We start from the raw sequence: 72,089 nt of genomic DNA, 5'->3' as shown, positions 1-72,089 counted from the left end.
TTGTCAATCCCGTGAATGTGTGGGTTATTGTTTATTCGTGAAATTAGTTGTCATGTGATCACGTTCATCATTAAATTCATTAAAATAAATGCATTATCACGTGATTTAATGTCGATCGGTGACCAAGTGATTCAATTTGTAATATGCACGCTATATACAATATTTTATAGCCTACAGCAGTAATTGCTGAATCTTTGACCCAGCAAAATAATTTTTGGGATAAAATCAACACTTTACAGTGCATGTAAGACAGATATGGTGCATTCCAGTCAATCGATGAGAAATTTCCACGGCCGAAAATAATAATGTTATGTTTCCAATCACTATTCCAAAATTTTGTATGGTCGGTAGGTAGGGATTTTAATTTCCATTTGATATTTTTGAAATGAAATAAGTCATAAAGATACAATGAAAACCAAATATCCAAAGACTAAACATGTAATAGACTTAGACCACAGCCTAATCCCTTTTAGGATTCGGCGCATGAGTATTTTTTTTTTATATTTGACGGAGATGGGAAAAAACAAAAACAAAAAAAAAAAAAACAAAAAAACTCAAGCGCCGAATTCCAAAAAAGGATTACCCACGACCAAGAGCACACCCATGGCATGTGTGTTTTCAATTTTCTTCTTTTTTCCGAAAGACAATGGGCAGATTTTTACGTTCTTTTTCGTTCTTCGAAATTTCAAGGAGGGGGTCTGAAGGAGGGTCAGTAGGGTGACCGGAAACATTTTTTAGGCCTTAACGGAAGGTCTATTTATTACTCCAGTAGTGCTAGAGATTGTCGGGCAAGCTTTTTTTCTGAATTGGCTTGGGGTATATACAAATAAAGATTCTAAAAAAAATTAATGCCAGTGTTGTTAAGTGCTGCATGTACATACACGTTATGTTGGTCTTGAAACCAAATGATACTGCCAGTGCCTCTTGATATATTTTATACAGCTGCAAAACAAGTATACAGTTTTTGTTCAAGGAATCATTTTTCAGGCTACAAATATATGTGATTTTTTAGAATTAGATCAAATTGTTTGATACAAGATTTATTTGAAATGTTGATTTTGAAATGTTAATTGTGAGTCAGCGCTGATTGATTTGACCTTAAAGTCCTTTATATACCGGTATTGTATTTTTGTTTCATAAGAATTTCGAATGTTTTTTCGTTGGGTACATGACTGTAATCGGGACATTTTTCCATAATGCAGTTTATTCTCCTTTCCTAGAGAATTGTTTAACTAGGACTAATGTAGAAACGACATGATAGATGTAAATTCTAAGCAAATCATACACTACGAATTTGGTCTATAGAAAAGGTAATTGACAGGCTTTTTAGGGGATTGAAAATAGAGCATGTCAAAATCCCAAATTTGCCGAAATGGTGCTGACAGCGACGTCATTTTCGGCGGCGTCCGTGTCTTTGTCGTCCATATTCACTTGATTTTCGTGCGATGCCTTTATGGTTATGGTTGATCAATTATAAAATTTTGATTTGATTTCACTAACTACTAATTAATGATTGCTCCTATCTAATTTTTTAGCTTATGGCCCTACCATTTTAAAATTAGGGCCATTCATGTAACTGACAGATACCACACTGTTTGTTTATGTTAATCTAAAAAAAACTGAGAGCCCAGAATTTTACCAAGCTAATCTACATAAAGTGAAATGCCCAATCCTTATTAACATGACATAGCAAGTTCAACACATCCATGCAAGTATACCACCAAGGAAGAATATGTACATGACATGTCTTATGGTTGTGGCAAGTCATTGTGGACTTTGTTCCCTATTGACATCAGTAGATATTTAGTAACACATGTTAAAATATATTTATGAATATATGCATAATTCAATTATTGATTTCAGTAAATGGAGGAGTTTTCTGGACGATGCAAACACATCCATCCTACCGGTGCAACTGGGCCATGCTCCCAGTTTTTAGTGGAGTCCGAGTTGCTCATTTACTTTTGTTACTTTGCATGTATTATTTTAGTTTCTTTATGTTCATTGTTTTATTTGTCTGTTTTCTATGTCTGGGCTTTGTCCCTGGATTACATTTCTTTGATTTCCGCTAGAATCTTGGTTCCATTGGTTACTCTTTCAAGACAAAACGTATGTATGTTCAAATTTGCTCTATGGGCAATACCAGTCTGTGCCCAAGCTTGTAAGTGAATAAAAAAAATGTTTTCTAACCTTTCTAAACGAAGTAGTAGTATACGCTTAATTCAAAATGCCCTTACTAGACCCTTTTGTGGTAAGTTGGTGAGCATGCTCAATATACACTTCCGCGAGGTAGAGCTTGGGTAGAACAAAATAATTTTCCTCGCGGAAGTGTATATTGAGCATGCTCTGCGCATGCTCATTGACTACCCAACGTTAGCGCAAAACGGTCTATTTTTATCACGCTTATCCCCTTAAGATTACTTAAGTTTAAGATACAATTTTTATGATAATCAAGTCAGATGAAAATGTTAAATGCAACACTTCGCTCAAAAATTCAGTGTATAATAAAAAAAAATACCAGTTTTTTATTAGACTCATGCAAATTCTGTAATATGTGATGCATTATTCTTAGCTGGAGTGCTATTTAAAACGATAGGAAGCATATGTTATCTTTTTTTTTCTTCAACTAAAGTCAACATAATATTCTACATATTTTATATATTACAATATCTAATATTGTATACATTCTATGCAATCCTGAAACAAAAGTTAATCAGAAAGAGACGGTCCTGAAATTTATATAAAACATAAGTTGGCATTTTTTTCCCAAAGATATATCATTTCATATTTGACAAAATAAAAAAAAAGAACATGAAGTTTATTTAGTCATTCTCCTACAATATAAGAAATATTGAAAAGAAGTTATTGAAGTGAAAAAAAATGGGCGAGAATTGACAGTCAATTTCCTCCTTTTTCATAAATAGTCACCAAATTGTGTCCATTGAATAAAAGGCTCATTTTGTAGAGCCATTGTATTAATGTGGATTTCTTGTATAACGATAGAGTGAAACACTTGTTTGTCTATCAATTTGTGATATAATTACAGTCATTACATTATAACCAAACAAAAGATCCCCATCGATACGCCCGTTCTCTGGAGGATCACGTATATTCCTTATAATACATTCTGAGTGTTAAAGCTCTTTAAACTTCTGATTAACCTTTCCCAGTATTAAATTTCATGGTTTATATATCTGTTTATTTAATCTAGCCCTGAAGTAACATAATATAACATAATAGTGTTTGGCCTTGAATATAATGTGCGAATAGAAACATGTACATGTATCAAAACAACTCTAATACAGGTAATTCCATTGTATCTATCCTGTATATGAGAATACACGTACAATGAATCCCCAGACTGACGATTACAAAATAGTTTTATCCTAATCTATACAAATCATTGCATATGTACCATAAAAAACATATACACTGTTGAAACCTAATATTTAATTTAAGGAGGGTAAGGGACATAACTCTCACAAATCATTGGAACGTTTTTATTCAGATTTAACATCAATCTTATGAAAGCACCAAAGTACCTTGGACTGACTTCATTCTGTTTAAAAAGAAAACTTAAAAGGCTTTGCTGAAATTTAATATAATACAAACATATCACTGATTCCCAGAGTTATATCCTGTAACATAGGCCTACCTCCTTTGAAAATCAGTGTTTGATATATTTCTCGTACAAAGAAGAAGGTTTTCATAGTATGTTTGCACTTCCTGGAGATTACTTAAAAACGCCAATATTCCAAACAGTGAATATGACAGACTTATGTTTTAATCCCATACCTCGAAATTTAATACTTGCAATTCAACAACTATTGAGTATTTAATAAGACTTCTTTATAAAAATCTGACAGGTGGTGAATCATGTATGTTAAAAACCAACAAACTTGAATTTCTAATTCAACATCGACAGGCCTTATATCGAGTCATAATTTATCATTAGGTTGTTGGACTTTTGATTCACTAATAATTGTGTGTATAAAATTGGCTTTTTGCAACAGCTATCATTCTTGAATTTTTTATACATGTCAGAGGTGACTGTTTGGTTTTCATATAATCCAAATCAATTACTTGGACGTTTATATAATTATGTATACTGCCATGTATAATGCAAAGCAATCCACAAACTGGTAATACGTTGCTTAACCAGTTTTTGTTAAGTTGCGTTCTTGATTAAAATGTGAAGTTTTCTCGACATTAGTTCTCGGACAGGGTGATAATGTAAGAGTGTAGTATAATCCTTTTTGAAAGCGAAGTAGATATACAGCATTTTGCCAAATGTAAAGAAAAAAATAACATGATTAGTCAAGTTTAATATCAACTTCAGACCATCACATCATCCTAATCATTACGATGTAATGGTCTAGTTACAAAAGGTACCAGTATCGTATTGCATATTCCTGAGCAGGTGTACGTCAAAACATGGATGCTATAAAAATATAGTGCATTTTCTTTTTCTCTCTCTACAAACTAATATTTTGTCAAAAGATATGAACAATGACTTATAAAATAGAGCAAACATCACACTGTAAGATGAAGAACTTTTTTAAAAGAATATCTAACATAATATCATAAAAATAGAAATTACTTTTTCACATGTCCTTAGAAATGCTACATAAGTGAAAGTTTTATTGAATCAATTTACATATTTTTTAAAAAATCCTAAAAATATGCACTTCACTATAGAAGTCTATGGGAAAATTAATACGATACTGAGACCTAGTAAGCCAGTTTTTCAAGTAAAGTTGGATATTCAGCAAGTGGTCTTTACCAGCTGAAAAAGTAGTACCCCAATGCAGGGAACACTTTTAAGATGAATTAGCCAACTTTTGAACCTGAGTTTTTATGGTAGCTCTGGTTTTTTGCATTTATGGTTAATCTTTACCAAATTTGGAAATGCATTTTGTTTTCATGAATTTGTATAATATCAGTTCAATAAAATTATTATCTTGACTGTTTATGAAGAGCATAATTATATTCATGTAACCTAAAGCAAGTAATACTCCTGCATAAAGGATAGTTTTCAAGTTACAACACATTTTAAGTATGTGGTTAGGACTTGAAAATAGTCATTTTCCATACATTGCCTCTTATATATGAAAAAATGAATATTTTTTTTATTTTTTGTTTTTCTTTCAAATAAATAGCTAAAATGAGTTGCCATATAACGGTGTGGTTTATTTAAACACAGAAATGTCACAAAAGTCAACAGCCAATTTTTTAGTGGACTTTTTTTAGTGGTTCAAATGGACAGATTCTAATGCGGCAAGAAAAATAAAAGTGTTTTTTCATATAAAAAACTGAATTTTTTCAAAAAGTATCTAAAGCAGACAGTTGTTATTATAATATTTATACCAATAAACTATTTTTCTTGCATCATAGCTATCTGTTTTAAAGAAAAAGTCCTTTTCCTGTCATATTGAGGTCATTTGTATCTGCCTGGGGTACCAAAATGGCTTAAAATCTGTATTTTCTGCAAATGAAAAGTTACATTTTTTTAAAACTATGATATTGGTATAATTTTTTTTTGATTTATTATAATTGAAATGACCATATCTATAGTTTAAAACAGTTGGTTGTACCAGTCATTATACTTTACTTTAAACAAGAGGCTCCCTTGAGTTAAAGACAAAAAAAGGAGGTTCGAATATTAATATTTCCATGTATGGAACTCACAAGTGGGGATTAAATAATGATTTGGAACTCATAGTACAGCTCATGTATCTACCATGTCAGAATAAACCACAAATTTGCTTAGTTTGACTAATGCAGCAGCTTTTTATCAAAAGTAATATTTTCTGGCTAACATTGAGATATTAGTCTCATGCCTGGAATAGTGTACCTATATAAAAATTTTAAAAGAAAACTCATGTTTATAGCAGGGCAATGATGTTCTGAATTTTCAGTATGAAAATGAATACTCTAGCAGAAAAACAACAACTTTTATGATTATATTGAAGTGTTTATTAGTAATAGGTACCAGTATCGTATTGCATATCCCTGAGCAGGTGTACGTCAAAACATGGATGCTATAAAAATATAGTGCATTTTCTTTTTGCCTCTCTACAAACTAATATTTTGTCAAAAGATACGAACAATGACTTATAAAATAGAGCAAACATCACACTGTAAGATGAAGAACTTTTTTAAAAGAAAATCTAACATAATATCATAAAAATGTTCCACTGAAAAGGTTGGTTTGGTGAGTGCAAAACGAAAGTGAAAGTAGGGAAAATGGCTATTTATAGTTCGAGACTACTTTTCTGTCCGATCTTTGTGGACTCATCCTATTTTCTTTGCGGGAAATTATTTTTTCACATGTCCTTAGAAATGCTACATAAGTGAAAGTTTTATTGAATCAATTTACATATTTTTTAAAAAATCCTAAAAATATGCACTTCACTATAGAAGTCTATGGGAAAATTAATACGATACTGAGACCAAAAGGTGTGATATTGACTTTAGACCAACTAAAAATATCATTATGTTGTTGATGGTGACTTTATCACTGTACATATCAGTTTAAAATATCATTTGTATCTTTTATCGGTAATTTGGTATGTATAAAAGAAAATGATGCTTGTTTTCTGAAATAAATCAAAAGAAATTACCCGAAATCATTCCTTAAATAGGGACTATTTTATCGGATGACAACGGTCGTAATGAATTGTGATACCGTCTAGTGAAAATTTAGCAAGTACGTCAGTTGATAAAGCGATGTAACAGGGAAAGGCTGGTATCTCACAACATTAATTTGTTAACATCTGCTGTGCTTTATCAGTAGGATTGTAATAAGGATTTTATAGATTATATCATGGTGAGTTACCATTTAACCAATTCTCCTAAAAATCAGGTCACTGTCATATTCAAAGAGGTCAAAAGACAAAGGAGATAAACATTGTCAATTATCTGGTTACCATCCATGTTCCATGTTTTATTTTTAATAGTACTTAATGGTTACTAGTTTATAAGACAGGATAAACATCAACTACATGTACGTAACTCGTAAGATCATTAATACGGTATACTTTAGAAAAGTATTCCGTATTGATTTATTATACCATTTCAGGATAAATATTTAAGGAATTTTTTATTGTTGCACGTGTACCGTATTTCTTGCATATTTGTTTACACAGTTTTTTTTGTTTGTTTTGTTTTTGTTTTTGGTTTTGTTTTTGCAACGTCACATAACATAATTTCATTACCCTCCAAAAAAGGGGATCCCTACGCCGGTAATTGGCGCATGCTTATTGCAAACTGTCCCGATAATTTCTTGTATCAAGTCAGTTTGCCGATCCAAGCATTTTTATCAAGTACACATCAAAGAAATTACTGATAATAATCCATATGACGTTATGATGTAGTTACAAAATGTTTGATATTGACTTCAGATCACCCGTCAATATATTTCTTTTTTATGTACTATCCGTATAATCATAACTATTCTTTAAAATGTCATTCAAGTTCTTGAACGCGTTCTCTTTTTTTTTTTAATCGAAACGTTAGTGTTCAGATAATTTACAATTAATATATGTCGTTAGTTCGTCTAATGGTATAACTACATTATTGCAACAGGCATTTGACAGAGGGTAAAATTTTGATGAAAAGAATGGAAAGCGTCAAAGAAGCTTTAATCAGAGGGCTAACATCAGATCCTAAGTGTATTCCAGCGTGGTATAGATACGACAAGGAAGGGTCACGTTTAAATGACCTTTGTCTGGACGAATGCCAATATTACTACTTTCACAGAAGCGAAGTCGAGTTGCTTAAAGACATTTTTGAGGTATGTAAATCATAAACTCGATAATGATTCAAAACTTCGACAAACTCTAGTCTGTAATGTCGTTCAAATTCAATTTTGTGGTACATTTGTATTACAAAAACGAAAATTTCAAATAAACTGATAAATAGAAGCTTCTTCTTCACAACGATATACATTTTGAATATATACAAAAAATCGTAAAAATAAAATAACATTTCGTCTTGTAGTGCATGTACATTGAAACAAAAACAAATAACGATCAGTTTATCAGAACAATTTTCGATTGCTATGATATACATATATTCAATAGAACAGTATGACCTACATTTGTGCTTAAATACTCAACAACAAAAAAATGAATGATTTTATTAAAGGAGAATCGGATGTACTCTGACGATTTCGATGTATTGATAGATTTGGGCAGTGGAAATGCAAACAAGACTAGATTCTTTCTAAATCATTTAATGAAATGTACAAAAGAAAAGTTCTACATTCCAGTGGATATTTCATCGGGTTTGTTATAGCATATGCTGCGAAGAAAAGCAAAACATAAATGTGTCTGAATATGATTAATTTAAGGAGGTAGACTTAGGATAAGGGGCACAGTTCTCACAATTCATTGCAATGTTGGTATTTAGCATTTGATATCAATCTCATTTAAGCATCAAGGTAGCTTAGATTGATTTGATTTTGTTTCAAATGAAAGCTTGATAGGCTTTTCTTAAATGAATACGATACAAACATATCACTGATTTCAATAGTTATGTCCCTTGCCTTACGGCTGCCTTCTTAAACTTAATGATATGCAAATCAATGATGAATGTGTAATAATGTATGAGGATATGTGGGAAAGCAGCAAAGTAGAAAGAAAATTGAGAGATATCACAATCAAAATATGTAGCCAAAACTTGAAAACAGGAATCAGAGACGACTTACATACATGTTCATAAAATAAATGATATAACAGAAGGTCATATAGACACGGTAGAGAAAAAAACAAGATAACACAAACAACAAAGGCACTTACAATAAGATAAAAACAAAAACAAAACAAACAATACCAAAATCAAGACAAAAAAAAAAGCAAAAACAAAAACAAACAAAAACAAAAGCATTCGTCACTTGCAAGAGCGATCAAAATGGTTCTCGACCATGAAGACTTTATGATTGGATATATCTTATGATTGTGGAAATTCTACACATGAATTAATCACCTTGTGATAATGACAGTAAAATAGTGATTGGATAATCAACGTATAAACATAACACTGATATTCGAATTATTAGAAAAAAAATCATCCCACATTAACAAAATTCTGATATTGTTGCTGTATGATGTGGTTGAATGCATGTACTACAAATTTGATTTTACCTTTGTATAGAATATCTTCATCAGAATGCTGACCAAATAAAGCGAGAATTTAAACACCTTAATGTTGACCCGATTGCTAAAGACTACCTAGAAGCTATGAATGAAATACGGTACGCTTCTTATACAATAAATAAGTCAATCGCCCATTGAAGGCAAACGTTAAGGTAATCTTAAAAAAAAGATGGACGACTGAACGTCGAATTCCGCCATGGTGATAGATCGTAAGTTCAACTCAATTATGACAATACAATTCTATCATGATGGCAGATTGCCAGCCATCTGCCATTACGACAGATGATGGTATATGGCAAGGTCATCATAAGCACAATGAGGTAGAAAGTTAGTCCACATCCACCAAGACCAAGATAATAGAGGAGAAGTTTTATTCCACCATGCCAGATGGTTAGTCAACCTCGACAAGCTGACAAGCAGGTGAATCGTCAGTCCATTTCCACCTTGAAATTCTCAAAGTTCTGCTCTTATGTCATAATAATTGTTTGATAATAAAGCCAATGCACTTAAAGACAAAATAACAAGTAAGCGCCAATTTTCGACAGACAAAAGTATTTGACGATTTAAGTGTAAGTGTTTGTAAGAATCAGGCAAAATAGGAAAAATCAGAAACTTGCACGTCGAAACCCCAACGATCTTATAATGATATATCACTCAGGAGAGCTTTCTCTATTTGAAAATACCATTATTTGATCTGTGCTTCATTGGTTTTGCTCAATTTTGTTTTAATCTTAAAAAAAAATTAACGTTTTTGGCTGAGTTATCTGTCCTTGAAGTGTTCATTTTCAGTGAAGTTCGATGAAATTGAATGGTCCAGCATGTTATGGCTAATCTACAGGGACTGACACTAAAACAACACCATTGTGTACCTTGAATTATGAGTACGATGTTTTTTCTTTACATTTCCCCTCCCTCCCAAACGAAAATTATCTAAAAATCTTTATTCATTTCAGACAAATTTACTAGTTTAAGTTTATATGTAAACAAAATTGATATAATCATTCCAATAATGAAACAATGTTTTTGTTGTAATCCTAGACAAACATACAAAGGGTTGAAAAAACTGCTTTGGTTTGGTGGTGGAATTATGAATGTGTCATTGAACAAGAGACAACACTATTTAACCGGTTTGAGTAATGCAATGGAAGGTAAGTTACAATCGAAACAGCTAAATTCAAATCCAGAGGCACAAGTTCACTTATAGCTTTCACCAAGTTATAAGTACCAACTCATATATAACTAAGACTCTGCATATTGTAGATATCATTCATGGTGTAACCAACCGAACTAATAGAACGTTTTATTTGTGGTCTTCAGATGCTATATCTTTATAGTTAATTTGAGATAAATACTGTAATCTGATTGGTTAAAATAATTTTGTTATATATATCAGTGGAAAGGAAAAATATTGACACGTCCCTATTCAGTTAAATTCAGAGCTACTTTTCTCATGTTTAAAGACAAAAATATGTTTTAAAATTAATTTATAAGAATTAGTTATGATGTCTTTTGAAAAAATAACATAAATTTTTCCATGTGCATATTTTGTTTTTTGCTTGCACTTCGCGCAATGAATAATATGCACATGGAAAATTTATGTTATTTTTTAATAAACAAACTTTGTATTATTGCCTATTCTTAAATGTTACAATAGTATTTTCTATATTTAAATCTGTACCTTTGAACAAAACCGTTCATTCATCTCACTCCAAAGTCAACCAAATGAAAACAAATCAAGAAGAAGAACTCTTTCAAAGTGCTTATTTCACGCACAATTTTTTTAACACAACCCCCAAATGAAAAACACCTTCTGCTTGATTTAACTTTTATAGAGACTGCACCTAACACAAGCACCTTCATGTTATCAAATATTTCGCCAACTTTAAATTGTGTCAATATTCTTATTTTGGGTAACACCAGACTAATGTGAACTAATTTTTATATCTAATTTTTTATGAATTTTATCTCAAAAACACAACTTCTAAATGAAAAACTCTGACTGTTTGTGTGGTATGAAATTGATTCCGAATAGAAAAACGTTTTTTTTTTTGATGAATTTTAAGATGCATGAATTCCCTCCTGAGAGTTGACAAATATAATAAAAAACAATTTCAAGCTTAATTTTTTTTTCAAATTCATACATGTCGATAAGACATACTATTTTGAAAGAAATCAATTCGACGTAGTAAAGTAAAAGTTCTTAAAAAAGAGAGCAGGTTACAAGTTATAATTCACGTAAAAACGGACACTCCCCAAAAGCAGAGGTGATTAAAGGTGCATAAACCCACTGATCTATCAATGCTGTTTTAACTTTCATGCATCCTAATTTTCATTGACAGACTCCATGCATTCAGTTCTGTATTATAGAAATCTACCAAATCAAAAGTTGTCGAAAAATTCCACTTTCTCTGTGGCGAGGCATAGTGAATAATTCTTCTCTCTATCAAGGCATAGGGAATAAGGCTTTTGTCTGGCAAGGCACAGTGAATAATGCTTCCCTCCTGCAAGGCATGGGGAGTAATGCTTCTCTCTGGTGAGGCATAGTGAATAATTCATCTTTCCAGCAAGGCATAGGGAATAAGTCTTTTACCTGGCAAGGCACAGTGAATAATGCTTCCCTCTGGCAAGGAATGGGGAGTAATGCTTCTCTCTGCCGAGGCATGGGAAATAAGACTTCTCTCAAAAATTAGTAACACTATACTCATAATGCACTCTGACCAAAGTTTAATTCATGCAATACAGTGCATGTAGAAAATGGCTGTGCTGTAACACGTAGTACTTTATTAGCTTGGGTAACTACCAAAAGAAAAATACGACTGGTAAATATGTCTTCTGAAACTGTGTCTGAACGAAATTTTTGAAGGCTCTTGACATGCACAAATCACTTTCTAACTTCGTTTTTAACTAGTGCTGCGTTTAGCACCGCGTCTACAATTACGCTTTTACCTGGAAACAAGTATCCATATTGTTTAAAATACTTTTTTAAAATTTATTAATTTATTGTTATTTCTTCATTCTAGACCACGACAAACTTGTAGTTACCTTAGATGTAACAGATCCAAATGACAAGAAGATAATAGAAGATGCATATCTTGATCCCGACGGTGAAAAAAAAAACAAAAAAAAAAAAAACATTTGCTATTATAAGTGCATCAGATACTTACTATAAAAGGTTTTAAGGAGGTAGATCTACAGTATGGGATACAACTCTTATAAATCACTGGAACGTTTGTATTCAGCATTTTACATCAATTTGATGTAAGCATCAAGGTAGCTTGGACTGTTTTCATTCTGTTTCAAATGTACAGCTTGATAGGCTTTGGCGAAATTGAATATGATACAAGCATATCACTAATTTCAAGAGATATGTCCCTTACCCTAGGTCTACTTCCGTAGAAGTCCTTGTATACCAATGTGTACTTTGCTGAATGAGGGCTAGAAAATGACATTTTTGTTATGCCAATTTCTTCTTTTGTCAATACCTTTGGCCGGTTACAACACTTCTTATTACATTTTTTTTAAGAATTGAAATGTCACGCACTTATCATAGGATAATTAATTGAAAAGAGTGAGTAACTAAAATATAATCACGAGTGCCGAAGAACGCCTAGATTTAACGAGTGTGCAGAACTTGTTCCGCGCACGAGTTAAATCCTCAAGCGTTCTTGGCATGAGTGATCATATTTTGGTTATTCATGATAACCAATTCATTATCCTGTTTACTTTATAGATTTTCTTCGTAGTTTGTCGATATTTTCAATATGAATTTTAATTTCTGTGATAGGCTGATTGATATCAAAGTATTCACGTTTTGGCGGGAGAAAGCGCCAGAGTAAAATTACCGTATTTATTTCACAGTGTAAATTATGAAAATTTATCACACTGGGAATATTCGATAAAAAGATGTTTATCCAGTACATGACAAGATATTTGAACATACTCGTCAAGACATTAGGTCTGATTGTGATGTCTTAAGATCTTATATATTTTGAACAACAACGTCAAACAACAACAGTATATAGTTTCAATACTTCATTTGGTTGGGCGACAAAGGCAGTGCAATAATTGATTGTACATGAGATTGATACAATAAGCAATGATTGGATTACCGATAATATTACAGTTCATATTTTATAGTTTTCATTTAAAAAGTGCTTTTCTGGCACACCCATATTTATATAATAGTGAAATTACTGGTCAATAACGTGATATTTAGACTGCCCACAGGACAACGATATTGACTAAGACCGTAATAATGACAAGCCGTAGGCGAGGTCAATATAGCTGTCGGAGTCAATACGACTGTCCTATGGGCATTCTCAATATCACAATATTAACCATGCTTGATCACGAATGCGTTTTGATATGGGATGTAACTCTAAATTTGTAACCGGGCATTATCACATTTTGATATTGACCGGTAAAACTTTATACCGCAGGTTAATTAATACCACGTGTAAAGGTTTTATCCAATTGTAATTACTGATTTTGTACTGATATGAAATAATAAAACAATAATGTCAGCTTGATGCATGCAATATCATACTTTAACAAAAAAAAACCTTTAAAAGAGATATCAAAGTCATCCATGGGTCTCAGTCGATTTTCTTCTAAGTATTCCATAAACCATGATATCGCATGCTCCGAGCTGTCATAATTGTATAGATTAAATAATAATTACTTTCGATTTTGATATTGTTAGTATCAGAGTTTGAAATATCTAATGTTCTTATTTACTACAATTAAGTGATGCATATTCTAAATGAATTGTGATCAATTTGCTCACGGTTATGAGTTTTGCACAGAGAAATAATGACCTGAACTGAACCTATTCAAAACGCAGATTTAAATCAACGTATTTAGTCAACTACTTAATGTTTATCTGAGTATAACACTATGGGACATTTGTGTAACCAGTAAAAATGGTTAGGATAAGTTGTTGCTTTTCGTCGAGTAGGACAGAAAACGGAGACTGATTTGTATTGCATTTAGTGAATCAATGGATTATTTAGTGAATCATATGTTAAGAGATATATTTTTATAAAATTTGAAAGCAACTAGACAATATGTCAGCTTGTCGGTTGGCTTTACTCGAAAAGTAGAAAGTGTATACACTTTCGATATACTTTATTTCACTCCCATGTTTTGTTGTATCTGGTACTTACTGATTTATCGGTTGTGTGTATTTTTTGACAAAGCTGTTTATCTATTATTGTATCTAATGTCTCTGACCTTGTGCTTAGAAATTAATTTCAAATAGATTCGGTAACGTTCAAAATTATATGGGTTTATACAGTTATCATTGTTTCTTTTGGCAGGCTACTGTGAAGCATTCTATATGAACAGTTTATTTCGATTAAACAATGAGTTCGAGGGGAATTTGGATCAATCACTATTCGATATACGTGTGGAATTTGTTAAGAAAGAATCCGAACATGAAAACAGTTATGTAAATGTGTGGATTGAATCGAAGATTTCCAGGAATTTTAGAGTTGGTGAGTCGTCTTGTTTTGTTTATTTTTTATTATATATCTTTTTTCTGTTTCTTTATTGTTTTTCAAAATGCATGCAGTTGCTTTGATTTATAACTTAGAAGTTTTTCAAATGATTATTAATTTCGTTGTTTTTTCTTAAAACAATTGATACATATTCTTTTCTGAAATACGTGTATATATGTAATAGTAAATATAATATATAATTCATATTAAATACCAAACGCATTGTATAGTTTTATCCATTATTAATGGCTCCATAGATAACCATAAATCAGTGTTTTTAATTTCTTACAGAGAAACTTGATTTGACTCTTGCTCTTGAAAAGAATGAAAAAATATATCTACACGAAGACGGAGGTATGAGTTCAAAGTTCACTGTGGATCAAATTAAATATATACATAAGCAAGCTTCGCTTATTGTCGAGAATCTGTGGCGTAACAAACACGCTGCCGTTGTTGTCTTGAAACCTAACAAGGTTTAAGGCTAATACATGTACATGCTAATGATTAACTATTAGAGTGACATATAATGTACCATGTACTGTCGTTTTAAAATCATATAGATAAGCAATAGAATTGTATTATTTTCTTCTTTTTTAAACTTTTTTTCTACTTAAATCTTTTGTCTCTTTCGTTTATTCATGAAAAAAAAGACATGAAGACAGCATATATCGTGTAACTGAATAAATTTTAATTATCCGCTACATCAACTACGCAAAATCTAAAAAGAACAATGAAAAATGTAGCATATTCAATACGTCTTTATGGTGAGAGAGAAAATGATCATACCCACACTCTTTACAAACGAAAGAACCATCAGACAACAATGAATGTTATACAGAAAAGTTAAATGTTCAACAATCATAACTATACAGTGATACCTGCCTAGATCGAATTAAATATATATATATATACTGTGTGAACCAGACTCTTTTCAAAGTCCCTTCATATCAATTTGAATGTGCTTTAACCTTCGTGTTGTCTTATCTGTACAAATGTTTAAGTACCAGTACAAAGCTTTTTTATGCTTCATATTCATATAATGATAATCATTTCTGCATTCAGATCTGCACTTTTCAGAAAATCATACATTTACCGCCCACTAAAATTAACCAAGTCAAACCAAATTAAAAACGATAACTCTTGCAAAATGTCAATTGTATTTACTTTATATATTTTATCTCAAAATCGCAACATCCAAATGAAAAACTAAGACTGTTATATGATCAGATACTGCTTTTGTACAAAAAATAAAACTGAATTAGATAGGTCCTTGATATGCATGAATCACATTTTGTCTGAATTTTAGAAAGACTGCTACTTAAATCCAAGTGTGTCTCGGTTTTGGCGTAGATTTCACAAAAAGTCGTAAGTGTGAAATTGATCGTAAATCATGACGTCACAATGCTATTTTAGTTTATGACGTCAATACTTACGATCAACTTTACACTTTAAATCGAGACCTGGCTAGTTTCAATATACTTCGTTTTATAATGAAATATTTGAAAGAGAAATAGGTATAATTGTAACTATGATGATTATAATTTTGGATTTTGCGCCAGAACGAATAGTTACGGACTATATTAAAATAAAACAGGAAATTGCAAAAAATCGAACCTGAATCTGCTTGTGCTATATGCAGGTATATACTAATCGACCTAGAGGGTACGTCTTGGTAAATGGAAAGCAAATGTGAATATGGTAAATGACGGCAATGAACGCAAAAGACTTTGCTGTACGTCTATATACATGTACATCCTAGAAAAACATATTTATGGAGGTAGACTTCCGGTAAGGGACACCACTCATAGAAATCATTGGAACGTTTGTATTCATCATTTTACATCAATCTAGTGTAAGCATTAAAGTGACTTGGAGTGATTTCATTCTGTCTCATAGGAAAGCATGAAAGGCTTTGGTGAATTTGAATATGTTACAAACATATCACTGATTTCAAGAGTTATGTCCCTTACTCTAGGTCTACCTCCTTAATGCTAAATTTGTCTATTTATGGTTTTGGTGGTATATAATTATTTAACTATTTCTATAGCAGAGTAAAATACAAATAAGTAATAAAATAATGTTGTATATTTTCTCGTTAGGTTAAATTATATTGCTTTTTCTACTTCGTGAATTAATTGGAATGTACCAATTTATTAACTTATATTGTATAAAAGTATTACTTTATTCATGTGTTTACCAAATAAGGATAGAAATTTTTTCGGGTTTTTTTTTCTGCGAAGAGTTCCACTTACAATTTGTTTTACAGTAAGCGATAAACTTATAATCCCTTTATCAAATGACAATGCAGTCACCTGAGGAAAAATACTAAGGTTCTGCTCTTGTCGTTTGCATCCTTTATGTCTGGTCGTCATACGTAAGCCATGCGCTGTTGTATCTTTACAGTATACCTGATGGTTGTTTCATGCCTGAAAAATGTTGGTAGTATCCTGTCCTTTTATATTTATTCACAGCAAAGTGGTTGGTACAGGGTTCATAACACTGTTTAAATTTTAGTTTACTATCTTGTGCCCCGTCGTCAGTCTAAATATTATAGTTTGACAGTGTGTGGTAACTGTTTTATTGTTAGAGTTAACAGTAAACAGATTTATTGATGGTCTTCATCTCTACTAAGTATACTGGAATTTCTTCAATCTTTTCGTCCAGCATTAAATATCATGCCTAAATGTCAATTTGATTATCAGCAAAAACTCCTCATCGAGAATGGAACCATTATTGTACTGATTTTGTTGTTGAATAATGCTTGTTCCAGTAATGGTGAAGTACCACTACCGGTCCCTGCAACTATAATTGCTGTCTGTCATCGTTTAGTGACCGATTTCCAATAAGTTAACCATCCATTAAACCGACCCGTGAATTCGATGATCGCTTCCGTTTTACACCGTTGATCCACTCACATATTTTTTGGAATGGATTATTTCTTCAATTCTATTTTTCCATTGTAATGATATAGATTTTGACATCAATTCACATGTTAATATTTTAGATTTAAAGAACATTAGGAATTTTACTATATTAGCTCCGTTCGAATGAAATTTCAATTTTTTTATGAAACGATCATCAGTTATTTTACAAACAAAAGGCGATCAGGTCATTCTTTCTGTAACGAGTAAAGAAGCGGTTGTCGAGTCAGTCATATAGTTGCACGGGTCGGTTCATGGACTGTAGCATGTAATTTGTCGAAACCTTTAATACAGATAATGCATTGGTAATGAAAACAATTGTGCTACTGACATTATTTATGTTAGTTTATGAATAGTGGCTAATTTTTTACATCATTGTAATTGGAACAATGTAAGTCTTTAGGCATTGTTTTTGGCTGTCGCTATCCGTTTCGATTTACATACCTGGGCCTTCATTTGTTTTTTTGTTTTTTTTTTTTGTTTTTGTTTGTTTTTATTTGTTTATTTTGTTTATTATATACTTTTTTGGATTGTTTGTTTATTTTTTTTTTGTATGTTGTTTTGTAAGTTTGCTGTTTTTTTTTACAGAAATAGCTATTGGTTTGACTTGCATTTGCAAAGTCTATTGGTATAAGGCCTTTGTCTCGAATACAAAACTTTCGAAACAGCTTGATGATTCGTGACATCGGCGATCTTATCTTAGGAAACAGATCCTCCAAGCATGATTTCAAGATTTATTTTTCTTTTGCGTCCCATTTGGTTCCTCCGGGCTTCGCTTCAATTTTTCTTTTTAGTATTTGCTTTATCCAATGTTATATGCTGTTTATATATCATTCTTATATTCGTGGGAACCGATTTTGTGGTTTAAAGAAAAAAAACGCCAGTTCGTAGTTTCTTTAATGTGTTTATTTGACCAAATTATCACACAATTTAAGGGAAATTTCCATTTCATTATTCTAATTATGTTCATGTCTCTTTTTGGACGAGTAATCAAGGGAACCAAGGTAATAGCGGTAATCAAAAGAATGTAATCCAGTGACAAAGACCACATGGAAAACCGACATACACAACAAAGAACATATAGTAACTAAAATCAAACATACAAAGTAACAAAAGCAAATGAGCAACTCGGACTCCACTAAAAACTGGAAATAATTATCAAAATTTCGAAGTATTATGTTTTGTTTTAAGGCTACATATTTAGCTATTCTTGCAAAATGAATTTTTTTAATGATTATGACTAGTAGCTAGTGCAATCATAAGAGCTAAAGGGCGGTGTATGTCAACGTTTAAGACATATGCATAGAGTCCAGATTTTATCTTAGGTATTTTGATTGATAAGAATATAGTGAGATACATGTATCTTAACGATTTTCTAGTTTTTAATTAAATTCCTTATGAAAAACTTTTTTTATATGAAGGTACATTTTACAAGAATTAGGGATTGCACTTGTCACAATCTTGGTTTCTAGGGGTTGATACATGTAGAAGTAAACTCTAATTTCTAGGGTTCTATGCTTTATTGCCAAAAAAAGTTAATGCCCTGTAAAATAAAATTATATTTAATACACAGACCAAGATAAATAATAGCATTTTGCTAATCAAGATAATATTAAAAAATAACCATATACTCCATATTCAAATGAAGCAAATTATAACAAATGGTAAACTATCTAATCAAACATATTAAATAGAAAAAAAAAACAGCGTCAGAGCATAAGGATAAAGTGCATACAGTAAGCGTAAAAATAGCAAAGCAAGTACATAAGCAAAGAAAAAACTCAAAAATACACTTAGCTTACCTCGCATATCGTGCAAGAGGCACTTTTGTAAATGGTCACGGGAATAGTAAAAGTCCCCAGTACTACTGTATTTTACCTGAAGTATCAAAAATGGCTTACTGTATTTATAGTTTAAAACAATTACTTTATGAAAACAATATGTGATCGATTTAAAGACTTACACTTTCACTTTCGAGCGGTCCACTCGAATTGTTAAATGAATCCAGGGTATTATAGTGTAAGGGAGGGAAACCAATTACAAAAGGTGTGGAAAATTTTTTTTTGGTATTTAGTTATACCATTTCTGAAACGGACCTTTTTTCACTTGACTTTGACTTAAGTACATTATCATTACTATCTGACGGGTAGTATAGACAAAATTCGCCGTTATAACAGCCCGTGACTCGTTATAAATATAGAATTCATGCTTCTTTACCTCAATTAAGCTTATAACTAATATATATGACAAATGTTTCTAAAAGATAGCAGTGTCAATATTTTTATTTTTCATACCTGGTTGTTCAAATATTTGATTTTTTTTTCATTTACTTTGCAAAGTGGTTTTGTTCTTTCAGTTGTTACAGCCTGGTATAGAATTAAAAATTGGATATTTATATGCGTACTAAACTAAATGAATGGAATATATTAGGATGCAAACGCCCCTGCATCACAACACATTTCATTCATTTATTTTGTACATATAAACATCAAATTAATTCAAATTCAGTTTTTTTTTTTTAAATTAAATTAATTTGATCATGTAACTTTTACACTTATTTTGCAACTTGTTTAACCCAATAAGACATTTTTTGTGTGAGCATATTTTGTTTTTGTTCCGGTTTTTGTAGTATAAATGGCTCCTTGCCTTTGTTGTTCGTTCGTGTCTTTATTTCTTCTTTAAGAGATATAATAACAATACCATAAACAATTAAATACAAACTATAGATGCAATGTAACCAGGAAGTGGAAGAGTAATCAAGGGAACCAAGGTTATAGCGGTAATCAAAAGAATGTAATCCAGGGACAAAGACCAGACATGGAAAATAGACATACACAACAAAGAACATAAAGTAACTAAAATCATACATACAAAGTAACAAAAGTAAATGAACAACTCGGACTCCACTAAAAACTGGGAGCATGGACCAGGTGCACCGGTAGGGTAAGCGTCCTCTGCTTTTCTAGAGACACCCGCCGAGTTGCTCATAAAAAGTCAAGTCCGGGGTAGATATGAACATGAACATAAAATCGGAGTTCACATGTTAAATATATACATAGTCGTTACATTCTGAGACGTTTGTATAATATTGATTTGTTGTGACATGCATCATAAATTTGATCCTCTATCCTACATAATAACATCTACATGAACTGTCCCGTACTACCATACATCGTGTACTAATATAAGTTAAGATAACAGAACTTATAGAAGGGTCTGAAAAATTCCCAACGATGTTAGAACTGTCAAAAACAAAGCAAAGTTTGGTCGTTTCCTCCGCGGGACACGAACTCGTACCGCTGTGACATCTATGGCAACACCGCCTGCACAAAGTCCAGCGCCCTAAACCACTCGGCCAGCTATGCTATATATAAATATAGCTTTCACTGATCGGGTCATTCCTCCTCGTAGGATTAATCTAGGGCTGTAACTTTGTACATGATGTATACAAACACACACACACACATGCGTATACCTAGTATATATAAGTTTAATTAGGTGTTTTCTGCATTAGCTTTGCCCCGGAACTCAGGAGTAAATTAAGCTTTCAAGGCATTGTATAACATGAACGTGTTATTATCTCATGAAATTGAATGTATCGACTTTGATTGATGTCAATGGTTTTCCTAAAACTACCTGATTTTAAAAATAAAACTTGAAGTCGGCCTTTTTATTTTCCTTTTAAAATAAACTCTTGTAGTTTTTAAAAAGAAGTTTTTTTTTTTAGGTTTGCTTTAAAATAAGTCTCATGATTACATAAAGATTCATCTCACAGGGTCTGTCATGTTTAATATAGTCATTGACCGGGCTCAAATTAATTCATAAAAAATATTTTTAACTTCTATATTTATTCAGATCTAAAACTTTATCACAAACATGTTCACAGGATGGCGAATTTACTCCAAACTTTATCTTCCTCCGCGTATGACCTGAAACACAGAAAATAAGTTTAATCTATAGTGATTCAGAAATAACATTAAAATGTAAGGAAACAATATAACGATCTATTAAGTAAGAAGCAACAATTTGCATCATGTACACTAGTCTAAATGAATTAATTAATTATACAATAATTCAATCTGAATTTCATTTGTTAATCCATTTGGATTTATTCACAATACCTTTAAATACTTACAAATTCTATGTGAACACATCAAATGCTATTATTCAATATTTTTATATGCAAAATTGTCAGTAGTACTACATGATTTGACACTTATACCATTTTACTGAAAATCAAAAAAAAATATATTATCCATATAAATGTAAATAATATAATTATAACATCATGATATTTAAATTAATTGTTCAAAGTAATTCATTGACTACCACTAAAACTCTGTCTGAGCTGAAGGCATTAATTGCCACATAAACAAAGGGGAACAATTTGTAAACAAACACAAAATATATTGATCTTTACGGAAGGTTTTAAAACGACCAAATCTAGTAGTAACACATTTCTATACAGATAAGAAGCCATAGATATTGTCACGAAAGTGAAATTATACGAATATATTCAATGTTGTTCTGAAATTTCTTTTCCGACAAAATTTGTCGTTGGAACTCTCCGTTACTCCCCATTAGAACCAAAATTTCAACTGTTGATTCCGGTAACATACTTCATTGTATAGCTACAAAAAATATATAGTCAAAAATCTGTAGGCAAATATAAATTTCATTCTCAAAACCAGCCTGGTATATGTACGGAGTTAAGAGAAATCACACTTTTACCTCGCAATTCTACACCTACTTGGTGGATCCGCCATCTTTGTATCCTGGTTTGCATACCCCAGATGAATCAATCATTAATCACTATTATTTAAGCATAGTAAAATATCATTACAGATCAAGCATGAAAAAGAATATAGAAGATTACGACTAAAATTGCAATACAATCACCAGTTTCCCAAAGTTCGTCTGTCAATCGGTCGAAGTCAAATAGTAAAACATATTTCACATTCATACAAGTCAAATGATATTTTTTTACACAATACATAAAATATTCATATAAAACAACATTGCAGACTATTGTACACACTCAACATTTTTCAAGATCTAATGAATTTAATTTTAGGTACCACCTTTCAAAGGTCAGCAAAAATCACCATTTCACTATAATACTACAACGTATTAGAGACTGAAACCTATTATCAATAAGTTTTTAAAAAAAAAAAACAACAAAAAATGTGAATGTTTTTAAAAGTAGTGCAAAACAGATACAATTAATGCCATATATATTGGATTTTATATATATAGCATTTGATTGTTATTTGTGATTGTCATTTTTAACGGGAAGTATTTTTTAATAATTTCAATATATTTAATATTTAATATTCCGGCACTGTATGCATACAACCAGGATTTGCATTTGCTGAGTAAGTCAGAGGGCTTGCTACCAGAAAGGGTGGGAAGGCACATTTTATGCATCCTTTTGATAAATGTACATGTTTGCTTGATTTGATTATCTCGTTATTGTAATCATTTGGCTCTGATTCAATTTTTTTCCCATGGAACTTCTTTAAAGCCAAGTATTGATAATCTGGCCCGGGAATTTCTATTTTTATATGAATAGTTTTTTTTTCGTTGATTGTATCAGCTAGGTTCGCGAATGATCGATACTTTTGTGTAATTGAGCAGACTCGGAGTGCTTAAATACAAGGCCGTTTGTAAAAGAAACAATTTAAATAGTAAAAAGCATTATATCAAATAATGTACTTTAATTGCGTATTGGATTATTGAACTTGTTCTATTTCTCTCCCTATAAGCTTAGGATAATAATTGGAATACTGTGACATATGAACCGTCGAATGATTTTGCCTTTCTCTAGCTATTTAAAGCATATCAAAGTGTTTTGCCATTTTTAAATGGTAATCTGCTTATATATGGTTAAATTTATGTTGAATCAGTATATATATATGTAGCTAAAATATAACACGGGATTTATCTGAAAGTTAAATTTATTCACATTTTCTGGACTTGTTTCTGAACTCCAGGTTAGTCAATTCCTACTTTTATCAACAAATGCAAAATACCCCTAAATTGTTTCACTTTTATTTACATGAATGTCATGCTTTTATTATGAAAATTCGGAAAACTCCGGTAAAGGATCCCTGAAAAAAAACCAACAAAAAACAACAGGATATCGTGTAGATTTTTTTAATGGCATCCAGGATGATCTTATTGTTTGTTTTGTTTGTTAATTGCCTGTAAAATTTTCGATGAAATGAGTAAACTGATAATAACCTGGACCACCCCCTTTTTTAAAATATTTTGATCCGTCCCTGGTATTAACAACGTCAATATAGAAGGGAAATAAAAATTGAACCCATGGTAATCAGACAATCCGTTTTATGACTAGATTTAGATATCATATGTACATATGTGTTTTCGTCGGAAATTTCCTTGATTCCTCTTTCCACATTTTGTGAAAAAAATGTGGCAAGGATAAGCAAATTATGTCAGAGAATTCGAATCCACGGTGTTAATAAATATGATTTAAAGAGGGATAATCATCTTGATCATTGGAAATGCAGAAAATGTTTAAACCTTTGTTGAAAAAAAAAAACAAACGTCATTGCCAATAATGCTTCAAATTCCAGGAAAAAAAGAAGTTATTTTTTAATTTTTTATTCATTTATATATTTTGGGGGTAACTCGTCCATATACTTTTGCTGACATCCTTTATTATACATCTAAATAGTAATAGACTCAGGATGTTCCCTAGTATGATGTAATAACCAGTAAAAGAAAGTTTCATGGTAGAAAAGTAGGGAAAATGATATTCGGCTCTAAAACCTCATACATTGTAATCTAATACATCTACAAGTAGTAGTCCTTAGTTTGTACATTAATGTTATTTATAGTCAGTTTCTCTATTTTCATTGTAACAAGAGATCTTTTTGAACTGATTAATAGGTATCTTTAAATGTGTAACATATTTTTCAAAGTTGCCAGATTTTAAAAGGGGAGAGTTGGGATTACGCCAAAGTACTTTAACCACGTCGCATTTTTATTTGCGCCTGTCCCAAGTCAGGAAGTTCTGGCCTCTACATGTATTTTCTTTTTCACCTTTAGTTTATTTTTATGTTACTTGAGTATATAGAGGCAACTCTTTCGCTGTACTTCTCTATAAGATACAGCTGCAGCCTGCCCTGTAGTATGATGATTTCCTCGTCGTTCATTGAAGACCAATACGTTGGTTGATATTTTCATCTCGGTAGTGTTCTTGTCTCTTTGACATATACTCCATACCTATTCTCGTTATTTTACATGGAAAGGTACATTGTAAATAGGAAGAGTGTAAAGGGGGCTTGGGTTGTTTTCTTGAGGTCGACATACCTATAGGTTTCTGTGTCAAAATGTCCATCCATGCACATATATGTATATGTACTTCAGGCCAGAGGTAACTTACTACTCTGGGTTGGTTCCTGTGTCAATTTTTCCATACACATAAGGAAAGCATGTTTCGCCGATTTTCCAGTTTGGAATATCGAACTTACTATATACACACAGAGACCTATATATATATAGTTAAATTTATTGATGGGTCTATGATACAAGCCTATCGACCTTCCGAAAAGCTCATAAGTTGCACTCCATATAAGAACCGTGAAAATTGTGATTCATGGTTGGAAAATCTGCATGTATGTTAATTTTTGATATTTTGTTTAAAATGTCATCGTAAACAGAAAGTAACATGTGGCTTTTCATGTAACCCTTGTTCATAGGAGATAAAAATCATGTAGAAAATACTGGATATTTCAAAATTAAGGGAGATAACTCTGTAAATGACACTAAAGTACAATAGAAACTCATTGGATTTTCCCTGTGGATTGTCTCATAAAAGCAGACTGATTGGAATGTATAATTATACATTTTATCATACTGACGTATAAAGCAACTTAATAACAAAAATAAAAATTTGTAGCCTTTTTAAGTGAATCAAATTTTACAGACTTTGCACGATTCTTACAAAGACTGTTATAATTTTTCAAAACCTTCGTAAATTTGCCATCTATTATTGACTGGTATTTTTTCCATTACATGAATTTGTATGTCGTACCATTCCACTTCGCCGTTTTAGGTCAAGGGTGATAAAATGAAACAAGTCTCTTAATTTCTAAAAATGTTCTAATTTGGTTTTTATAACCTAAAAGATTCACTTCCCACCTTTCACCGAGACCTGGACAATATAACATTCAACATTGTGTAGAATTTTAAAAATAGCTTCGATTGAATAGAACGGTTTCAAAATACAATACGTTTCGCATTCGTAAGTCCTTTGAATTTCTATTTCATTCAAAATATGTCATATTTGACGTCATGGTGTCACGTTCAGATAAAAAATGTAATCAATTTTTCCCGAAGGTCCAACCAACCACAAAGCTTATTACAATTGAAACCAATTCATAGCTTGCTAGATTACAGATTGATCCAACTTAACAAAACATGTACTCATCAAAAGAGCAGAAGTATGGAGAAATAATGGATGTGTGTAGGAAAATAATCAAATCTTCGGAACCTGATATTGTGGAATGCATAGGTAACTTCTTGTGCGTGCGTTTGTGTGTTTATCTGCTCAAGTACAGTCTTCGAAGTCTTTAAAAATAGCATGTTTAAAACAAAGAAAATAATATTATGCGCAATTTTAAATGCTGCTTTTACAAAAAAAAAAAAAAAAAAAAAAAATATCTTCTTTGAAAACAAATGCATGTACATGTACCTAGTGGTCTGCCTGACTACCAGCTACGTAATTTATCCTGTTGACTTCTACTGATTATATTTGTATTCTTAATCGGTGCATAAGGATGCACATGTACATGTACATGTTTCTTAGTAAAATTGCAGTCTATATTGTATTTCCCAATGGTTATTAACTCACATGTAATGGGTTTTTATTTCAAGAACAAATAGAAATGATTTCGTTTCTGGAACTAATAATTACCCATATTATATTTAAAAAAAAAGAAAGAAGGGAAAAAAGACGAAACGAAACCGTTTCGTATCGTTGCGTTTCTAGAATAATAGTCCCCGCATGTATGTAGAGTTTCAATAACTATTAAAGAGTAATCAAGGGAACTAAGGTTATAGCGGTTATCAAAAGAATGCAATCCTGGGACAAAGACTAGACATGGAAAACCGACATACACAACAAAGAACATAAAGTAATTAAATCATACATACAAAGTAAAAGTAAATGAGCCACTCGGACTCCACTAAAAACTTGGAGCATGGACCAGGTGCACCGGTAGGGTAAGCGTCCTCTGCTTTTCTAGAAACACCCCACGAATAGGCCTACGACATGTACAGAGTTACGTTACAACACTGTGTATTCCTTTTTTTTATTTCAGAGAAAATATGTAACTTTAATGACGATAAGACTGTTGTGATTGCCGATCTTTGCACAGCAGATGGGATTAACTCAATTGATATATTTTCAAAACTAAAAGGTAAATAAAAGTTTTGTGCATGTGCACATCAAACGTAATCAATATTGATTTGGATTTGGACTTTGCTAGCGCACTGCACCAATCGTATAAGGAACATTTTCGGCATGTAACAGTATACTGGTTGAAAATGTAAACGTGTTTGCTCGGCTTAAGTAGGTAGACTGAGGGAATATTAGATTATTTAATATTTTTTTCAACGAGAGGGAGTTTCTCATGCTTATATCGTCGAGCGGCTATGCCGCAAGACGAGATGAGCATAAGAAACTCCCGCGAGTTGAAAAAAAAAAATAATAATAATCTGTTTATCGCTGTTTTGCTGAATTGTAAGGTATTATTTTTTTTATTTTCCGTTTTCTTCACCTAAATATGCAAGTTTTATAAGCACTGCAAAATTTTCTTTTCGGAACTATTTTTCAGCGACGTGCTACGTGACGTCACGTATGTTGTGCAGCTGTGATACACATTTTTTTAATCGGTTAACTATGACGGTCGCGTTTAAAGAAAATTTGTGGAATAATTTTGGGATTTATTCATTCGTATTGGGTAAGTTACTGTATATAATCACTTTCCATTGTAGACTAGAAAATATTGCCACAAATTAGCCATTATTTCATATGCAGTAAACAAACAGACGGTTATTTTGGTCGTCAAATATTCCTACGCTGTTACCTGTATATAACGCGAGGACATAGAAACTAGCGATAATTTTCATTCTCACTCGACCGGCGTGAGATTGAAAATTATCGTATAGCAAGATCAAAGGGATTTTAAACAAAATAGCGATAAAGGGACATAACTCTTGAAATCAGTGATATGTTTGTATCATATTTAATTTCACCGAAGCCTATCAAACTTTCATTTGAAACATAATAAAATCAGTGCAAGTTACTTTAATGCTTACATAAGATTGATGTAAAATACTAAATACAAACGTTACAATGATTTGTAAAAATTGTGTCCCTTATTCTAGGTCTACTTCTTTTAGAGAAGTCAGGCAAATCCTATGATATGGGTGGCATGAATTATTTTAAAGTTCCCTAACAAATCAACTAAATTTTGCTCAAAATAAGAGCTGTTGCCATTTTTTTCAAAGCTTTCTATGTACGTTTTGTCGCTGAAGTGATCGTTGCGGTAAGTTAATCCAAGATTCAACTTAGAGGAAGGGTGCATATGTGATATGAAATGGAAACATTTGATATGAAACATTTTTAAAAAAGAAAGTTTGTCACCCACTTCCTGGTTTTTGCATTGGCACTCTAGACCTCTTAAAATAAAAAAAAACAACAACAACAAAAAACAAAAACAAAACAAAACAAAAACAAAAACAAAAACAAAAACAAAACAAAACGAAACGAAACGAAACGAAACGAAACAAACAAAAAACAAAACAAATGTTGAAAAAATATCAATACAAGTATGATGATGCATGCTACCTAACTCACTGCTATCAGTTTTTTGTTTCTTTTCGTCATTGTATAATATTGGTACTTTTGTTGTTACATGTGTAATACGTCTTTCACATTGACTTCATGGTCGTGTTAAGAGGATGCCCATGTAAAATCCAGGCAATGGGTGGCACGTGACAAATTTTGTTTTAAAAATAATGTATATAAATTTCATATCGCAAATGCATCCTTTCTCAAAGTTAAAAGTATGATTTTGATTAACTGTAACAATTAAAGAGAAATAAATTACAAATGAACTATTAAAATTCGTTGAAAAAAAATCTTCTTTTTGACCAAATTGTGTTGCTTTGCTAGGGAAATTTAAAATCATTTTCTGAGCCATCAATAATCGGTTTGAAAAAAAATATTATACTATCTTACAAACAAATGGTATATACGTTATAATGGAGTAAAGAATTCAGTGGGATATAATTGAGCCTGTGCCACCTATATCATAGGATCTGCCAGATTTTTAAAAGAGCAGTCTCTAAAATTGTGAGCTTGCTTAATGTAACGTAAGTCTAAATTTCTCTCCGGAAGTTACATCCAAACGATTTTTAAACATTCCATACTACACGCTCATTGTTTAAAGGACATCGATTTTTGTATATTCGACTGATTTTGTTATAAAAATTATGCATCTATCTCACCGAATCTATTGTTAATCTTGTTTAATACACAGAGGTCATCGATAAACGAAACAGAGATGTATTACTACTGATGGAGGACCAAATTTGTAACAATTTCAATACGTTACTCACAAATGTCCATGGTAAGTGATGATAGATAGTATACACGTTTATGTTACAAACAAAGCAATGAGAGGCACATGTAGTTACGAAATGAAAGGTATTGTAACGGGAGAGCATAATTTGTCTCACAAAATTATACTCCGCCACCGAAGATCGAACTCTCGATCGCCCGGTGACAAGCCAGCGCCAACCCGATTCGGCTTTAGCCAAGTCAATTAAGTGGCTACTTAAATCTCATTACCTACTACAACGCTGGTACATGTAGGCGTCCTGCCATAGTATATATACGGAGAGATTGCGATCATTGGTGGATCCAGGAGAGGTGAAGAGCAGGATGTCTGACCCCCTTTTGTTGGGACATTTCGTCGATTTCGTGCAATATTTTGGCAAAAATAAGGAAATCATAGCCTCACAAAAATTGAGAGTGTAGAATGTGTTGTAACGTAGAAAGACAAGTACAAATACAAAGTATTGTGACGTCATATAACCTACCAATATTTTTGTTTCTGTGTTTTGTTTTGTTTTGTTTTGTTTTGGGAAAGGGCTTTTTACGACCAATCTGGAACCCCCGCTCTCTTTTTAAAAAAAAAAAACTGGATCAGCCCCTGGTTATATACAACAATAACAAATATGATAAAATTTTTAGAAATACGGTAATGATAGGTGGTATTTTATTGCATAACTAGTTGAATTATACAAAAGTTTACCTTTTGCGTGTATTATAAATGTACTTTATGTCAAAACTAGCTTTATTTTTCATCAATCTTTGCTAAATTTTAATAATTACCTGATCATTCATTCGTTGCAAATAAGAATACAGATGAGACCAGTTCTAACCTCTCAGGGGAAGTCAGAAGAGCCGGCACTTAGGCAGTTGTGAAAGTGTCATAGAACAGTTCTATAGCCAGCTCGTCTGAACGTTCTGCTAGCAGGACGGGTCTACGAGTACATTTCTGCTACTAGAGCCAGCTCGTCTGAACGTTCTGCTAGCAGCACGGGTCTACGAGAACATTTCTGCTACTAGAGCCAGCTCGTCTGAACGTTCTGCTAGCAGGACGGGTCTACGAGAACATTTCTGCTACTAGAGCCAGCTCGTCTGAACGTTCTGCTAGCAGGACGGGTCTACGTGAACATTTCTGCTACTAGAACCAGCCCTTCTGAACATTCTGTGACCAAGTGGGGCGTGATGGTAAATGCTGGCCCAAATATAACACGAATGTGGAACTACTTTTATTAACACATAGAAGGCATTGAAAGATCTACAAAATAGAGAACAAAAGGAATAATGAATAAATATACAAAATAGACCAATTATTGTCAAATACATGCAAAGCATAGAAAATCATTGCAAATATTCAAACAACTTGCATAAATCAAATTCATTTGCATGTTCAAAACAATTTAACTTAACGAACACACGAAAAGAACACAAATCATCAATTGAATATTTAAATGTAATACCCACAGTTAACTATAACTGTACACAACTGACCATTTAAAGTCCTTTATAAGTACTCACTATAACAAGGTATAACATTAAATCAATTAAACTGATTCAATGATCTGCAAAATCAATAAAACAAATTGAAATAAAACATTGAAATACAAAAATGCTTTAAATGCAAAGTGCCAGTACGAAAAATGAAAAGTAAGAACATGAAAAAGTAACATCATAAATACCTTATCTGCTGGCTATACTTCTAACAATTAAAAGCGGACATTCATCTTGGCCTCCCAGTTCCACATTGAAATACTATAAAAAGTTCTGAGTATTTATACCAAAATATAGTACTACTCACAAGTGGAAAAACTAGAACATCCAACCTCTAAATATATTAAATCCAATAACAACCAGTGAGCAGATTTTCAGCACAATGCGAAGAAAATGCAAAATGCAACGAAGCGTAGAGTAACTCAGACCACTGTAGAGAACAGATCAAAATTTCGAAAGAAATATAAGTCAATAAATGGAAAACAATAATTATTTTGATAAGTAAAAATCAGCTTGTCCACATACTCCCCAGCTGAAATGTTATCGTCTCGATAAACAATACCAAAAATTAACTCCACATACTCCCAAATAATAGGAACAATAGTAAAATGACAACATACATTTACCATAATCAAAATGATAAATTGAAGAGTCAACAGCACTACAAATCACATTGTATTAAAATTACTAACTTTTGTAAGCAGTTTACTTTGCTAATAAATACTAACTACAATAAACAGCACATGGTAGTCTATTCGGATTAGAATGTTTACCAGCATTTATCCTCGTACTTCGTCTCGGTACCATCAGAGTATCATCATCATCACCGTCGCTCGAATCGTACGGAGTAAGTTCATCACAATCCGGCCGACACTTCAACACATGTTGACGATTCAGCGTCCTGGATATACCAGCTCCATCACTAGGTTCAACGACAACGGTATTTTCGGATGATCTTACCACTCGGTAAACGGCGGAGTCCCAAGTGTCTTGAATCTTGTTACGCCCATGTACGCCACGATTCCTGATGTAAACCGAATCTCCCTCACGGATTTCAGGATTAAAATGTCTCTTGTCGTGCTGTTCCTTCCTGTACGATGCACGGTCTTTCATCTGCTCCCCAGCTTTTTCGTGAGCATATCGTAGACGATTCTGATGTTCAACAATCCATTCATCTAAAAGAACTTCAGAGTCATTAGATTCATTATTGCACAACAAAAAATCAACAGCTAATTTTGGATGCCGTCCGAACAATAGATAATACGGACTGTAACCAGTTGATGAATTCATTGATACATTGTACGAAAATACAAGTTCTGGTAAATATTTCGGCCAATTTTTCTTTTTGTCAACAGGTAACGATTTTAAAAGATTGTGTAGAGTTCTGTTAAATCGTTCACATTGAGCATTTCCTTCCGGGTGATACGGTGTTGTACGAGTGCGATTAATGTTGTACAGTTTACAAAGCTGGCGAATAACGTCAGATTCGAAATTCCGACCTTGATCGGAGTGTAAGCGCTCAGGTACCCCATAAATGCAAAACCACTCGGTCAATAAAACGTTTGCAACGGTGTCTGCTTTTTGATCCTTCGTGGGAATTGCCCTAGTAAATTTTGTAAAAATATCAGTCATTACCAAAACATTCTCTTTGCCATGTGCTGGTTCAAGTATGGTAAAGTCAATTGCTAAAATTTGTAACGGTTTGTTGGCAATGAGGTGCCCCATAGCTGGTCGAATACTAGGTTGCGGCATTTTTGAAATCACACAACGTCTACAATTCTTACAATAATCTTTAATTGTGTTAAACATACCTGGCCAATAGCATCTGGTCCGTATGGTGGTAAACGTACGTTCAATCCCTTGATGTCCTAAATCGTCATGGCACTTTCTCAATACTTTGTCCCTCAGAACAAATGGCAAAATCAACTGGTTTATCTCACCATTTATCGGATCACGTATCCTTCTATAAAATATACCATTTACAACAATCATTCTGTCCCATTGACGTAAAAGAGTAACTAAATTTCTATCTAACTTGTGTATTTCTGACCGTGAAGGTTTAACCTTAGTGTTCCAAATTGCAATAAATTTACTTATTACTGAATCAGAATTTTGTAAATTTCGAATTTCACCTTTGTCAAAAGTTGGTAAAGTTGTATGAGCTTCTTCAACAAAAACAGTTTGACAGTCTTCAGACCTAACATTCTGAACTACATCACCTGGAACTGCTGTACCGGTAGCAAACTTCTGTAGCAATGTTTTTATATCTTCGGACTTTGCAAGTTCTACCTTATTATGTGTTCTAGACAAAGCGTCAGCATTTAAATTATGCTTTTGTGGTCTATACCTGACATCAAAATCAAACACTGCTAATCGGGACAGCCACCTCTGTTCCTGTGCTGAAAGTTTTGACGTCTGCAAATAACATAATGGATTATTATCGGTATAAACAGTAAACTTAGAACATAATAAATAGTCTCTAAATTTCTCAGTTATCGCCCAAGCTACTGCCAATAGTTCTAACTTTCTAGAACTATAATTGTTCATATTTCGCTCGTTCGGTCTTAATGCTCTACTCGCATAAGCAACAACTCGTAATTTTCCTTCCACATATTGAGATAACACAGCACCTAAGCCTTGCATACTTGCATCGGTTTCCAAAACGAATGGTTTATTAAAGTTTGCATATGTCAATATCGGTGCAGAAACTAAGTGTTCTTTCAACGTATCGAACGCTTTTTGACAATCGGTGTTCCAATCTTTTCCAAAAAGTTTACGTGGATGTGGTGTATACTGCTGAGCCAATTGATTCAAAGGAGAAGCAATTTTGCTAAAGTCTCTAATATAACGTCGATAGTAACCAGCTAATCCCAAAAATGATTTCAATTTCTTTACATTTGACGGAACTTCAAAATTTTCTATAGCACTAACCTTGTCAGGATCTGTGTGTATACCATCAGCAGACACCACGTGACCAAGATATCTTACTTCACGCTTGAAAAAATGGCATTTTGAAGGCTTCAGTTTCAGTCCATGCTGTCTTAAACGCTGAAAAACTACTTCAAGACGTTTTAAATGATCATCAAATGTACTAGAAAATGTGATAATGTCATCAAGAAATACAAGCAAAATTTGAAACAGTTCATTTCGAAAACAATGCTGCATTAACCGTTGAAATGTAGCCGGCGCATTGCAGAGTCCGAAAGGCATGCGTAAATACTCGTACAAACCCATAGGAGTAGTAAACGCAGTTTTCTCAATATCATCATCATTCATTGCAATTTGGTTGTAACCAGAAGTCAAGTCCATCGTAGAAAATAGTTTAGCGCCACTGAGAGCATCAAAAGATTCTTCAACTCGCGGAAGCGGAAATGCGTCTTTGTTGGTTTTCGAGTTAAGTAAACGGAAGTCAACACAGAGCCTCAGAGAGTTATCTTTCTTTCTGACCAAAACGATCGGCGAAGCATAAGGGCTGGTGCTTTCACGAATGATCTTATTTTCTAGCAACTTTTTGATATGATTCTTAACTTCCTCATATTGTGTTGGCGGTATACGCCTGTATGGTTGTACGATCGGTTTATCATCTTGCAGCCGAATGGTATGCTTAACGGTAGAAGTGAAACCAACATCATTATCATCTTTTGAGAAAACATCTTTGTATCTATAAAACAACTTTTGAACAGCGTTTAACTCAATTTTGTTAACAGATAGATGGCTTATATCAACCGGCATTTCAAATTGTTTATAATCATCATCAACTTTAGAATTCGGAACATCAGAAAATGGTAAATTACTGTGGAAAATTATTTCTTCAACAGAATCAGTTCGAATGAACTCAATACGTGACCGATTGTTTTGCTCTACTTCTCCTTTCATAAGAATGCCAACTCTTGTTTTTGGTGCAATATAAATGTCATCACTGCCTAGGTTTGCGACTCGAAATGAAAAATGACCACGTTTGACGGTTACAAAAGTGTGTACTACGACTAGTGAACTTGGCAAATGTCCGCTTGATTTTAATGGTTCTATTACGGCATCATATATTCTAGGAAGATTTGGTCCTGTGCCATTTAAAGTAACAACAGACGAAGCAGGTATGCGTACAGGAGAACTAGCGCAAACTTTAGCATAACCAATAGTGTTCAAATGTTCATTTTTAATGCAAGCTTTAAATTGCTCTTTAAGTTTTGAATTTTCCGCAATAGTGGATACTTCTTCGCAAAAATTCCTGCCAAAATCAAATTCTAAAATGTTTTTACAGCTCCTAATGATATTCATACCTAATAGCCCTGGAACCAATGCCTTCCTTCTTCTTGTGACTGGATCAGTGGAATCTTTCACAATCAATACACCACAGCTTTTCAACGTTTGTCCCATCACTACCATATCAACTTCCACATAACCAATATATGGAATAGAAAGTCCATTTGCAGCCCGAAGCTGCAAAGCTACGTCAGTACGTAATAGAGTACAATCCCGCAGAAATTTATCATAGAACGACTCTGTAACCGAAGAAATAGTAGATCCCGTATCCACTAAACATTTAGCCTCTGTGCCTGCTATGGCAACGGTAACCACCGGACACTTTCCTATCAAATAATCACAATCAACAGAGTCCATATATCCTCCATCTAACATGGGACTCGACACGAAAGATGGCGCTAGTTTCCCTGCTTATTCGGACAATCAGCAACTTTATGACCCGGCCTTTTACACCCAAAGCATAAATTAGAAGAACGTTGTTCATTGTAGGATCTATTCTGACCAGATGGCTTGGAATTGACTGTTTTTGTTAAAGCATCGATCTGCTCACTTTGTTTCCTTACTATCGCGAAAAGCTGATTCATTTTATCATCATTAGAATGCTGATCTTTCAGTACATTTGAATCTACCTGAACTTTCACTTTAGGTACGGGATCATTTATCTCCTGCTAGCAGGACGGGTCTACGAGAACATTTCTGCTACTAGAACCAGCTCGTCTGTACGTTCTGCTAGCTACTAGAGCCAGCGCTTCTGACAGTTCAAACAGAACCGGCTCTACGAGAACAGTTCTACTATAAGAGCCAGCGCTGTTAAAACTGTCAGGAGAGCTGGCTCTAGAACTGTCCGATAACTGTTCTAAATCTGTTATAGAACTGTCCTTCTGATGTCCGATTTCATCTGTATACACATGTACAAGTAAGTAAAGTGTTGCACACAAGGAAAAAAATTGCAACATACGTTTTTATATTGGGTCTGAAACATATGAAAAAAATATGTTTGTCTATGTTTTTCATATGTTTAGGCATACGAATAATGTATGCTTTCAATAAAAAATATAAATAATTGATACTCTCTAAATATAATATTACTAGGTAAACACATGTTTTCTGGATGATTTCCATCATTAAAGGCATATGTTTTTATTTGAATTGGAGCCAAATATGCAGTTCATGAGTTTTAATGGGCAAAAACGATATATTTCCATACCAGTCTTACATGTAAACATATGTTTCCATATGTTTGAAAGATATGAAAACATGTGTTGCAACTTATCCAATATACGTGTAGGGCACAAATTGCAAAAATAAATTTTCCTGCGATTTCTTTATTTCTTAAATTGTTTTGTCTGTTCATAATGACTTTCTACATACATTATCTTCCATATCTATTACAGATAATCTTCAGGGAGAGAACATGTTTCTTGCTGTCAGCGGAACAGATATGTACAAACAATGCTTCCCAGCTAACTTTGTACATTTTGTGTTTTCTGGTTTTGGTTCCCACTGGCTTTCTAATAGGTACAATTACACATATTTAAAGTAAACTCTATATGTTTGGTGCTTAAGATGTTCACATATTTTTAACGAATAAAGGCGTTTGTCATGTATTATAACTAAATCTAAATAGTAAAGATTTGGCTTGTTTTTTTTTCCAAAAATCGGTAAAAACCAATCTCCACTTAAGTATGCTACTCCTGGTTTGTCATGAAGGTCGCCGGAAGCAAATTATTGGGAACATGTAATAAGAATCTGTAGTTCATTTTGCCTGAGCGCCACAAAACTTGATAAATACTTAAATCTGAGAATGTTCCAGATTTGGATGAATAATTACATATTTCTTAGTATAGACCCATAAAACAACTTAATTACAAAAATAAAAATATGTAGCCTTTTTTGGGGTGTATCACATTTTTCTAATTTTGCATGATTGTTACAAAGACAGCTACTTAAGACTAGATTCCTCTGAAAAATAACCGTATAATGAGAAGCACCCACAAACTAAGCAGGCACTAAATGACTTTTTTTTTGCATATTCAGGAGTTCAGACATTCAAACTCTAAATAATAGAAATGCGATGGTTTAACCACATGTTAATTTATGTTTACTATGACATTTCAAACAAAATATCAAAAATAAAAATTGTAGGCTTTTCACCCACGAATCACATTTTGCATGATCCTTAGCTGGAGTGCTACTTAAGTCTGTTTCTTTAGATTTTCATACGTTACCTATTTCATTATTAAATAAAATTCTGAAATTTATCAAGTCCATGACATTATCGACTTAATAAAGATATTTTTGTCGTAATCATATCTAATATATGAGTTTCTGTCTTTTTTCTGCAAACGCAGTTACTTTATCCGATGTATAGTTCTGTAGGTTGTTCAGTTGAAAATGGACTCTTTGTTCAAGATGGAACTGAAGAAGAGCAGAGACGCATTGCTGACCATGCTGCAGAAGATTGGGAAATGTTTCTTTGTAACCGCGGAAAGGAGTTAAAGCCTGGTAACCAACATAGTTGTATTCAAAATGGGGTAGAAATATCGATGAAAATTATTTATACATACATGTATAACCATAAATTCAAAAATGCCACCTATACAACAAAATATATAAGTAATGCAAATTTCGGCATGCTGTTCACGTTTTTTTTTTTTCATTTTTTTTAAGAACCAACAATATTTGTACCAAATCGAAAGGAAGATCAAAATCAGAAAGAAAATTATAATCAAGAAGAACCCGAAACTAAAAATATCGAAATAGGGAGAAAGGGTTACACCAAAATCTACTGTTCACTAATCCGATCCATAATCAACTCAAGTCCAATCTAAATCTAGCGAAATAGATATTATACCACCAGACTTGGTACAGGCATTTCAAACGAGTTAAATTTAGATTTTACAGTACGCAGTACGCTAAACCTCCCTCATCCATTGCGACGTGATATACATGTACCAGTTGTGATCAAATAGCATGTGCATGCTATTGCGTTATAATCGGTAAATCAGCGGCCTCTTCGGCACAAGGAACAATTTGCAAGAAGAAATCATTACTCATCGCTTTAGAAGAAACTGAGTATTTTTCAATCAAGGACTAGTAGCTGAAAAAATAATTTAGTAAGAGATCTTTTTAGGCGGATTCCCTCATACTCTGATTCAGGAGCCAAATTCAAAACTGACAAGTTTACAATTTGCAATACAAGGAGTATCAGTATTTAAGAGCATTTGCATTTTCTAATGCTTGAAATTTCAGTAAATAAATCTATGCTGTAAGTATAGTCAGACACATCCGACTGTATACACCCGCCTGGTAAATACCCTTGTGGACCTGTACCATGATGTGATGCTTACTTTATCATCAACATAAATGAAATTTTGCACACTTCTTATGTGAGTTATAGACAAGCATGTGCGGCTATCTTTGTGGATCTTGAACGGTCGATGTTAGTAATACCAATTGTGTTAGGTTTAAAATTTGTAGTCCAGCCCAATACATGTACAAATGTATATCCGCAGATGTGTAACCGTCCTTGATTTATATGTATCCCTCAACTGGCTTGTAAGCTTTGTTATACAATCACAGAGCACACCTATCTCCGGTGTATTGTACAAAGTTGCAAAAAGGGATAGGGTTTAACACTGAGTGTGGCAGAGGTATAAAGCTTTGAAATAGCAAGAGATGGAGTCCAGCCTTGCAGAATATCAGACCGAGATATTCGATGGAGCTGTTCTACTTTCGTCTCAGTTCTAACAATCTTGCATGTACCCTTATTTGTTTTGTGAGTGAAAGGTCCGATTTCTGTGAAAAAAAAGAAATTTGCTTCCTCGACTGGCTTTTAATTACAGGTACATGTATTGCAAGCTATACAGTTTATATTTATGTAGTTTGACCACTGAATTATGTTGAAGCACTAATATAATGTCCTAGTATCATGAATGATGCTGTCATTAATTTAAGGTGGCATGATGTTTATGATAGCGCTCGTGAGAAAAGATGACGATACATATGGTTCCAAGGAATTCCATAAAGAGCTTACTAAAGTCCAGGAAAATATGCTGGAGCAAGGAGAAATCAATAAAGTAAATAGTTTCGCATTGTAGATAAAATATTAATTACCTATTTCGTACCCGTGCGTTCTTGTTCTTGAGGGTTATTTTTTACACTTTTGTCAAATTATACATATGTTATTCATTGTAACAGGAAACAGATGTATAAATTTATTCGACCTCAACATAACATTCAGATCAATTATTATTGTAACCTTACACCTTTTCATACAAATCATTATCACATAATTTACTTTATAACGCCCTTTAAAACATGGCGGAATGTTTAGCACATCCCTAATCCGAATTCTCGTTTTTGTTGGATGGTCTCTCCGACTCTAGTATATACTACAATACTCACTAATTTAAATACCAGCTCTCGTGCTGAAAAAGATATATTCAAACACGGATGAAATTAGAATTTCAAACTTATTGTTTAAATTTTTACCGACAGGTATTATTCACATTTGTATGCATGCAGTCATAAAATAATTTAAAAAAAAAGTTAAAACAAAAAATCCTAGTTTTTCATCTTAACGTGACCAAGTGGGGCATGATAGCAATTAATGGCCCAAAGAAAGCAAATATGGAATTACTTTTAATTCAGACTCAGAAGAAATTGAAAAGGTCTACAAAATTAGAACAGAGACATGTAAATACGCATACGAAACAATTTAATTATCAAATATTAACCAGTAACAGTCAGTGAGCAGATTTTAGGCACAATGTGAAGTAAATGCAAAATGCAAAGAAGCGTATAGTAGAGAACAGATCGAATTTAAAGAAATGAAATATAATGGAAAACATAATTATTAAACTAATAAAAAAATCAGTTTGTCCACATTAATGTTAAGAAGGTAGTTCAAGGGTATGGAACATAACTCTCCAAATCAGTGATATGTTTTCAACAAATTCAATTTCAAAGAAACCTATCAAGCTTTCTTTTGAAACAGAATGAAATCAGTCCAAGGTACTTTGATACTTACATGGTTGATGTAAAATGAATATTGTTCAAGTGATTTGTAAGATTGGGTCCCTTTCCCTAGGTCTTCCTCCTTAAACACCAAAGTTGAATACGGTTATGGTCATAATAACAATATTTATTTTAGAAAGAGTTCACAGATATGTATTTCAACTCCTACTTCCGAACGGAAGAAGAAATGGTTCGACCGTTCAATGAGAGCAACAACTTATCACTATCCGTGCTGAAACTAGAATCTTATAAAGTTGAAGACTGGATAGCAGAGAAGCACCCCGGAGAATGCAGTCCACAAACTAGTAAGATCCCCAACCTGAAAGAATGTGTTTGATTCTTTTTCTATTAGGATTTTTTTTTAAATACATCTTTTTTCAGGTTGTATTACTTATTGAGATGTTCCGAATTAAAATGGGATCAAAAACAATAGTAGGAAAATAGGGATTGGCTGATTTTTTCTTCATATATGCAACAACCGGTTTTTCGAATGATTTGTTAGTTTTTATTTGTGTATTTCGTAGGGACGGAGCGTTATGTAGATGCTCTGAAACATAAATGGCTCTAACTCGTTTGGTCGGAAGCAAAGAACTTCGAAAATGTCATGTAGTTAGGAAATAATTGTTTGAACTTTAAACGCAGGCGCAAAGCGTTTTATTTATAAAGTCTATTCCCTTTGGTCGAGAGTACCAACACAATGTAGCTCTGTCTAACATAGACAACGCCTACAATCATATTATAATTAACGAAGTAACATTTTTTTTCTATGGCAATTTGGTTAAGTTGTATGTACGAATGAATTATTATGATAAAGAATCCTTTCTCGACGACTTGTTTATGCTTACAAGTAAATTTATCTAAACTCAGTCACTTGTGTTTTCTATTTAAAGCCATTTTCTGTAAGCACTTAACATGGTGCTGCACGCATGGTGACAAAGTCTGTTGAATTGCATGTTAGCAAATTACGACCATAAAATAATAATAAAAAATAATCCATAGTGCTTGAGTTTGTATGGTTGCCATGGTAACATGTGGTTAAATTTTCCCGCCCAAAAATTTTCTAAATATTGTTATACTATTATTATCCCATGATACTACATGTATCCACAAACAAATATACACTAACTTAACAAAAGCAACTAACAGTCATACTAAAATACATCTAATTAACCGCATAGTCCTGGTTGAAGTTCGAGAATGTTCTGGAGTCGGCATAAAGAAAGAATGAAAGAAATTTAACGTCAAAAAATTATTGACCAAGGAACTCAAACTCTGCAAGTGTTTAAAAGCAAACACAGCATTTTTTAACGTCAACAAATCAACATAACCTTCCGAAAGCGAATGAAAAAGACCCAAGACCTAAAAAAAAACTTTGTAGGAGGTAAGCAACTTCTATCGATAAAGTCGAACTCGGACCGGCAAAGAAAAAAAAATCCGAAAATATTCGAACACATTTCAATGGTCCCTGTTTATGTATGCTATAATGATAATTGTTTAGCCAAAAAATAATAATAATACTAATAATAATAAAAATAACATTATTTAAGGAGGTAGACCAAATGTAAGGGACACAACTCTTACAAATCATTGGAACATTTGTATTAAGCAATTTATATCAATGTCATGTAAATATCAAAGGAACTTGGACTGTATCATTCTGTTTCAAATGAAAGCTTGATAGGCTTGGATGAAATTGAATATGATACAAGCATATCACTGATTTCAAGAGAAATGCACTTAAGCGATAACAAAATGAAATTATAATATAATGGCGAGACACGTTCGATTAGTAAACAAAGGAGGACTTTAAATAGCGTAAAACAATCACTGTAATGAACGGGTCACTTTCCACTGTATTCATCGATTGCAATCTTTTACTTAAATTGTGAAAGAAAGAAGTCGATGATACTTCTCAATGAACGCCTGTATTCTGTTACGATCTTATCGTACTACAAGCTAAAAATGGCACAAATGCCTATTTATAAATTTATAATTAATTTATTAATATTTATAATATGGAGAGGTATATTTGTAATTTGAATAACCAAATATTTTGTTTTCCGAAGGAGCGACACGAGAACCGATTTGTTCAACGTGCAATAGTTTTTATTTTGTCTTTTGGCTACCCTGAACTTCACTTTTTATGAGGAAATCGGCGGGTGTTTCTAGAAAAGCAGAGGACGCTTAATATGCACTACCGGTGCACTGGTCGATGCTTCTTGAATTAGTTGAATCCGCGTTATTCATTTTACTTTTGTTAATGTGAGGGTTGTTTTGGTTGTTTTGTGTTCTTTGTTGTGTGTGTCTGTGTTTTCCGTGTGTGGTCTTTGTCCTTGGATTAGATTTTTTTTTTTGATGGTCGCTGAAATCTTGGTTCCCGTGATTACTCTACCATTCACAGTTTCTGTAAGGATTTTATATGGATTGGTACTTTAAATGAGTTAGTGGTATATAAACCCAATCTTATTAAAACTAGATTTTGTTATTTGTCTATTATATCCGGGAATGTAGTGGACAAAATACAAGAGCTACATAAAAATATGTATATTTTATCATATTGATATTAATCCAGATATACATATGTATCATCCTTGTTTGATATATTTTTTCTTGGAATAACAAACCAAATAATGATACATTATGCAAGATCATAGGACTATCAAGCATAAAAGCCCGAAGCCCACACGCATGCCAGGAGCCGATCCAGAAACTTTAAAAAGAAGGGGTGCCAGCCGGGATTCTTCAGAAAAAGGGGCTGCTAGGACAATATTTGCCATTCTTGTCAATTTACAAAAGAAAATGATAAGTTTTCCAATAAATAAGGGAGAGTGCGGACCCTCTATGGATCCACCACAGCATGCACTTTCAAGTACAACACCATAAATTACACGAAACATCTTTATTCTAAATTAGAAAAGATTTTCTGCATCTGAATCGATACAAATTTTTCGTGTAATTAATATTTTGTATGGTCGGGATGTCATAAGAAGTGATGTAGAATAACTACAAAGATGATATTTTACTGTTACAGTAGAATTATGGGAAAATGGCGGGAAAATATATGTCAGAGATGCTCCATCATCATTTAAATAGCTTTTCGGTTGTTAAGTAGTAGTCTTTGTAAGAATCATGCAAATTCTGTAATATGTGATACACCACGAAAAAGGCTACATATTTTTCTATTTTTGTTATTAAGTACCTTTATAGGTCTTTATGATGAAAAGTATAATTATTCATTTCAATCGTCCTGCTCTTAGGCGATAATCATCATTAAAAATCCAACAGTTAATATTGTATTTAAATGTCATTTACAGAGTTATCTCCCTTAATTTTGAATTCTACAGTACATTCTGTATAATTTTTTATATCCTATGAGCAAGGGTTATATGGAAAGCCCCATATTAATTTCTGTTTACTGTAACATTTAAAAAAATATATAAAAATGAAAATGTGTAGGCTTTCAACCATGAATAACATTTTGCATGTTTCTTATTTGGAGTGCCTACTTAATTATATAGAGCTATTATATATTAAATGAGTCAAGAAAAGAACAAATTGAGAAAGAATATTTGCCACCCCATTACTCGATTTCACAAAATGGATCTTAACTGCTGTTTTCCGGGGAAGACAAACATACCGATGTATGTCTGTTATGACTGTACTATGTATAACATTAATTTCCCCCGTGAACCACCGTTGAATATAAAATGTTCAAAAATATTTTGTAGAAAAGGAAGAATGGGCGCAACGACTTCAAATTATAGCTAAAACATGGAGCTACAAATCAATAGAGACTGCCTTACGAGACAGATCTAAAGCAGACAGAGACAATATCCTGGAGAAATTTTATGAGAGACTCCGGAAGAATTTGTTGCTATGCGAATTTGACCTTAGCTACACAGTTGCTGAAGTAGTTGTTTCAAAACGGTAGATATCATCCTAGAGCACCTGTACCTAATTGTAGAAAGTGGAAGCTAACAAAACAATTAGGAACTCACCTTTTGAAAGAGTAATCAGCTCCTGACCATCTTGTGATAACACTTTTCAAATTCATAACTCTCGTTTCATCATATAACTACCAATTTACACTGTTTGTAATACTTTCACTATAATACTAGTTCTTGTAATTCATTTGAAATGTACTTATATCCGGTTATTTTCGTAAACAGTCTGTTGACTTCTGGGAAAAAGCGATGATTCGATTACTATTTGATTATTGATGATAGCGTTTTTTTATAATACTTATAAAAATAGGAAATGTTATATAATTGTTTGGTTCTCAATATCATTCAACAGTATATGAATAAAAAAAATGATTTGCAACGTTGCTATCTTAAAGCTCCTGTATGAAGGTGCTAACCGGATATTGATACTATTTGTACATATGTTTGCTTTTTTAAGTTGTGGGTGATCCTTTCATAAGTAAAACGGTTAAGTGAATGATTTGATAAGTGAAGCAAAACGATTCATATTTATATTTAAACGTTAACTTGCTTTTATGTTGTATGTCACCCTGTACAACTGTAACAATATTTTGTTATTTATTTACAAGTGCTAGGCAGCAATTCTTATTTTAAATGATATGATCAGTTTATATAGAAATGCTAAAAATAAAGACATGATCTTTAAAACGACCTCATAACAATGAGGCATTTAAAAAGTAGATTTGGATTCTACGGTTGTAAAGTCAGTGATTTGTGTGTGATTATTTGTTTTTTTTTTTTTATTTGCTTAAAGTGTCAGTACTGGTAAGAATCAGGCAATAGATAGAACATGGTGTGTGAAATAAAAATTAACCTCCATTATCAGTGACGGATACAGAGGGGTGCAGTGGGTTTGCAACCCCCTTTTTATTAGAAAAATTGTCATTTCCGTGAGTAAAAATGACAAAAACTGGCAAATAATGTGATAGCACTCCATTTTTCAAAGTGTCTGGATCAGGCTCTGATCATGAAAGTTCAATTTGACTATTTTCACCATCAGAATCTATGAAACAAGACAAGATTTTCCATATCACTTTGGCAAATTGAGTTAAAACTTCATTGAAGTGCACTGAAAATTTTAAGGGCAGATTACGCTGTAAAAAAACACATTTTTCTGACATTCCATTGAAAAAATTCTCAGATAGTGTAGTGATGCAGATATCAATCAATGGTTTTTTTCAAGTAGATTGAAATTTTACTGTCAGATCGGTGGGTTTTGGACATGCATAATTATGATTTTTTTCCGTTTTGCCTGAATCATACAAAAACTTGCTACTTGATACATTTAATTACTTGAACAAACATCTGGCATAAGCTTGAATTGAACAACTCACTTATATAATGTTAAGTGATGCACTTTTTGAAATTGGCTTTTTTGTAGACTTCATTTTTCTCCCTTCAAATTATGCAATACTTCCGTTAATGTTATTGTGCAAATAAAGTAATTTATTGTTCTATAGGTGTTTTTATTCAGCATATGAATTGGTCATTAGATTAAATCAAAGCCTGAATTTATATTGGTTCTAAAGTTAGAAACGGAAGCGGAAATGTCTAGAAGTCAACAGAAAGGACGAAGTACACTTCGCGATGTTTTTGGCCCCCTTATTGGCTGAATTTCTAAACATAATAATAGAATGTTACCAATCAGTATTTCTGTTAACCATTTAAGGTAATTCAACAAAATAACCATATACGAAGTTGTTAGTCAGTTATTTTAGGTTAATGGCAAGTCGAACGTAATACAAAAACTCAGGTTTTTGCAAACATAGCTTAAATTTGGAACAATATTCTCATTTTGTATTCAAATTTGTTATGCGTGCGCCATTGTGGACCCACTAAATCTTCAGGAATTCTAATAAAATAGACCAAAATGCTTCAGAATATCAAAATAATTCATGGGTCTACATTGGTGCAAACACTGTTATTTTAGGAAGAATGGATAATTTATTTCCTGGTTTTGTAAAATTTAAGAAAATCAACTAATTTGACCAATGATTATGACATAAATACGTTATAAATATACGCAATTAAACTTGAGGTTACACACTTATGTTCAGCGAGTAAAAATTTTCTGTGACTGAAATCAATTTTCAGGAAAATAAGGGGCCAATTTCACTCGTAAATGTACTCAACTTTAATGTAGAGTAATCATTTTCACCATCTTCACCAGTTAACTAATTCGATTCATGAAGCTTCTGTGTATCCAGAAAAATATATAGGAGGTCAACAGCGATTACGAACAGAGATTTTGACATCGGTCCTCGAGGAACAGCATAACACACACACACACTCACGTTTTAATAATCAAATATATATATAGAATAAATTAGGTTGCATTTACCTTCGGAAAAAGAAATATTTGTGTGTGCCTGTGCCTGTGTGTGTGTGTGTGTGTGTGTGTCTGTGTCTGTTTCTGAAAGGGTGTGTCATTTTGATATTGTTACATACAATTTACTTCATCTAGTAAACCAAATGCAGGCAGTATGTGTCATATTATACTAAATATCATTAAGTTCGTGTAATATAAATAATCCAATTATCCCGAGGGGGGTCTGGGATTTAATTTGGATATGATTTTATTTCGAACAATATCAATCCTCTTTGTACGATTGTTATGTCGTTTTTGCGTCCTTATTTAAACAAAAAACACCATTTTGCAAGTTTGATTTGACAAATGTTGCCCTCGTTAAGAGTAAGAGCAGCAGATTCAGGGTTGTCAACAATAAGATACAGAGCTATTACTTTTAACGATGACTTAAACAACATCCATATGTGGTCTGAGTGATGGCTTGTCACATTCATTTCCCGTAAAACAGGAAGTCTCTAGAAAGGCCAACAAAGCTTATCACCCAGATTTGTACCTTAATAATGACATCATAGCCCAAGTTAAGCAGCATAAACACTTAGGTCTTACAATATCTGATGACGGTGGGTGGAATAGTCATACTGATATGACTACAACCAAAGCATACAATCGTTTAAATATATTACAAAAATTTAAAGCAATTTTGGATAGACAGACCCTAGAAAATCTTTACAGAACTTTTATCAGACCGATTCTTGAATATGCCGATGTAATATGTGATACAGACAGTGCTATTCTAAAACTCGAAGTTGAAACGTTCAAATTGATGCAACAAGAATAGTTACAGTGGGTACTAGATTAACATCAATTAACAATTTATATATAGAAACTGGATGGCAAAAATTATGTGTTCGGCGAGAAAATCACAAATTAACACTAATGTACAAGATTTTGAACAATATGACACCGCCTTCTTCAAACTCTGTATCCTACTTATTATTGCTATTTTAAACACAAATTTTATTTCTGTGATCGACAGACAGATATTTATATTACTACTAACCAAATGCATTTGAAAAATAAACATAGCATGAATAATCCGACATTATTGATCGGTTAAATAAAGTGTGTATCTCTTAAAAATCTAAATTCAGTGCAATTAAATGTTAAAAACAAATGCTTTATAACTTTTTTTTTACAAATACACACTTTTCGACAAGCACATGACTGTTTAATTTATTAAATGCAATAACTGCTAGACTAATAATGAAAATATTCGTAATAATATGTTGTTGTATATTGTTATATTGTTTTACAGATGATCTCTATCAAACTGCAAATCAGACAAGGAGTGCATGCGGCGAAGCACTTGATGTTGATCCTTTTCATGGAGATTACTTAGAAGCCATGACAGAAATAAGGCAAGATAAAATTGTGATTCAAATTTTATTCAGTCTATTGTTTGGTAAATTAGCTTTCAAAAATGTAAAAGGGTAATCAAGGGAACCAAGGTTATCGCGGTAATCAAAAGAATGTAATCCATGGACAAAGACCAGACATGGAAAACAGAAATACACAACAAAGAACATAAAGTAACTAAAATCATACATACTAAGTAACAAAAGCAAGGAATTATTTAAAAAAATATACTGGGACCCTCCACTGTGCGGTTTCAATTAACATAGCTACCGAAAACAACATAGATGGCATTACTTCGACAAAATTTATAGTCAATTAAGATTGGATGTTACAAAAAGATTTATATCCAAATTTGTCTAACTCTTTTATCAACACTTCTTGTTTTATTTGTGTTTTACGTGTATGCCCTTCTTATTAATATCTTTAGTTTTCAAAATAATGTAGAACTGTATTATACTCCTATATATAGATAATCCCAAGAAGAATGAAACTAAGATCAGTATGGTGTACTGGTTGTTTGATCTGTTAAGATACGATATATACATTACTGATGTAGAGAAACCTTTTCATCCAATGATTCTGAAAATAAAATGGGGGCGACAAATTTCATATTGACATTCTTTATTTTTTCTATGGTTTAGTGAATTGACCTAGAGTTGACTAACTTACTGTGTACGACATATATAAAAAAAAAACGCACAAAAACAACCTGTTTGATACGAAAAAAGTAAAAATAAGAAATTGATCAATTGACAAAATGACAATGTATACACACTTAATTGTTTGTGACATAATTTGTTAATATATATTTTTATTAAGAATTTCCTAAATTTTACATAATAAAGTCGTCCGGAACATTCAATTGATTCTGCCTATATTTTATTCACGTTACTGTCAAGCATTTAATATGAATGTTATCACAAGGTTGAAGAACAATGAATATAATGCTGAAATTGATCCATCACAATTTGTGATCAATGCAAAATTTATAAAGCAGGGCTCTGAAAAGGAGAACAGTTATATTGACATCTGGATAGAAGCTAAATCTTCATGTAAATGCCGAATCGGTTGGTATCTTAGCATTAATTGGACTTAACCCGATTATCAAAAAGTCATACACAAATACCAACTTGCCAGTACTCATGTTTTTTACCTGTAGCAAGTTCATTGTAGTAGTTGCAGAAAAAAGTAAAGTAGACAATTCACGCATGAAAACAAATGTGCAGAAAGTTTTCTAGATTAATTCATAGATTTAATCATATACACATCCTGAATATCCAATATTCCCTAAATCAAATCACACACACACGTCATATAACAAATATATGACTTCCTGTCGTCGGTGCAAATATGCTGCCATCAAACTCGGACTTGTTTATGCGTACTTTCTTGAAGCTGCTCCTTGTAAAGTTTGACTTATGAACATTTCAATTACGGTATCAAGAACAAAATGCTTTTAGTTAACAATTGAAAAGGACTCTGCGAAATAAACCTAAAGTCATTATCCTGAAGTTAAAACACGAACAATATTAGAATAACAGTCTATATCTTCGAAAACAAATTTATTTCTTTTAGGAAAATTGAATCTGAACTTGAGACTTGACAAAGGTAAAAAAATCTATCTCCACGAGGACGGGGGAATCAGTTTAAAATTCACCATGGACCAACTTCGATACCTCTTAAACGATTCTTTGTTGAGTTTAGAAAATATATGGAGCAATAAACATGTAGCTGTTCTTGCCTCCCATTCAAGATAAAAACTTTTTCTTTTCTTTGTCTGCAAAAATAGTATGCAATATTTTTCTAATTGTACTAATTTAGAAAAACGAACGTGTATGGTAAAATGCAACACAGCACCATCGCATGGCTTAAAATCAAAACAATAAATACCTTCAAAGTTTACCATACAATCTTTAACAAAAGGGCTCTGTCAACGATAGTAATAAACCTACGGAAACAGAAGGGCAACAATATATAATAATAAAAAATAAAACGTAATATAAAAAAACAGAAAAAAACAAAAACAAAAACAAAAACAAAACAAAAACAAAACAAAACAAAACAAAAACAAAAACAAAAAACAAAACAAATACACATTCGTGATCAAGAACAGGCACATGGAACCTGCAATGGGGCTATAATGGTTTATAAGCCTTAACTATCCTGCTTTTAGGTACCCTTCAATTCAATTTCAGAAGTAACACGTTTCTGACTGGATGAACAAAGTCTGTCCATCATATCATAGGCCATATTCTCTAACGTGACAATGACGTAAACAACCTTCTTTGAGGATTTACGCATTACAATTAAAGTTTTAGGAATTACTGTTATATTGTTTCGGTTTAATGTGAAGAAATAACCTCAAACATGGGGGTCACTCTAAATAAACTACGTGAATAAAGTTCCAATGCGGATTCTATGGGGGTGGTGGGGAGAGGGTGGAGACCGTTTTTTTATTTCTGTTATCATTTTCTTTTTGATCAATGCATAGTGTCTACGCAGAATTTTTGTACCGTGGTAGAATTCTAACAAATAGGCTTCTGGAGCAGGGTTATGTTGTTACAAGATTGAAGTCATCACTACAAAAGTTATCATGAACTCGTGGATCGTTACGGTGTATCCAAAACGGATTTGTTCAACGGGTCATAGTTTTCCTGTCCTCTTTCGTCTACCCCCGACTTGACTTTTTATGAGCAACTGGATGGGTGTTTCTAGAAAAGCAGAGGACGCTTACCCTACCGGTGCATCTGGTCCATGCTCCCAGTTTTTGTAGTGGAGTACGAGTTGCTCATTTACTTTTGTTACTTTGTATGTGTGATTTTAGTTACTCTATATTCTTTGTTGTGTATGTCTGTTTTCCATGTCTGATCTTTGTCCCTGGATTACATTCTTTTGATTACCACTACAACCTTGAGGGCTCCACTAAAAACTGGGAGCATGCATGTGGACCAGATGTATCGATTCAATTTCATTATATCTGAAAAAAAAAAGAAACAATATTTTCTAGCATTAAACGGATGAAATAATTGCTTGAAGCTTACCAAAACTAACTCATATCACTTTGTACTCTTTAATACTTCTGGTCATATGTTTTTTTTTTTACACCAAAGAAGCTAATTCATGTTGAGTGAATACATTCATTATTACAAATTTGATTTGATTTTATAAATATATAAAATTGTTATTGTGTGCTTTCTTGATGTAAATATGCCAGCAAATAACACATATTTAGGCATAGACCATTTTCTTCTCGGGGTAAGGATAGGGGCTGGGATTTTATGTCGGGTTGGGAAAAATTATATTTTTTTTCTGTCCAAGGCCGATAAAAAAATATTTTTGTTCAAATTTAGAATAATTATACTTTTTTTTACAAAATAATCCCAGTCGTCCGCATCCCGCCCTCAATCAGTATAAAAATGATCGGTGCCTTACAATTTGTGATTTTTGTAAAATAAAAAAAGGACGTATAATTGTTGAACCATTGTGAAGTCATTATAATTGACTATAACCACACAACACTAAACTACTATTCATATGATTTACAGTTTATAAATAGTTTTATATTATTACAACATGATGTTTTGGGCTTTAACAATTCCAGTGGCGAATCCAAGATGCAGGGTGTTGGCAGCTCTCCTTTTTCTTGGAAAATTTGTCATTTTTGCACCAAATGACAAAATAAAATGGTTAATAATGTCCCAGTACCCCCGTTTTGGGTGAGGGCTGACACTCCTTCTTTTCAGAGGGTATGAATGCCTCTAGACCTTTGAAGTATCACATTTCTGACAGAGGGTAATAATCTAATGACAGGATGGAAAACGTCAGAGAGGCTTTAATCAGAGGGCTAACCTCAGATTCGAAGTATATTCCAGCATGGTTTCGATACAACAAGGAAGGGTCAAGTTTAAATGACCGATGTATTGACGAAAGCAAATGTTAGATATCCTTACAAAATAAGTGTATATAAGTGGATTCAGTGTATGGTTCACAGTTTTCTAATATAATATAATAGCAAAGAAGTAAAACATTATTCCCTTCCCCAAATATTTTTCGTCAATTCCTTAAAGGATTTTTTGAAAGCAAACATAATGCTAAAGCTGCTTTAAATCGTACTTGTATACACAAATATAACTGCATCTTTGAACTCCTAATGGAGGTTAAATGAAACCCCCCATCAAGTTCAGACAATTTAGGTGTATTGTAAATATGAAATTGTAATTGAATTATATTAATAATTATCACGATCAAACTATAAAACTCATTCCAGAAGGACGTATGGGTTTTTACAAGAAATTTAAAAGATTTAAGAAGAAAGTTCCAGAAGAACATATAGGTTCTTACAAGAAATTTAAAAGATTTATAACCTGAGTTCTTTAGTACGTAGGCTGAGATAACCCCTCCCATCAGCCAGATAATGATTTTCAGTTACCTTTATACCTCCCATTTACGATTTTTTTCGTCGACTAAAACAAACTGAAGCCTTTATTGTTTGGTTTTTTTTTTGGCTACTGTTTGTATCTGGTTGAGGAAAAATCATTTTTTTGATTTTTCGAACTTCTACTGTCTACGCAACGGAACAAATTGATAGATATAGGCATTAACATGTAGCCTGATGACACCAAACAATCGCTTTAATTGACATATTTGTCAATGTCAGATACCCAGAGTATCTATGTTTCAGTAAATAATGGCATGTTTACAAGTTATTGCTCAACTAAAATGTCTAAAATTTTCTGTCATTCAATAGATAGTCTTGTTTTCAGGTGAACAAGTCACGAAAAAACAAATCGTCAAAAAAGAATTTTTAAAAAATATAAAAGAAAAAAACTGTACTCTTATCCGTAGGGCACTTGTCTGAGTATCAAACAGAATTCTCATTCACAGCATACTGTCGCAGTAAATCTCATATTTAAGGCATTCATAATTGAGGTAATGATGTACTCAACATATCTGATCAATTTTTTTTTCTAAAAAACAACTGTAGTTTTAACAAGCTTTGGTTTGATACAGTAAACCAATATAGTGTCCTTGTTTTCAAATGAGCCCAAGTAAAATGAAAAGTTGAAAGTTTCCAAGTCAAGTTAAGTAAACAAAGGCCACCCCTTTCAATGAAAACAATCTCAAAATGAATCAAAATGTTAAATGTTTGCTTATAAACGATGTACACTAGACATGTTGGGTAGTATTGGTTTAATTATCGATGTATCCAACATATCTTCTCATTTCAGTCTCGATTTTTTTCAGTTTCAATGTGACAAAAATGAGTTTTTCATAAAATGGGATTTTTGGGAATTTCATATTTTCTTCCATTTTACCAGTAATAAGCAAATTAAGAGTTTCAGGAGTAACAAAAGTAAATACTTTCAATTAGTATGTATACACAGGACAACAAGATTTGCGTTGACGATTTTGATGTATTAAGTAGCTGTCTTTATAAGAATCATGCAAAATCTGAAAAATGTGATACACCCACAAAAAAGGCTACATATTTTTATTTTTGTAATTAAGTTGTTTTATGGGTCTATTCTTTGAAATGTGTAATTATTCTTTGAAATCTGACTGTTCTACGGGGATAATGAACATTGAAAATCCAGTAGATTCTATTGTATTTGAGCGTCATTTACAGAGTTATCTCCCTTTTTTGAAATCTACAGTGCATTCTATATAATTTTTATCTACTAAGAGCACGGGTTATATGAAAAACTACATATTAATTTCTGTTCACTATGACATTTTAAACAAAATATCAAAAAAAAATATGTAGGCTTTTTACCCATGAATCACACTTTGCATGATCCTTAGCTGGAGTGATACTTAATTGATCTTGGCTGTGGAAATGCACACAAAAATAGATTTTTTCTAAACAATCTACTTGAATCAACAAGAGAAACGTTGTATGTTCCAGTTGATATTTCATCAGGTGAGTAAAGGGGAAATGTAATATAACATATGTATACATCAATGGAATAGGCATGCGGCAATAATTTCTTCGAAAATGAAAGGAAAATGAGGAATGAGAAAATGAACATACCAAAAGTGCTTCATGAGAAATTCATTTGTGAATTTGATTTTGTGCAATAGGTTAAACAAATTTGTTCGTTGCATGTATTATCCATGATTACTCCGTATGCTCGATGATGAATCTGAACGGGAAATAAAACGGTGGGAATAGGATATGGGAAGTTTGTCAATAAAAACTGCCAAGCCGAAAGTTTACCTCAATGAAGATACTAAATTTTCTGTGAAGGAATATGTTTTCTATTATACGAACAAGTCGTTTCTCAACCCCCCTCCAAAAAAAGTAAAAGAATAAATCCATCTTACATGCAAATAGTTAACCGGGAAATAATTCACAATGTTGTTCTTGGGTTGTTATTACAGTAACTCTCAAAGTTAAAGTCTTGTGTACATACAAGTGAAATTGAAAAAAAAAATAAAATAATAGAAAAATGCCACACAAAAATATTGTAAATAAAAATTCAAAGCAAAAATGAATTCACATCATTTCACGTTTAAAGAACCATCTACTCTTTTAGTCTATACGGGCGTTTCAAAAGCGAATAACAACAAAATGAATGAAAAACACACACATTAAGCATACTTCAAATGCGTGTTCATCATCAAGTTTAGAGTACTTCTTTAATTAAGAATCAGGCGGAATGTGAATCAGGTGTGATGCATTAAGAAACAATGCAGAGATTCTATGGTAATTATTCTAATCTTTATATCTCATTATCTGCAGAAACAACCATCAAAGTGCTCATAAAGTATGCCTTTTTAAGGTATTGATAGGTCAAATTTAGTAGAAATGCATTGTTGAAAAATGATTGGAAAACATTTCAGGACTTTCGTTCGTATATAAGGAGGCAAAACATCTATGTAATAGATGCTTCAGGATAAACTGAACAGCTTTTTGGTTGTTTTCTAGATGTATGAATGCATTTGAGAAAAATGATGTGCCACACTTTGTCTCAATCTGACAAAGAATCGTACTTAAGTTGTTATTTCTTTCATTATTTTCTGCACATGGTTGTCGTTTATTGATTGCAAAAATCAATTATTTTTCCAAACTATTGTTTGATTTAGATACTCTATCTAATAGTAAAACAAAGAAATTTCATAAGCATTTAACTTAACAATATAGGGTTAACAAAAACCCTACATTGTTAAGTTAAATGCTTATGAAATTTCTTTTTTTACTATTAAATAGAGTATTTAAATCAAACTGCTGACTAAATAAAGCGAGACTATAAACATATGAATGTTGACCCCATTGACAAAGATTACTAAGAAGCGATGAAAGTAATACGGTACGCTACACCAGCATGATACATAGTAATTAAGTAAAGGTCTGTATCAAAATCAGACACAAGGTAATTTATGCTTGTAAAAAACCCACCAAATTCACTTTTATTTCTTGCTCAGAAACAGATATTGACCACTTATCAAACAGTCTTAGTTTTTGTTTATTTGAGTACTGCGCTTTAAAGATAAAAACTATATAGATTGCATTGAAGTTAGCACTAAGAGTTATCGTTCTTGATTTGGTTGTATTTGGTTAATTTTAGTTGGATTTTAAAGTGTAGCTTTCTCAAAAGGACAGATCTAAACAAAGAAAGTACAATCGACACATTTAAATAATGCATATCAAGACTTAAAAGCATCGTCTGTTTTGATGTTTTTTCTATACCATGAACCACCTCACAATAGGCAGTGTCTGAATTTTATATGGACTCGTACTCAAATCCATATTCACCTTGATGACTGGAGGTATGTCCAACTTAATCTTAAAGGTCAATAGTAAGGTCATCGGAAACAAGATATATGGCATGTCCATCTCCATCTCCATTAAAATGGCAGAAAGTCTACAGTGTAAGTCAAACTCCATAAAGATAATAAAACCAAAGTGAAAGTCTACCACTATGGAGTATTCCCCCCCCCCCCCCCACTCTTCATCAAAATAACTAAACTGAGTCTCAAATCTCATTTTATATGTTTTTATAACTTAACTCATACACTTACTGCAATTAAGCAACATACCACAATTTGCAACTTACACAAATTCAATTTGTTGTTTGTTGCTACAGACGTAAGTCAGTTTATGTTGCAGCGCGAACCGACCCAAAGTCGTTCATACTAACCAACAATTTAAATCCTTATATTCTGATTGAAACACACCAGAAAACAAAACGAAATTGACAATTTTGCTCGATAACCCTGAACTTTTCAGTATTTCAGCGAATATAAAATATATAAAATTGACAATAAAAAAATATACTTATAAATACATGCAACTGAAAATAAATGGAAGCACAACTCTTCAGCAAAATTAATATGCGTATACTTTTACGTTACGTTTAATATAGTTTTGCATTTTTATTATCACACTTGGTTTTCTTGTTAGTTCACATGGATGATGTACTGATATGAAATACTTTTGAAATAAAATGATTGCCTCATTTCAATTTTAGGCAAAAATACGAAGGGATGAAAAAGCTGCTTTTGTTTGCGGGAGGAATTATCAGTATATCATGGACCGAGAAACAACGGTATTTGACTGGGCTGCGTAATTCAATGGAAGGTTAATACTTATGAACTGGAAAAGTTAATATTTTAAAGCTAAAGGTTACACTAGAAACAAACATTTTCTCCACTAAAATTCATTAATATGGACGTCCTATACATGTAGAACTTAAGACCAGAACTATTAATGGCTTCAAAAATATTCTGACGGGAGTGACGAAATTCGTAAACGCGGAAGTAGACGACTGCGCAGGTGCAGAGGTGCTGTTTTGTCTTTTAATGCGTCGATACATACGTTTTATATATATATTTATTTATTAAATAACGTTTTTGAAATTATTGGCTCTGTACATATAGAAATGTAATAAGCTTTCCCAGAAGAAAATCTCACACGTTGTCCTCATCGAGACTTTCCCCAAATCAACATGACAGTGCAATGTAAACAAAGAATAAGTTCCGCCACACATAGCCATGGCTTTAAATCATAAAATTCAAAATGTTGTGTATCACCACACACAGCGTTAAGTGATATACATATAAACTAAATACCGAATTCTGAACCATACTTCAAACTAAAAATCCAACATCCTATTGCATATTAAACAAAAGTAGGAGACTAGAAAAAAAAACAATGTTGTTGTGATTATATGCTCAAATTTATCGAATACGTTCCTGCTGTATTCGCAGCATTCTTTAAGGCTTGGTTGAAGGCTTTAATATCTCACGGGAACCGACTGCTTTTGCAAGAGACCAATTTTAAAGTAAAATTCTAATTAAAAACAAATGCAGTTTTTTTTTTCATCGCAGGAGAAGGAAACAAACCTCATTTATGATTAATTTGAATAAAAGAAAACAAAATCGATACCCAAAGAATTAAAAAAAAAACATTAACAATACCAATTGCAAAGGTTTAAATGTACTCCATTTCAAAAAAAAATTTGTATGTGTAAACTTGTTTTTATTCGGTTCGCTACATTATGTTTGTAGATAGTCTCTGTTTTATGTGTTCACGGTTTTGACAATATTTGGCCTTTGATTCTTAAAATGTGAGGGATATATCGTGTATGGCATGGACCTTTGCTGTACAGTTTCATCTAGATCTATGCATATTTATTTTATCCTTTCCTTTGTGGTAAAATGAAACTATATATTGAATTTTAATCAACCAACTCAAACTGATATTGAAGTTAATGCACAGCTTAACAGTTGATAAGAGACGACGAGATATGCGAATAATTAAGCGTTATTCTGAAAGTATAAACATTTCTGAAGCAGTTTACAAATCTGTCTCGAAACTGACAGGAAGACATAAAAGCTAATTCTTGAATCTTATATCAATATATTCATACACATTCAAATAAGTCTGGAAATTTTCTTACGATTATAAGTATTTCTTAATTAACTTTCACAATACCTAAACTGAAGCTGACTTTTAGTTGTTCTTTATAACCATACGGTGTTATTATTTTCTAAACGGTAGTTGTGGGATAATAAAAAATCTTCGAGGAAATTAATGTACTAAATATGTTTGTTCGTTATAATTCATTAGAACTTAGTAGGAAAACTGGAGGTGTAGTATTTTGAGTCCATTTCTAAATGAATCCAACTTGGACTAACATTTCAATAATTTGGTTAGCTTTTCTAAACATTTTAATTAAAAATCTATGCCGTTCTTGGAATAATGAGTAGTATTAGGCTGAACATAGACAAAATGCTAATGAGTAATCAAGGGAACCAAGGTTATAGCGGTAATCAAAAGAATGTAATCCAAGGACAAAGATCAGACATGGAAAACAGACATACACAACAAAGAACATAAAGTAACTAAAATCATACTTCAAAGTAACAAAAGTAAATGAGCTAAAAGGTACCAGTATCGTATTGCATATCCCTGAGCAGGTGTACGTCAAAACATGGATGCTATAAAAATATAGTGCATTTTCTTTTTGCCTCTCTACAAACTAATATTTTGTCAAAAGATATGAACAATGACTTATAAAATAGAGCAAACATCACACTGTCAGATGAAGAACTTTTTTAAAAGAAAATCTAACACAATATCATAAAAATGTTCCACTGAAAAGGTTGGTTTGGTGAATGCAAAACGAAAGTGAAAGAAGGGAAAATAGATTTATAGTTCGAGACTACTTTTCTGTCCGATCTTCGTGGACTCACCCTATTTTCTTTGCGGGAAATTATTTTTTCACATGTCCTTAGAAATGCTACATAAGTGAAAGTTTTATTGAATCAATTTACATATTTTTTAAAAAATCCTAAAAATATGCACTTCACTATAGAAGTCTATGGGAAAATTAATACGATACTGAGACCAAAACTGGGAGCATGGACCAGGTGCACAGGTAGGGTAAGCGTCCTCTGCTTTTCTAGAAACACCCGCCAAGTTGCTCATCAAAAGTGAGGTCCGGGGTAGACAAACGAGGGAAGGAAAACTATGACCCGTTGAAAAAATCAGTTTTCATGGTGCTGATGGATACACCATAACGATCCACGAGTTCATGATAACGACCATAAAACTTCTGTAGTGATGATTTCAATCTTGTAGCAACATAAGTAGAACACATTCCACTACAGCTATTAAATTGACTAGACTATTTAATTGGTCACAAGGTATTAGTTACAAATAATATCGAAATAAAAACATAACCACAAAGAAAACAAGAAATAAAAGAAAGAAATACAAAAATAACGCAATGTCAAACGTTGTCAGCATGTAATGGGTAGTATGATAATGTAATTTACATTTCGACATTACATGCTCATTACTAAGTCAAATCAGTGCTATATATTGAGAAGGGAAACCCTAACAGATTTTAATGTGTACAGATCAACATATTTAAGCCAGAAGAGTAATGCTTGCTATGACCTAGGTTCAATAGTACGGGCTATTGTTGTAGATAGTGTAATTTGATGAGATAGTGTTACACAAAATTGTGTCAAACATATTTAGTAGGTGGTTTGATGTCATTTATCATTCTAAGGATCGTGTGTCTCGAGATCGGAGGTTAACTTGATTGGAGCGTAGTTAAAAGCAAATTCTTAAAACAGAAGTTGACATTTAATCTATATATATTTGAACATCCAATGCTTTGTGTGATTTCATTATTAACTCTTTGGTTAAACGGGTCTTTGCATATTTTTTGTTTGTCAATGCTTTATCAGATGTGTTAAATGAATTGTTGACTTTCGGGTCAAAAAATGTATTTTTTAAATTTTTATTGCGTCTTTTACAGGTTACGCCAAAATTGTTTATATGAACAGTTTGACTTGCCTGAATAATGAATTCGGGGGCGATATTGATCAGTCACATTTCGACACACGTGTTGAATTTATAAAAAAAACATATATGAAAATGGGAACAGTTATGTTAATGTATGGATTCAGTCGAAAGCTGCCTTAACTTTCCGAGTTGTTATTTTTTTTTTTTTATTTTTGTATGTCCATGATGACATTTGCTTTGCATGTTTAACTTTTAGTGGATTTTGCAATAAGCTAATGAAGCATATTCTGCTTTAATTAATTGTTGCGTGTTATTGGTTGTTTCATTTTTTAAGAATTCGTGCAATTGCTTTGAATTGTTGAATATTCAGTGGAACGCCACTTATTTTGTTATTTCAGCACTGCTACATACGCGTATGTGATAGACTATTTTGTGCCAACTGAAGGATAATCGATAGGCATGCGTCGATCATGCTCAATATTCATTTCCGCGAGGAAAATTCTTTTTTTCCACCCAAGCCCTTCCTCGCGGAAGTGTGTATTTAGAAACCTCATCAACTTATCACAAAAGAGACTATTCCACAACTTTGTCGTGTATAACATCAAACGTAATTTGATTCATTTTTTTTTATTCTCATACACAGATGGAAAGAAGATTTTTTATTTGTTACAGAGAAATTAGGCGTGGCTTCTGCTCATAAAAAGGGTGAACGATTCATCTATACGGGAATCAGTAAAAAAAAACGACCGTAAATTAGTTTTTGTATTTCTTATAGATAAAGTATATTACAAACACTGTGGAATCAGCCTCATATCTTGACGTACACTTGAAATCGATGACCAAACTTTACGGCAAACGTGATGATATTTCATTCAGAATTGTCGACTTTCCTTTCATCTGTGGCAATATCCCTTCAGCACCTGCGCATGGAGTGTTCATAACACAACTCATACGTTATGCCAGAGCTTGCCGAAAGTATGCAGACTTTTTGTATCTCGCTATAATTCTAACAAATTAGCGTCTGGAACAGGGTTATGTTGCTACAAGATTGAAGTCATCACTACAGAAGTTTTGTGGTCGTCATCATGAACTCGTGGATGGTTACGGTGTACCTATCTGCGCCATGAAAACTGGTTTGTTCAATGTGTCATAGTTTTCATTTCCTCTTTCGTCTACCCCGGGATTGACATTTTATGGACAACTCGCCGGGTGTTTCTAGAAAAGTAGAGGACGCTTACCCTACCGGTGCACCTGGTCCATGCTCCCAGTTTTTAGTGGAGTCCGAGTTGCTCATTTGCTTTTGTTGCTTTGTATGTATGATTTTGTTTGCTTTGTGTTCTTTTTTGTCTGTTTTCCATGGCTGGTCATTGTCCCTGGATTGCATTCCGCTATAAACGTGGTTCCCTTGATCGCTCTTGTTACGTATTCATCCTCAAAATACGTGTATGTAATAGTAAATATTAACACCAAACGTAGTTAACAGTTTTAGGCATTATTATTAGCTCCATATATTAACAATTAAAATGTATTTAATTGCATACAGAGAAACTTGATTTGACTGTTGCTCTTAAAAGGGGTGAAAAAATATATCTACACAAAGATGGAGGTATTAGTTCAAAGCTCACCATCGATCAAATCAAACATGTGCATAAGCAAGATTCGCTTATAGTAGAAGATATTTGGTACAACAAACACGCCGCCGTTGTATGTTCTAAATCAAGTTAGGATGAAGAATAATATACTGACATGTATAAGGACAAAGTTGTGTTTTTCTTTGGTTTGCGTTCTAGGTAGCGGGTAGGTCTTGCAGTAAAAAGATACAATCATCCAGACAAGCATACGACACTTTTGTTTTTATTTCTGTGCTTTAGGTTTTGTATTGCGTTTCTACTTTCTCATCTTTGCTTTTTATATGCATATTGTAACAATATTTTGACATTCCTAAGTCTGTAGATCCTTATTGTTTCATAAATTCAAATTTGGGCCATGTACTTACTTAGTCTCCTATTTTGGACGCTTCCGTTTATTTTTATTGTATATAAACATGTGAAAAGTATTGCCTACATGTATTTGAGCAATAATTTAGTTTTTTTGGTTTTTTTTCTTCTGGATATTCTATTGTTACAGGACTGTAGATTTGTTTTTACGTTTTAATACTGTATACATTACCTGCATTTAGCTTTTTGTCCTTGCAAACGTGACGTATATATGGTATTTAATAACTACATATACTGCAAAAACTTTGTTTTCACTTATACATTGACATTCCTAGCTATAGCCATAAAACAGATCAGGGTGTAGTCGTCTTAAAAAAGTTCGGGAAAATGTTGGATGTAACACATTAATAAAACCAGTGATCGCATCAAGTGATCACAGGCGGTTATCGTTATTCATACTGCAATAGATTTAAACATCAATTTACATAACAAAACTTCGATCAGATCGGTCACTGGTCATCGGTTCTCGATCCATCAGCGATAAGTCAGCGGTCATCGATCCGACAAATCGTTATGTGGATCGGTTCAAGGATTGTATCTGGTTCATATCATTCCAATTGACTTATGACAGGACTCTATTAAAAACGTAATGACCTGTTAGTAGTACCGTTTACATATTCGTTCGTGTTTTTTCCGGGCATCCAGGTGAGTCAAATTTATTGTTCACTAACACGTGTATCTTGAGGTTGTTTTGCCATGATTTGCTTTAATAATATTTATACGTAATTCTATGGATGTAATGTAAAGGCTTCCAAAGTATTCAGTATCAATAGCAGTATATTCTGGCAAAAACAAATCTCCTGTAATGGCTTCAAAGTTTTCATCGAACGGACAAGAAGTTTGAAACGTTTTCTTTTTTTTAAATACATCACCTAATAAGATATAATGAACCTTTATATCTATGAGGTGCGTTCTGTGCTATATGAATGTAGTAAGAAAAAAATATCATATTTGGTAGCTTAGCTAAAAGCTACAATATGAAAAAATGTTTTGTGTTTTTTTTTTTGTTTTTTGTTTTTTTTTTTCAAAGAACGTCAGAAAATGCTTTTCTTGATACGTTCCCACCAAATGCAGGTCCGGGTGTCAAAAGAATAGGCCTGCAACAGCGCTAAGCTTGTCGTAAAAGGCGAATAAATAGTGCTCAGGAACCTAGCCAGGGGCTAGGGGCTCCCCCCACAGAGCCATTGGGATGTGTGCCCAGGTGGTGGAATTGGGTATCCCTGGCGTGTTAAATGCTGGGGTTGTCAGGCTATCATACGGAAAACCTGACTGCAAACCATATTGGTGCACCGTGTTGGGAAAGATGCCACGTTCCTCGCACGTTGAAGAACCCTGCTGTGGTATTCGCGCGGAATAGGAACCTTTGCGCCCATCCACAGGAGGCTAAATTGCCCGACCCTACCCATTCCCCTATTTCTAGTGGCAATCAGAATTTGTCGACCCTATTATCCTTGTGTCCCATCCTTTGTTTTCATTTCATTATCATTCATGTTCTTTTTTTCATCCTTTTAATGTTCATCGCCTGAATATAGCTGAGATATTGCTGCTTGGGCGTTAAACCCCAACAATCAATAATCATACATTTCCCGATAAACATTTCACGAGATACTTTATGTCTGTTTCAGTCATAAATCGACGGTACATGGTAATATAAATAATTTCTTTGTCTAGTAGTGTTACTGCACATTAGGACAGTGATATAGCTTTAATATTTTCTGGACGAGACTGCTAATTTCAGTAAGTCACGATTTTTCTCTTAATTTTTCCCCATGACTTGTTTATTAACTTTTTTACAATACGATGAATTGGTATCACACATCGTTCTAAAGTTGCTTATACCAAGGTACAAAAACTAAAAGCAACCCGTATAATCTAATAATATTTCGATTCTACTTAGAATTAAGACTTGTTCCTTCATCAAAGACTTTTTGGGTTGTAAATATTTTAATTGCCGGACTTGTCAAAGTACAAATAAAAGTGTATACAATACAAAAACTATCGATAAAGGACCGGATTAATGTGGTGTTTATGGTAGGCTAATCAGCTGCAAATTATAGTCTATAGTGAACAGATAATACCGGGAAGTACGTATTCAGGGAAGTAAGGAAACATGGCTAGTGATGTAGTAAACAAGAACTTTGTAAGTGGACGTTCTCAATCGTTACTCCTCGAAAGGACATAAAATCCAATCCGGAAGACATATTTCAAAAATGTCTGGTCAAAGTTAGAACATTGAAGTCATCACTACAGAAATTTTATAGACGACACCATGAACTCGTGGGTCATTACAGTGCATCCGTCTTTGACATGAGGACTAATTTGTTCAACGTTTCATATGTTTCCTTTCCCTTTTCGCTTACCATGGACTTGACTTTTTATGAGCAACTCGGCAGGTGTTTCTAGAAAAGCAAAGAATGCTACCTTGGTTCCCTTGATTACTCATTCATGGTATTGAATGCTCAAGGAGAGTGTTCTTGAAACACTTCCTCTTTTAATGTAAAACCAGCTCCCAATTGCTTGAATGCCGCCATTAATAATGTCAAATTGTTTTGGATGTCAATTTTATTGAATAAGTTTACATGAAGAATACGTCAAAATATATTTCAGACAGTTTGGGATTTGAATCATAAAGATTAAGCATTGTTTTCCAGAATTCACCAAAGTCCGTTTAACATTTTTATCTTGTTTTGTGCGTGAATGGTCCGATTTTACAATCGATAAAGTCAGAGAAAACTGTTTTTAATCCTATAACAAAGTATGATTTATTGATTGATTGTTGGGGGCTTAACGCACGAGCAGCAATATTTCAGCTATATGAACATGAAAGGGATAAAAAAATGAATATAAATGGATGATGATGAAATAAAAAAAGGATGAGACACAAGGATAATAGGGTCAACAAATTTTGATTGCAACAAGATAAAAGGGAGGGATGGGTAGAGTCGGGCAATTTAGCCTCCTATGGCGGAGCGCAAAGGTTCCTACTCACGGGAGAATACCACAGCAGGGTTCTTTACCGTGCAAAGAACGTGGCATCTTTCCCCACACGGTGCACCACTATGGTTTGCGCCCAGGTTCTCCGTATTATAGCCTGACAACCGCAGCATGTAACACGCCAAGGGTACCCCATTCCACCACCTGGAACCTGCACGGTGCTATAACGAAATCTCACTAAAAAATGCATGAACAGTTGTATTAAAGTCTTTTTCGGTTAAGGTATTCTTAAAGAATTTGCTCAATTTTGTATTGATTACGGCGTGCGAAGTAATCGATAGTTTTTATACAATTGTTTACGCTTTAAAATGCCAACAAGCAAGAACTGGTCAAAATATATAAAATTCTTGTTAATAAACTTTTTATTTAAAAAATGAATAAAATAATACTATGTGAACTGCAGACCTTTGGTCATACACCATTGAAAGTAAAGTCAAATCATCGAGTTCAGTGACAAGAAGTAATCAAACTCTCCAAAAATGAACATTTTGCTTCTAAAACTGATTCAAAGCTTGATAAATTCTAGATATGTACAATTTCATGTACTCAACAAATTTAAAGGTATGGCGATACAATAGATGTGTGAAAAAAATAAAATCGCCAGAATCCAATATTCTCGAATGTATAGGGTTTTATTTGTTTGTTTGTTTGTTTGTTTTTTTTTTTTGTACAAGTCCTTTATCAGAGGAGTATTTAAAGGAGATTTTAATACGCTTTGATTATATTATATTCTATGGACGGAGAGATATCGATTTCTTTTCTTGTGAAATTATTTTATAATCATGCAGGCTTTGACACACCCTGAAACTTTAATTATATCTAACACTAAAAATATTGAAATGTGTTTTGTTAACAAATCAATTGCATAATGCTTATATGCAATATATACAGAACGCTTGGATTGATTCCCATAAACCGGTATGAACCAACTGTCCTTAATTCTTGATTTTGTTAGATATTCTTAATGTATGTTTTTAAATGATAAAGAAGCGCCAAACAATGTTTGACTGTATAAACATATCATATGTAGACTGCAAAAAGTAACGTTTTTGCAGTGGATATTTTCTGCAGAATGAATCAAAGCTATTGTCTGATTGTTAATTATCAGATATGTTTAATGTTTGTGTAAAAAATGTGGATAAAGACCTCGTACAAATACATAAATATGTGAGCGCCTCTACACGCCGACATTATAAAATCCCTCCAACATGTCTGGACGGTCATCTTCCACCCTTTTTCATTACTTAATTTTAGACTGGAAGTTATGGAGGTAGACTTCGGGTAATGGACACAAATCATTGGAGTGTTTGTATTCAGTATTTTACATCAATATCATATAAGCATCAGAGTAACTTGATCTGATTTCATTCTTTTTCAAATAAAAGATTGATACAAGTATATCAATTCTTTTAAGGGTTATGTCACTTAGCCTAGGTCTACCACCTTAAATGTTTTACTCTGTATGGAATTGAACGTGGCGCAAACTTTGACACTATTCAAAGCTGTGCAACGTCATCATAAGAAATCCAAGTTGATAGCCGTTTTCGAACACAAATCGCAATAAAAGAATAAAATGTGTTCATGGTCTTGCGGTTCGTTAACATTAACATGCTACAGCTACAGGATAAGCACTAAAATGTTGTGGTTAAGTCTTTATATAAATCAAACAGAAGGTGATTCGTTCATGTCAAAAACCTACCAAATTTATTTTTCTTTCTTAATCAGAACACTATTAGAGCATCACTATTGATTTGTCATTCTGTTGTTGTACTTAAACGATAGAAAATACAGATTGTGTGTTAAAATACTTTAGAGGAGTTATCGTTCTTAGTAGATTAAGTTCGTCATTTAAAAAAATACCTACTTACCTACCTACCATATCTAAAATTGTGATTAGAGTAATTACGGGAAACAAGATTATAGCGAAAATCAAAATAATGTAATCCAGGCACAGAGACCAGGTAAGGAAAACAGACAAACACATCAAAGAACATAAAGTAACTAAAATCATACATACAAAGAAACAAAAGTAAATGAGCAACTCGGAATCAACTAAAAACTAGTAGCAATACCAAGATGCACCGGTAGGGTAAGCGTCCTCTGCTTTTCTAGCTTTTCAACTTCTATTGTGATGGCTTCTATTTGGTGGCAACTTAACCCTGTTCAAGACGCTTAATTGTAAAGTAGTTTAGCGCGTAACAAAAAGTCTTAGTAGTAACGGCAATCTTTGGCATAACGTATGCGTATTATCAGATTATAATAGCATTAAATGATTTTTTAACACTGTATATTTATATTTCCCACACTCAGTTAAAATCCCGACTTAAAAACATTATACATCGTTGTTTTTCCACAAAAAATGATACACCTAGATACAAATATGTAGTTCGTGGTAGAGATTCCTTATACTTTTTCCAAATATACAGAAGATGTTTACATAATGCTGGAATTTTTAATCGACAACATATTTGCCTAGTGTGGTGGACGCGTTTTTCAACAAACCGTCGGCATTCCAATGGAAATAAACTGAGCTCCACTATTTGCTTACCTATTCCTTTACTCTTATGAGGCTAGCTTTAAAGCTGATTTGATCCAAAAGAAAGAATATCGTTTAGCTAGATCCTTTAATCTCAGTTTCCACTATATATATGACGTATATTCTTTAAACAATCCTTATTCCGGGGACTTAATGCATCGCATCTACCCCAAAGAACTTGAAATAAAGGATATTACAGACACTGTGAAGTAAGCCTTATATCTTGACCTACACTTAGAAATCGATGGTAAAGAAAATTGGGATATTGGGATGTTGCCACAGATGAAAGGAAAATAGACAAATCTGAATGAAAAGTCATCACGTTTGCCGTAAAATTTGGTCAATAGTTTTCCTTTACAATCGATTTCTAAGAGTAGGTCAAGATATAATGAATTTTAACGGAGTATAGGGAATAGAAGTATAAAGTGTTGAAAAATCAAGGTTGCATTTCTGCTGTTAATTTTTAATCGATCCTCCTCTTGGGACTTCGAATAAACAAAGATAACTTTACAGCAACTTCTTCACAATAATCGTTATAACGTAAGCTAAGCCGGTGATGCTGGATTGATCATTGTAAAATGTAGTAAATATTCAATCTGTAACAATGGATTGTCACTTTGTACCACGCTGAAGCTGTTGCAACAGGATTGTGTTGCTACAAGATTGAAGAAATCACTGCAGAAATTTGAAGTCGTGATCATATATTCAATGTTCACCATGTCAGGTTTTCCTTCTAAATATTGTCTGCACCGTACTGGATGTTTTATGAGCAATTCGGCGGGTAATTCTAGAAAAGAAGAGGAGGCTTACTCGGCCAGTGAATCTAGTCTATGCTCCCAGTTTTTTGTTGAGTCCGAGTTCGCGTTTATTTTATTTTATTTTTTTTATTTTTTTAAAATTTTTTTTGTACGCGTTATTTTTATTATTAAACGTTCTTTGTTGTCTTTGTCTGTTTTTCCAGCCTGGTTTTTATCTATGTACCCAAATCTTGGTTAATTTTGGTTTAGTCCAAGTTCGCGTTGGTTTCTTTGTACGTGTTTTTTTTTCTTTTTTTTTAACATTCTTTGTTATGTTTGTCTATTTTCCCTGTCTAGTTTTTTTTATCTATGTACTCAAATCTTGGACACTTCGATACTCCTTTGAAAAGGAAAAAAATATATTTAGATGTGGAATACTCAGCAATTCTGTCAGACAATGTTAACAGGTTTCAAAGTGAATTCCGATGAGGCAGAGCGAGGTCAACAAAAATACGCTTCTAGTTGGAAAATTGAAAATTATCATATTAGTTGTATCCATTCGAAACATCACACACATATTTAATTTTTGGAGAGATAAAAATATGAAATACTCACATTGTACATATTACAACATAGCGTATTCTGGTATCTTATAGAATTGAGTAGTAGGCCATACCAGGTCATCAATTTAACGGATACAAAGTAATATCGACCTGTTTAATGGATAATTATTCCAAGTTGATATATATATTTATAAACTAAATCCTTCAATTATTTTAAATTAATGTTATTGTTGACGTTCACTGAACCGTGCAGAGATCAAATGATGGTATTTTCACATAGGAAAGCATAATTAAGTGATATTTTATTGTCTGAGAAATGGATTTTTGACATGTATGTTTCTGATTTTCCCATTTTGCCTGATTCTTAAAACACTTACACTTAAGAGAGATGTTCAGTTCAACTTTACACTTTGGTCTTGATCTAATATTGGCACATTGGATTGATATTAAAATGTACAGGTTCGCTAGCCGATAACGACACCCAAACCTACAAGTAAAATTGAGTGAAAATATTATAAAAATAACGATTACAAACTGCTGCCGTCAACTAATCGTGAAGTTAAGATTGACTTGTATATCTTCGTACCGATAGGCAATGAATCAAAAACACTTTGAGTTTTATTGATAATGGCATATTCGATGATCTGTATTTCGAAAACAAAATTTCATTTTGAACGTACTTTTGAATTATTATTTTCCATACAATATCATATATACATATATTTAAAACTTAGGCATAAGTGCTATTGATTTAGATCTTTAAGTTCTTTTAAATTTAAATTTCGAACATGAAACCCAAAACGTCAGTTCTGTTGTGCGTAATCATCTTCATTTTAAATATCAATTACATTTTTCAATGCAAACCATACTACTTTGTGAACCAATTCGCAATGAGAAATGTTTAAAACTTTAAATCATGTTGAGTCCTCATTTTTTAACATATTGAAAAATCTTTATTTATTTACATATTGCTAGGCAGCTATTCCCTTTTACAACAATGAGAAGGCCATGCGAGTACAGTAATGAACCACTAGTTCGTGATGAAATGACAACCTTGGTTTTTTTTTTTTTTTTTTTTTTTTTGTAATGATGACTAACAAGAGACGATTTTGTTATCCACTTTGTTAAAATTATATATATGATGTAATGTACATTCCCCTGCAGACGGATTTAACATCTCAAAGATGATACGATATTCTAGAGTCAGCAATACGTGTTTTGCTTTAGGACAACGGCTCTGACGATCGATAGGAATCGCTATTCTTCTTGAGTAACACGCCGGAAGTGTGTCAAAAAAGAAACAGAGTAATTGGTTCACATTCAAAACAATCACTTCTAAACGTCATGCGGAAGTTCCGAAATGCATCACCTCCCACAACATTATTTTGAGCCATTCTACATATATAGAACGTCACTAACTCAACGTCGCTTCTGAAAGATTGAACAGTGCTAATAACTTTAATGTATATTTTGATTAAACCTATTTCTAAAGTAAAACCAATATGTTTTAGTAATTCAATTGAAAAATGAACAAATATCATAAATATGATTCGTGACATCGGCGATCTTATCTTAGGAAACAGATCCTCCAAGCATGATTTCAAGATTTATTTTTCTTTTGCGTCCCATTTGGTTCCTCCGGGCTTCGCTTCAATTTTTCTTTTTAGTATTTGCTTTATCCAATGTTATATGCTGTTTATATATCATTCTTATATTCGTGGGAACCGATTTTGTGGTTTAAAGAAAAAAAAACGCCAGTTCGTAGTTTCTTTAATGTGTTTATTTGACCAAATTATCACACAATTTAAGGGAAATTTCCATTTCATTATTCTAATTATGTTCATGTCTCTTTTTGGACGAGTAATCAAGGGAACCAAGGTAATAGCGGTAATCAAAAGAATGTAATCCAGTGACAAAGACCACATGGAAAACCGACATACACAACAAAGAACATATAGTAACTAAAATCAAACATACAAAGTAACAAAAGCAAATGAGCAACTCGGACTCCACTAAAAACTGGAAATAATTATCAAAATTTCGAAGTATTATGTTTTGTTTTAAGGCTACATATTTAGCTATTCTTGCAAAATGAATTTTTTTAATGATTATGACTAGTAGCTAGTGCAATCATAAGAGCTAAAGGGCGGTGTATGTCAACGTTTAAGACATATGCATAGAGTCCAGATTTTATCTTAGGTATTTTGATTGATAAGAATATAGTGAGATACATGTATCTTAACGATTTTCTAGTTTTTAATTAAATTCCTTATGAAAAACTTTTTTTATATGAAGGTACATTTTACAAGAATTAGGGATTGCACTTGTCACAATCTTGGTTTCTAGGGGTTGATACATGTAGAAGTAAACTCTAATTTCTAGGGTTCTATGCTTTATTGCCAAAAAAAGTTAATGCCCTGTAAAATAAAATTATATTTAATACACAGACCAAGATAAATAATAGCATTTTGCTAATCAAGATAATATTAAAAAATAACCATATACTCCATATTCAAATGAAGCAAATTATAACAAATGGTAAACTATCTAATCAAACATATTAAATAGAAAAAAAACAGCGTCAGAGCATAAGGATAAAGTGCATACAGTAAGCGTAAAAATAGCAAAGCAAGTACATAAGCAAAGAAAAAACTCAAAAATACACTTAGCTTACCTCGCATATCGTGCAAGAGGCACTTTTGTAAATGGTCACGGGAATAGTAAAAGTCCCCAGTACTACTGTATTTTACCTGAAGTATCAAAAATGGCTTACTGTATTTATAGTTTAAAACAATTACTTTATGAAAACAATATGTGATCGATTTAAAGACTTACACTTTCACTTTCGAGCGGTCCACTCGAATTGTTAAATGAATCCAGGGTATTATAGTGTAAGGGAGGGAAACCAATTACAAAAGGTGTGGAAATTTTTTTTTTGGTATTTAGTTATACCATTTCTGAAACGGACCTTTTTTCACTTGACTTTGACTTAAGTACATTATCATTACTATCTGACGGGTAGTATAGACAAAATTCGCCGTTATAACAGCCCGTGACTCGTTATAAATATAGAATTCATGCTTCTTTACCTCAATTAAGCTTATAACTAATATATATGACAAATGTTTCTAAAAGATAGCAGTGTCAATATTTTTATTTTTCATACCGGGTTGTTCAAATATTTGATTTTTTTTTCATTTACTTTGCAAAGTGGTTTTGTTCTTTCAGTTGTTACAGCCTGGTATAGAATTAAAAATTGGATATTTATATGCGTACTAAACTAAATGAATGGAATATATTAGGATGCAAACGCCCCTGCATCACAACACATTTCATTCATTTATTTTGTACATATAAACATCAAATTAATTCAAATTCAGTTTTTTTTTTTTAAATTAAATTAATTTGATCATGTAACTTTTACACTTATTTTGCAACTTGTTTAACCCAATAAGACATTTTTTGTGTGAGCATATTTTGTTTTTGTTCCGGTTTTTGTAGTATAAATGGCTCCTTGCCTTTGTTGTTCGTTCGTGTCTTTATTTCTTCTTTAAGAGATATAATAACAATACCATAAACAATTAAATACAAACTATAGATGCAATGTAACCAGGAAGTGGAAGAGTAATCAAGGGAACCAAGGTTATAGCGGTAATCAAAAGAATGTAATCCAGGGACAAAGACCAGACATGGAAAATAGACATACACAACAAAGAACATAAAGTAACTAAAATCATACATACAAAGTAACAAAAGTAAATGAACAACTCGGACTCCACTAAAAACTGGGAGCATGG

At 32.7% G+C, this 72,089-nt stretch overlaps 2 protein-coding genes across 6 annotated transcripts in view; both read left to right on the top strand.

Annotated features, from left to right (window-relative positions):
- LOC148610249 (uncharacterized) overlaps positions 1-15,271 on the top strand; it is an 18,491-nt gene extending 3,220 nt beyond the window's left edge. Inside the window, exons 1-8 of one of the 2 annotated variants that reach the window (XM_088542537.1) lie at positions 6,672-6,829; positions 7,588-7,795; positions 8,149-8,287; positions 9,157-9,256; positions 10,197-10,306; positions 12,179-12,262; positions 14,477-14,653; positions 14,948-15,271. In XM_088542537.1, coding sequence (XP_088398663.1) covers positions 7,613-7,795; positions 8,149-8,287; positions 9,157-9,256; positions 10,197-10,306; positions 12,179-12,262; positions 14,477-14,653; positions 14,948-15,135 — 981 coding nt within the window. In that variant the 5' untranslated portion in view covers positions 6,672-6,829; positions 7,588-7,612 and the 3' untranslated portion in view covers positions 15,136-15,271. Of the gene's footprint in view, positions 1-6,671; positions 6,830-7,587; positions 7,796-8,148; positions 8,288-9,156; positions 9,257-10,196; positions 10,307-12,178; positions 12,263-14,476; positions 14,654-14,947 lie in introns of those variants that run through there. The other variant, XM_088542536.1, reaches the window with a different exon arrangement.
- Positions 15,272-23,296: 8,025 nt separating this feature from the next.
- LOC148610248 (uncharacterized) lies at positions 23,297-45,437 on the top strand. 4 transcript variants are annotated; one of them, XM_088542533.1, is made up of 9 exons: positions 23,297-23,444; positions 25,945-26,119; positions 26,928-27,026; positions 29,154-29,243; positions 36,373-36,496; positions 37,350-37,483; positions 38,936-39,057; positions 40,134-40,302; positions 43,726-45,437. In XM_088542533.1, exons 2-9 carry the CDS (start codon positions 26,026-26,028, stop codon positions 43,926-43,928), a joined length of 1,035 nt encoding a protein of 344 aa, XP_088398659.1. In that variant the 5' UTR covers positions 23,297-23,444; positions 25,945-26,025; the 3' UTR covers positions 43,929-45,437. The 4 variants fall into 4 exon arrangements, with proteins under 4 accessions (XP_088398659.1, XP_088398661.1, XP_088398660.1 ...); XM_088542535.1 differs by having other exon boundaries at positions 23,305-23,570; positions 26,005-26,119; XM_088542534.1 differs by having other exon boundaries at positions 23,305-23,570; positions 25,998-26,119.
- Positions 45,438-72,089: the final 26,652 nt, after the last annotated feature.

This window comes from Perna viridis, chromosome 8 (assembly GCF_037379345.1).
Source record: "Perna viridis isolate PV_CMFRI_1.1 ecotype Kerala chromosome 8, ASM3737934v1, whole genome shotgun sequence".
Classification (NCBI taxonomy): domain Eukaryota; kingdom Metazoa; phylum Mollusca; class Bivalvia; order Mytilida; family Mytilidae; genus Perna; species Perna viridis.
This window is presented reverse-complemented; position numbering and strand designations above follow the sequence as displayed.

Bases quoted from the DNA above. Each gene is read 5' to 3' on its own strand.
- LOC148610248 (XM_088542533.1), top strand. From the start codon at position 26,026: ATGTACTCATCAAAAGAGCAGAAGTATGGAGAAATAATGGATGTGTGT. The intron at 36,497-37,349 runs GTACAATTACAC...TCCGATGTATAG, and splicing joins TCCCACTGGCTTTCTAATAG to TTCTGTAGGTTGTTCAGTTG. The intron at 37,484-38,935 runs GTAACCAACATA...CATTAATTTAAG, and splicing joins CGGAAAGGAGTTAAAGCCTG to GTGGCATGATGTTTATGATA.